This window comes from Mugil cephalus, chromosome 20 (genome assembly GCF_022458985.1).
Source record: "Mugil cephalus isolate CIBA_MC_2020 chromosome 20, CIBA_Mcephalus_1.1, whole genome shotgun sequence".
Lineage (NCBI taxonomy): Eukaryota > Metazoa > Chordata > Actinopteri > Mugiliformes > Mugilidae > Mugil > Mugil cephalus.
The window spans coordinates 9,926,074-9,994,631 of NC_061789.1; the positions used below are offsets into that span (position 1 = coordinate 9,926,074).

The 68,558-nt window shown below is 43.3% G+C and overlaps 6 protein-coding genes and 1 non-coding gene across 14 annotated transcripts in view; 3 read left to right on the plus strand and 4 right to left on the minus strand.

Annotated features, from left to right (window-relative positions):
• Nucleotides 1-947: 947 nt before the first annotated feature.
• Nucleotides 948-4,213, minus strand: LOC124997746 (ADP-ribosylation factor-like protein 4D). The gene is made up of 3 exons (XM_047571712.1): nt 4,049-4,213; nt 2,341-3,037; nt 948-1,952 (listed from the first exon to the last, which is right to left on the minus strand). Exons 2-3 carry the CDS (start codon nt 2,782-2,784, stop codon nt 1,788-1,790), a joined length of 609 nt encoding a protein of 202 aa, XP_047427668.1. The 5' UTR covers nt 2,785-3,037; nt 4,049-4,213; the 3' UTR covers nt 948-1,787.
• Nucleotides 1,874-12,719, plus strand: LOC124997747 (coiled-coil domain-containing protein 200-like). 2 transcript variants are annotated; one of them, XM_047571715.1, is made up of 5 exons: nt 1,874-1,974; nt 9,268-9,357; nt 9,897-9,963; nt 11,309-11,388; nt 11,532-12,719. In XM_047571715.1, exons 2-5 carry the CDS (start codon nt 9,283-9,285, stop codon nt 11,556-11,558), a joined length of 249 nt encoding a protein of 82 aa, XP_047427671.1. In that variant the 5' UTR covers nt 1,874-1,974; nt 9,268-9,282; the 3' UTR covers nt 11,559-12,719. The 2 variants fall into 2 exon arrangements, with proteins under 2 accessions (XP_047427671.1, XP_047427669.1); XM_047571713.1 differs by lacking the exon at nt 1,874-1,974 and adding an exon at nt 7,854-8,175.
• On the plus strand, nt 10,986-11,057 carry trnae-uuc. Its single transcript has one exon. It is a non-coding gene; the product is annotated as a tRNA-Glu (tRNA).
• A 48-nt stretch (nt 12,720-12,767) lies between the features above and the next one.
• Nucleotides 12,768-20,477, minus strand: LOC124997745 (transmembrane protein 106B-like). The gene is made up of 8 exons (XM_047571711.1): nt 20,309-20,477; nt 17,969-18,166; nt 17,773-17,836; nt 17,519-17,672; nt 17,277-17,417; nt 17,014-17,057; nt 15,302-15,355; nt 12,768-13,587 (listed from the first exon to the last, which is right to left on the minus strand). The coding sequence occupies exons 2-8, from the start codon at nt 18,162-18,164 to the stop codon at nt 13,467-13,469; spliced, it is 774 nt and encodes a 257-aa protein (XP_047427667.1). The 5' UTR covers nt 18,165-18,166; nt 20,309-20,477; the 3' UTR covers nt 12,768-13,466.
• Nucleotides 20,478-21,815: 1,338 nt separating this feature from the next.
• Nucleotides 21,816-41,232, minus strand: nbr1b (NBR1 autophagy cargo receptor b). Of its 2 annotated transcripts, none has more exons than XM_047572070.1 (23): nt 40,951-41,232; nt 37,042-37,104; nt 36,930-36,948; nt 36,820-36,842; nt 36,346-36,534; nt 36,191-36,268; nt 35,841-36,109; nt 34,664-34,789; nt 33,538-33,744; nt 33,244-33,403; nt 32,403-32,486; nt 32,095-32,280; nt 31,888-32,004; nt 31,458-31,533; nt 30,983-31,093; nt 30,194-30,364; nt 29,787-30,062; nt 28,253-28,460; nt 27,902-28,153; nt 27,676-27,761; nt 27,499-27,577; nt 27,262-27,355; nt 21,816-26,409 (listed from the first exon to the last, which is right to left on the minus strand). In XM_047572070.1, exons 1-23 carry the CDS (start codon nt 41,050-41,052, stop codon nt 26,236-26,238), a joined length of 3,150 nt encoding a protein of 1,049 aa, XP_047428026.1. In that variant the 5' UTR covers nt 41,053-41,232; the 3' UTR covers nt 21,816-26,235. The 2 variants fall into 2 exon arrangements, with proteins under 2 accessions (XP_047428026.1, XP_047428025.1); XM_047572069.1 differs by having other exon boundaries at nt 30,188-30,364; nt 40,951-41,222.
• A 651-nt stretch (nt 41,233-41,883) lies between these two features.
• On the plus strand, nt 41,884-58,461 carry LOC124997690 (oxysterol-binding protein-related protein 7-like). Of its 4 annotated transcripts, XM_047571612.1 has the most exons (23): nt 41,884-42,052; nt 48,684-48,903; nt 49,653-49,796; nt 50,032-50,085; nt 50,205-50,318; nt 50,417-50,584; nt 50,789-50,930; nt 51,056-51,174; nt 51,370-51,459; nt 51,574-51,730; nt 51,861-51,994; nt 53,068-53,160; nt 53,522-53,705; nt 53,809-53,883; nt 54,681-54,895; nt 54,976-55,113; nt 55,194-55,257; nt 55,339-55,417; nt 55,580-55,724; nt 55,868-56,018; nt 56,115-56,241; nt 56,330-56,452; nt 57,307-58,461. In XM_047571612.1, exons 2-23 carry the CDS (start codon nt 48,736-48,738, stop codon nt 57,413-57,415), a joined length of 2,793 nt encoding a protein of 930 aa, XP_047427568.1. In that variant the 5' UTR covers nt 41,884-42,052; nt 48,684-48,735; the 3' UTR covers nt 57,416-58,461. The 4 variants fall into 4 exon arrangements, with proteins under 4 accessions (XP_047427568.1, XP_047427565.1, XP_047427567.1 ...); XM_047571609.1 differs by having other exon boundaries at nt 51,370-51,730; XM_047571610.1 differs by lacking the exon at nt 41,884-42,052 and adding an exon at nt 47,258-47,487 and having other exon boundaries at nt 51,370-51,730.
• Nucleotides 58,462-60,903: 2,442 nt separating this feature from the next.
• The window catches only part of LOC124997691 (TANK-binding kinase 1-binding protein 1-like), a 16,467-nt gene continuing 8,812 nt past the window's right edge, over nt 60,904-68,558 (minus strand). The window contains exons 2-13 of one of the 3 annotated variants that reach the window (XM_047571615.1): nt 68,506-68,558; nt 68,254-68,385; nt 67,616-67,720; nt 67,352-67,502; nt 66,819-67,012; nt 66,079-66,146; nt 65,878-65,984; nt 65,169-65,359; nt 64,796-65,074; nt 63,358-63,438; nt 63,032-63,259; nt 60,904-61,940 (exon numbers count right to left, since the gene is read on the minus strand). The exon at nt 68,506-68,558 is cut by the window's right edge and continues 182 nt beyond it. In XM_047571615.1, coding sequence (XP_047427571.1) covers nt 61,812-61,940; nt 63,032-63,259; nt 63,358-63,438; nt 64,796-65,074; nt 65,169-65,359; nt 65,878-65,984; nt 66,079-66,146; nt 66,819-67,012; nt 67,352-67,502; nt 67,616-67,720; nt 68,254-68,385; nt 68,506-68,558 — 1,718 coding nt within the window. In that variant the 3' untranslated portion in view covers nt 60,904-61,811. Of the gene's footprint in view, nt 61,941-63,031; nt 63,260-63,357; nt 63,439-64,795; nt 65,075-65,168; nt 65,360-65,877; nt 65,985-66,078; nt 66,147-66,818; nt 67,013-67,351; nt 67,503-67,615; nt 67,721-68,253; nt 68,386-68,499 lie in introns of all 3 variants that reach the window. The other 2 variants (XM_047571616.1, XM_047571614.1) reach the window with 2 other exon arrangements.

A 68,558-nucleotide genomic window follows, 5' to 3' on the forward strand; every position in this document is an offset into this window, starting at 1 on the left:
CACTGACTTACTACAGCACCCTCGCACAGATTGGAATCCCACATTTATTGATTTGTGTCGTGCCAGCCTGCGTGTGCACAGAATGCTTGTTTTGAAGTCTACCCTGCACGCAGCTTTTATTTCTACTTCAATTATTCAAGAAAGGCCAGAGCTCTCATGTATTATTCTTGGGACTCACAAATATTACCATAAACCCACACATAGTGCAACCGTCTTCATGAGAGAGAGAGAGAGAGAGAGAGAGAGAGAGAGAGAGAGAGAGACGCAGCAGATGCGGACGAAACGGATTTATGTGCAACCACACGCCACCGACGTCACATAAAAACTGAACCTGGAGCAGGCCGGTGGTAGGGTTTCACGCTGGGGGTAGGACCCCCCTCCTGAATAGACTTCGAAGGGAACAACCAGCTCGTAACAGGTCAGTGATATGAGCCGGAGCACTTGATACTATTATATGGCAGCGGGAGGCGGGAGGGAGGCGAGTCCCTGAAAGAGAGAAGCGTGATAACAAAGGAGATGTGTGTGGGAGACATAATGGAATGACCCTCTGGTGAAACTCTAGCCCGGGAACACTGATGTGAAACCTGTTTGATGCAGGCAGGGTACTACCCGCGTACCCACTTCCAAGTTTTCTTAACTATACGCATCTACAGCTCTTTTGACTTCTAGCTCTAAACGGTATGTGCAAGACCAGCGAGCATGAATCACCTGACATTAATTGATCTCTGGGATTATTTCATTTCCATATTACTGCAGGATGTGATGTCTTTGGCGGGACATGTTTTTACAACGCCGAACACATCAGTTATTTGCACCTGACAGAAAATGATTAAGTCCTCGCATTTTCCCATGTAGTGACGATGAATCACGAGTCGGGTTAGCCAAATTCTAAGCGCCACACGCACGGGTCGGCGGCACCCAAAATAAAGACTCAAGCCTCCACGATGTAATGCCAAAGTTGCTCAATAATTTATTAAGTTGACATTTTACAAAACAGTATGTACACAATGTAAAAGCAATTTCTTTCTCGTTCGAACTTCACCAACCACTTAGCCACCCCTGAAATACACCGAACTGTGTCGAGCAAACCACTTGTGAAAAAGTCTAAAGTGAAAAAAAAAAAAAAACACAACCAAAAAAAAAAAAACCTACTTAAACTTGTTTGGCTGGCCTGAGCAGCTTCAGTGTTTCAGTTCTTAAGTGTCAAGTCGGTGGCACGTCTCGCTATAGTCCTAGTGGCTAAACTAAACACTGGGTGGTTCCTAGCTAGAATACTTTGAGAAGTCTTCTTTTGGTCAATACAAGTGTTGCTTAACATTCCCAGGCAGGGTGAACATCATGCAACATTAAGATTCGGAGTAAAGTGTAACATTAAAACTTTGCGGAAAGAACAGGAAGTAGGCTCGGGCCGGGCCTGCGGGTCTTTGTTGGCACTACAAGTTCCTGTGAGTAGTAATACAAAATATCCTTCAATATTGGAGTGAGTGCATGAGTGAGTGTCCATCATGTATTGCACTGCCGTCGTTCCCTTCGCCGTGCTCCTTCTAAGGATCAGAGTTTAGGAGGGCAAGAAACAATCCCAAAGGAAGCGGGACCGTCAAAACGTCTCGAGGATGGGAGAGGGCGTCGACGTCGGACAGAACAGAGTCTGAACTCGACCGGAAATGTTCCAACTTGAAAGGGCTCGAGGACCCACGGGCTCCATTCAGCTTCCAAAAGTGTCACAGATCTGACTACTGAGAAGTTCCTCAGACAGGGAGGGGGGGGGAAACAAACGTGAAGTTTCTTCATCTCTTCTTCTTGCTGTGTCTGAGCATCTTCTTCCTCTTCAGGATCATCTCGTAGAGTTTCTCGAGGCCTGCCTGCAGACCCTGGCCGTTCAGCGCCGAGCAGCCTTGCGTGTGATGCAGCGTGGACGAGCTCATCTCGTGAAGAGCCAGCACCTTCTCCACCTGAAACGGGGGCAAGAGTGAGGTCAGTCACAGCTTGGCAAAAAATCTGCACAAACGTGGAGCAGTCTTATCGGGTTACGAGGCCGGGGAGAGTATTTTCATTTTGCTTTATCGACTGAAAAATCTATTTGTCTGTTCACTCGTTGAACACTCAGCTTCGCTAAAGGAGGACGATTCTCTCCGTAATGCAACAGTCAACTGTCAAGTCTGAGGTTTTGGACAAGCTGTACACTTTGGGAAGTTGTAATGGACATTTTGCAGGCTTTGTGCCATAGCAACAAAATTGCTTGAATGTCCAATCAACAACCGAAAAGCCAAAAGGTCTGAAAATGGCTCCAAACGACAAACAGAAACGACAAAACCAAGCTATTTACGGTACGATAATTACCTCTGAAGCCGACATGGCTCCGTCCAGGTCCTGTTTGTTGGCCAGGACCAGCACGGGCACCCCTTGGTTCTCCGCCGACCGGGTGATCCGGTGGAGCTCCACCTTGGCCTCCTCCATGCGCTCCGTCTCGGCCGCGTCCACCACGAACACCAGCCCGTCCGTCCTCCGGGTGTACGACTTCCAGAGCGGCCTCAGCTTCTCCTGGCCGCCGACGTCCCACACCTGGAACGTGGTGGTGTTGGCTTTGGAGTTCCCCATCGGCACTTTAATCCGCTCCATGTTGAACCCTTTCGTGGGGATGGTCTCGACAAACTCCCACAGCTTGAGTCTATAGAGCAGGGACGTTTTCCCTGCAGAGTCCAGGCCGATCACGACGACGTGCAGCGACTGGAAGCTGGGGAGGAACGGCGTGTTGGGGGCGATCTCTGTTAACTGGTTCCCCATGATAAATATGAACCTACAGTAGTTTTAAGAATGAACGATCTCTCTCTCGGGTCCTTTACAATCCCACTTTCTTGCTGTTTTGCAGAGTTTCACTTGCTCCCTGGGTCCTTGGCAATCAATACTCAAGCGTGTGCGTGTCAGGAAAGGCTTTAGTGGCGACTGGAGGGACGGAAGAAGTCGGTTCACACTCCTGGCCTCACTTCAAAGGCCGGGGGAGGAAGATACAGGCCACCTGGCTGCAGTCACACAGGACCTGGAGAGAAGAGGGAGAGGGGGAGGAACACATGAGTCAGGCAATTTTAACAAGGGCACCGGGCTGTCGGTAATTAAGACCTGACTTTGTGCGGCTCCGAACCACTGCCTCGTGTGAAATGAGCAGACTTTTTTTTTTTGTTTTTTTCTTATCCGACTGCAGGTTAAACACTGCACGGTAAAACCAGCGTTAACGCGAAGCTGAGCTGCAGCCTCTGCACGCTGCTGGCAAGCTTTTGTCCTGACTCACGGTGACCGCACAGTGAATGGTGGGCAGAAGGCATTGTCAGAAGCTGCAGTGTGCATGTTTTTTTTTTTTCTCCCCCTCCTGTTTCTAGGTGGATCACGCAGCGCTGGAAAAAAACTAGGATCAAAAAGAGCTGCTGAGAGTAAAGGAATCCTGTCGTGCCAGTTCTTTTGATCAGCCTTGGGCAATCCTCCAAACATGTGCATGTCATTTTGAGAAAAATAAAACACTAGTTACTTGGGTAGACTGTAGGTCACTTAGTAAAATGAAGAAATCTGTTGTTTTGTGATAACCAAAAATGGTCAAAGACAAAAATAACATATTACTTCACATTTTAGCATAATTTATCATATAATTATAATTTAGTTACTTAACATATAAGTTTATCACGTTATTCCGTTTTAATTAATTTTAACAATTTAACTTTTTTAATTATCTTTTTTCTTTATTTTTGGCCAAAATGGGCTCCTGTAGTCCTATCCCATTAAACAGCATGTTAAAAACATGCTTTAAAATAAAAACATTTAAAGAACAATAATAATAATAATAAATAAATAAAAATACGTGCTTTACACGAATTATGTGTAAAAAAGAAGTTAAAATTTGGTTAGTTACAATGTCTCTAAACCGTAAAAGGTCTGTCGTCCTTGATACTCTGCAAAAGCGGAATCTTGGGACTGGGGTTCACCGCATATTCGAGCTGCAACAAAGTCCGCAAAACCTTTGTTGTGCGGATTTATTTGAGAAATCTCGAAAATGTCTCACCTGTCAGCGCTTCCACCTTGCACAAACTGGTCAGCATAGTTGCCGGGCGGCGAATTTCACGGTAATATCCGATTTAAAATCCCGGTCTGAGTCGTTTTCGAAGCCGCTGCCGCGAGTAGCCGAGCGTCCCTGTCTGTTGTCCGGAGAAGAGTGGAGGCAGGAGGGAGGCAGAGCCGGGGAAAAGCTGCACCAACCCCCACGCTCCTGACGTAACAGCAGCGGGAGGGACGAGGGTGGGAATCGATGGAACCTGTGAGTCCTCGAAGCTTTCCAAAACAGTCGTCAAATTTAGGAGTTTCTTTTTGTTGTTGTTGTTGTCAATTCAGTTCTTTATTTCGTTTCTCTTTATCTCGTAGTGAGTATCAAAATGTTGACTTGTCCGAAAGACAGAGAGTAGTTGAGAATGTTCGAGAAACTTTTCGGTGGTTTCACCGTTTTTTTCCCCCCCAAATGAATTCTTAACATTTATTCATTCATTTTTTTTCTTTATATTAATTTAAACATATTATATTTGTGAATTAAAGTATTTCGTGGGCAACTAAAGACAAGACAAAAAGTAGCTATATTCCGAGGTAACAGGTGTAAAAAAACCGCAGAAGAATTACACCGGTTACACACATATAGTTACGAGAAAAACAAAAAATAACAACATACATACAGTTGAAATCATTTTGATTTCAGACTTTTTATTATTCTTTATACACATCTCATTGTCACAATCGTTTAATGATATTTTTATAGTGTTATTAATATATTTTTTAATCTTTTTTTATTTCCAACTTTGTGGGTAACAGTGTATATATATATATAGATACATGTACTTTCTATTACTACTGTATGAATGAGACCTGAAGCTGTCTTACATCATCTGAAGGACACATTAAACAGTACATACTGATCAACTAGATCAAATTTCATCAACATAATGACATACTGTAAGTGTGTGCAGGCAATTTCCTATTTTTTCTCGTAGGCAAACTTCTTCTTTTTTTTAAATTCATAAATGTCTGTATAAGAAGCCAGTGAAGCAATCTGCTTGTAACCTATGAGTAACTTTTTTTTATTTCTTTTATGTGTTAATTATATTCAAGATTCAAGATCACGTTATTGATCCCTGCATGGAAATTGTTTTGTCTAAGAGTCTCAAGATAACAGAGAACATAAATGTGACCAGACACAGACGTAAGAGTACGAGTCAAGGAGAAAAAATAGAATAAGATAAAAATAAAAAAAAAAGTGCCTTGTGTGCGGATGCAGATGCACAACAGACTGTACAGTCACACGAGCCATTTACCGTTAGCCTATATGTGTGAGGAAACAACTTTAAGGAGGTGTGGGAAAACTATTTGCGTGGCCGCAAAAAAGTACATGTCACGTGGCACAAGTTGGTGTTATCTTACTTTGAGATACCTTTGAGATATCTTTTCAGAATTGGCATTTTAAAAGGTCAAGATGGCCTAAGTGAAACCAGAAGTGTTAAGTTTCTCTTCCAAAGGGCATATCTCAATGATCGCGTTTGCTCCAGAGTCTTATCTTGTTTGTGATATCATTCAAGTTATGTCTTGCCCAAGGAATTTGGGAAACATGGTTTTCGGGCTATTAAGCAACACTTTCCCATCAGTCGCAACGGTCTTGTGATTTGTCACCTACTCAGCCACGTTCTGCACAAACAACAAGAACATTGAGAAACCTAGATCAGGTTTTTAAATGCCATGTGTGCTCCAGGTTGCGTCTTCGTGTTACTCAAAGCCGGTATAGGGGCTTATTCGGGTTTCTGAAACCAAGACGCTGACATGTGCAGCAACCAGGATACTTGAAAAACCAGACCACGACCAGACCACGGCGTCCCTGTAAACTCATTAGCATTTGCATTAAAGCGGGGACTCTCTACGAAAATCGAGTTTTGAGGTTAAGTTTCATTGCCGTGGTCGGTTTATCAAAATCAAAAACATTTTTTAAGCGCTGAGCAATTAAAAGCACAGAAGGTGTGGTCTTACTCCCAGATGGCAAGCTTACAAAATACGATTTTTGGCAGGGTAAATAACCACATCTGTAATCGCCGTGAGATAAATAAGACTGATCGTTCTAGGAGCATTCAGCTAGTGATGAGGCCACACCATAAGGGAAGTGATGTCATGACTTACGCTGTTAATCACTTTCACACACTAGTAAAAATCAACAGTTATATTAAAAGATCTACTAAGACACCTCATCTCAGAGCTTAATGTATAACAGAGTCTATTTTGGCCACAGCAGGTCGGAGTGTCGTCACGGGTAACCGCGGGCCATCCGTGACATAATGGGTCATCTGTATCGTTTTGCATGATAATGGCCAGCGGCGGCTCTTTCCCTGATACCCGGCGCTCATTATGATAACGACGCGGGTGTGTGCAGATGTGTGCGCACGTTAAGGGGGATGTGCGTGGGACCGGAGCCAGGTTGACTGACTGTCTGCTCAGGCATCTGCCATTTAACAGAAGAGTTTTGACGGGACACGAAAAAAAAAAAAAAAAAAAAGCTGTTGCATATTTTTAAGATGCCAAACGATTCTGTGGAAATTTAGACGCGTGGCGGCTGGAAAGGTGATTGGATGGTGGGCATACGTGCACACACACACACACACACACAGCTAGAAGATTGGGTCTATCTTTTCTGCATGTCTAACAAGCCTCACTCTGTCTCTCTTTCTCTCAAAAACAAGTCACAGAGGGGTTTTGGTCTTGGGCGGGTCTTGGTGCTCTTGAAGACCGGATCCGGCAGAGGTATATCTGGATGTATGGAATCCAGATATGTCTGGGAGTATAATTTAACTAATACGGTGTTATATCTTCTTGTTCTTCTTCTTAGCAGTCATTTACAAAGCTGATTAGGCCTTAACTTTGCCACTTTATTTAGTTCAGTAAACGCCATGTGGACATTCTTTGATTAGTTCACAGTTTTTTCATTAGTTTAGAGACACACAAGTGTAGAGGGAGGTATGACATGCAACAAAGGAGCAGATCATGGACTAAGAAGGAATTAAACAATATAATGAATCATATCAGTGATGACAGTACTAAAACTTTAATAAGACAGTACAGTCCTTGTATCAGAGGTCAGTTCACATTAAATAATATTAGAGCATCACTTACACATCACTTACACATATCATATTAAGGACAACTTATCTGGAGCTTCCAAAACCACCTCAAAGACTCCATCAGCTACACGGTGTAGTTTGTTGCCATAGAGATCGTTGAGTTCAGGCCCGTCAGGACAAGTCCAGGACAGTCAGCCATACTGGAAACGCCATCGATCCTCATCACACAGGTTAGTAGCACACCCTGTTGTTGACACGAGGAAAGGCAGCCCCAGACTGACAAATCAAACAAGCGATGAACCTCCGTAGTGATAAATAATATGAAGCCTTGCATGAAATATTTGTGTGCTTTGAATGAGTTAAAAATAAAACAGGGAGGAGTCTGAGCATAATCCCAGGTAGATCAGCGGCAAAACTAGGCTTACTTTAGTTGTCCTTCGAGTTATAGAGGATTGATCGGGCCTAAATTACCATGAAAGCCTAATCCTCCACGTTATCCCGATCCCAATAGACTTTGATGTTTTGAGGGTTTACTTGGATTTACCTCAGGTTTGGACGTTGAAAAGTGAACAACATATTAAACGTGTCACCTTTTAACAAACTGTCAGTTTTTACCAGCTCATACTGAAGAGTTGAGGCACTTATGCCAAATATATGCAGTGCTTTCTTACAACCTTTCCTTAACTCATCCCAATGAAATGTCTCAACAGCAGTAACATAGTTGCTATGCCACTATGTCAGAAGGTGTCGACAATTGTCTTAAGGCGTGAGGAGCCCGCTGTCTTCTTCCCTAACATCCGAGAGAATGCTCCAGATAAGACCACAGACATGTGGGTAAACACAGACACGTGGGCGTGGGGCCATTGTCAGTGAGCCACAGGAGGTAAAAGGCAATGATTTATCCACCCCGTCCCCTTCTGTGTCTCTCTAACAAAGCAACCCGGGAGAGTGTTATGTTGCCTGGAAACTCCTCTTAACAAGGTCAGGTACCTCAGCCTTCACCGGTCCTCGGCTGAGGCTGCTGTCTTCTTTCCAGGGCTCAGTTCAGGTGAGTGAACGCTCTCGTTTTCTCGCTCGTTAATCCTCACTATGCCCGGTCGCGTCGCCTGCTCTAAGAAACGCACGTCGATCCACGTTGTTATTTTATGCTGCCTTAATGCATCTCCCTTGAATGTGTTATACGTTGCACACTAGCCGCATCCTTCTCACGAATGTTGCATAAAAACACATGCATGTGCAACATTTATTCAGACACAGATGATATTTCAGCTTTAACTGCAAAATATCCACATAGAAAGGGCAGCATGAGCTCAAATGTGAGCAAACTCGGTGCAGTCATTCGAAAACGGTCTGCAAACAGCTGCAGGTTGGGCACACATGCGGTTCAATAAAATGGATCAAACCAGCCATTAGTTGTGATGGATATTGAGCGTGTGCTAGGGGATATAAGTTGCACTGAGAGCAGGTAGAGCTGGTAATCAGAGTAGCTGATGGCTGTGGTTGGGCTTTAGAGCGTATCAGGTATCTATTGCCAGATTGACGGATATAATCGAAAGCTATTACAGAAGCAATAAGCATGCCATATTCTTGCGTTGTGTGAAGAGTATACCCTGCGTTGTAACTAGTGACAGATCCCGCTTTTGGATAACCTGCCCGCAAGTTTTTAGTTCTGTATTTTAAGCGGTAATTTAACACCAGGCCCCTTAAAGCAGGTTGCGCCTTCAAACGAACTGGGTGACCTCCAAAAAAATCCACCGGCAGAGCGCCCGTTTCAACCAGGTGGGCATAGTACGGGCTTCAGGTCAATCTTGCAGACGAAACAGCATGTGCTTCTTATGCCAACTTGACTCATGCTGTAGGTAATAACACCTGCAATGTTGAAGGTAAAAGGCAGCTTGAAGTCTCTTGCAAGGTACTCAACTAAATTGACATTGAATAGCATTAAGAACATTCATAGCTGCTCTTGGAGGAGTTCAAGTTGTGTTATTTTTTCATTTGGCTTTAAGTGGAACATGACTTCTGGACAGCCTCTCTGATTAAAAAATCCTCACTTTTATGCTACATTGTCGTTCAGGATTGAAGGTCACGATGGGGTAAGATTTGCATAGAAATGTCAGTCTTTATATGCTGTCTCCCCTAGCTGCTTCACATCAGGATGTCGGCTATGCACTGGGAGGCCAGGCGGCGTCAGAATGCCCTGGACCGCAGGATGGCCCGGAATAAGCAGCAGGTAAAATGCTCATTTAGCTTCAAAAGTCATGTAACGCATACCTTCTGAGAGGAACTAAAACTACCCTCCTCCTCCTTCCTGCTTGTGGTGGATCAGTGATGTCTCAACCGTACAGTGACGTCAACTTTTTAGACATTTGCCCTCCAACCAGAGCCACATGGACTGTTCCAGTACACTCTTCTCTGGTTTGTTATTGGACGAGAGAATGGAAAACCTGAACTGGAAACTGAGCAGGGACACGAGATACCCGTGCATTAGGTTAGACCTGTTTCCTGCACGAATCGGACAGCTTGTATCTTGTTGCTGATTTCCAGGTCGCATTCAGAGCCAGACTCAAGATATTTACAATTTTTTTATTTTATTTCCAACATTATATTATTTTAAGCAGCATTAACTTTTCAACACAAGACACCACTTGCATCACAGCACGACCGGGTCCCTATTTGATTTATTTACTCTCTTTACCTACAACGAAAAGTGGCACATTCTTTTAAATATTCTCTCTTTTTTTTATAAATTTTCTCTGTCTCCCTTTACAGGTGCTGCAGAAGGGTTCTGAAACCAGACACAGTGAAACAGAATCAAACACAACGCAAGAGCAACCAGGTATCTTGACGCTTAACGTGAACTTATTCATGTCTTCTCATGAGGCTAATGCAGCTGCAGCCTCGGCCTCTCTTCTCTCTTCGCTGCAATTAAGACAAAAACATGTCTTTGTGTCTTTGTGTACAGTCCACAAAATGTGTCGCAGCATGTTAGCTGAGCAGAGGCTCTCAGCACCTCATGTGTAACACAGGAAGTGTTCAGGTCAAGTTTAGAGCTTTTGGTCAAAGTTTTTTCACTAAGCACCAGTAAACAATAACTGCAGCTACATGTGTAGTACATGAGAAAAACATTTATACACATATATGTATTAGGAGTGTTAGGGGGCTGTTAGAATGATTCCCTACTTTCAGATGTGACTACAACTCCTCATTGTGGAGGGAGATGATTTTCTGCATGAGGAACAGCTGTTTACATTTAATTATCCACGGAACCATGTTCAAACATGTCTACTCTCTACACTCACTTTCCAAATGCAAATGTTCCCGCTTTAACGCCCTGACAGGATAATGGCATCTTTGTTCCGTTTCTCATTCAGGTGAATGCTCAGTAATCTCTTTGACACTTGAGTGGTCTCTTCAGTCAAATAATAAAACAGAACTCGCACAGTGTTAACAGCTCGTCCACGTACGACGGTGAATTTAACTCGAGGAGATCCTTGTACACGGCGCAAATACGAGTCACCGCCGTGGCCGTGGCTGCAGTCACAGTGTGCTCAACCAGATCAACGTGGGTCTCGCATGTCATACTCGAGCCAAATACTGCACACACAGCAGATCGACCGTCACGGTCCAGAGTGTTCTCATTAGAATGAGGTCTGCTGAAAGATTCATGAAGGGCCACACGGGCTGCTCTCACATATCACCAACCACAGATTTGTGACCTGGTAAGGATTGATGGGAAAGTAGTGTGACGATAGTCAGGTGTTGTCTTTATGCACCATCTTTTTTTTTTTTTGAAAACACAAGAAGATCCTGTACGTAGTCATATAGTCAGGCACTTGCTAGATGAGCTGGTGTGTAAGATCCCATAAGGTCTAGCGGTTAGGATTCCTGGTTTTCACCCAGGCGGCCCGGGTTCAACTCCCGGTATGGGAAATTAATTATTTAATCTTGGTATTAAATAACCAATATTCATTGGTATGACTAATATACTGGACTAGAAAGATATCTGAAGTGCAGCAGCTTTGCAAGTGAATACTAACGTCTCATAACATGTGGAAACCCTTGAATCGTTTCTCTTAGGTTGAATTTCTGTGTGCACATCTCCACTAAACTCTATCCTAATTTGGTGAGAATTGGAAAGTGAGCAGCCCCTCCCACACCACGTCTCCATGTGTTGTTTTTAGCTGGAAGTCAGTGTCCACACTGTAAAAGTGACCTGAAGACGACAGTCCATGACGGCGGAAAGATCCCCAACAGATACTCGGTAGGTATTGGCACATAACTGCCACATGACAGAATGGGTCCCAACTTACACGTCCAGATTTAGCAGAATGACATATCTTATTAGTTTTGTCTCTAACTACAAAGCATTTCATGCCAAATATTCACACTTGCTTTTCGTTCCAGTCCTTACAGTACACCCAGCAGTGGTGAGGAAGAATGTCACCATTCTCTGTATTGGACCACATCTGGGACGGCACATCTGTGCTGTGTTTAGTCTTAATTGTGTCAGTGTGAGATTTATCACCGGTCTGTAATAAATGAACATGTCTAAAAAGCGATGTCAGAGCCTGGAGCCTGTCTTTCTTTAAACCGTGTGGCTTTTGTTTGTATGGGTGATCACTGACAATCAAACTACTCCCTAAGTGTGGAAATAAAACATTGAACCACCTCCACTGTTTAGTCAATCACAACCACTAAATGTACGGTCACAACGTAGTATGTCAAGCAGATGTTAAGCGACGAATACACAACGCAATGATGCCATCTACTGACTAAATGAGGTTACAGCATCTTGTAAAACCAAGGACACGCGGAGGGTCGACAAAGCTATCCCCACTAGAGGGTGAAAACCACTGGCATGTACTGTCTGATGACAAATAATTGTGTAAAATCTAATAAAATATGTTGCCAAATGTTGAGAGGGTAACAAGTCAAAGTCAAAAGAAAACATGTTGACACTACGGGAAAATGGTGGTTTAAATTTCTCACGTTTTTCCCAGTGAATGACTTATCCAAATCTGAATGACGCATCCGGTCTTTTACAATCTTCAGTTCATCATTCATGATAAATACATTTGTCTTCATCAGGTATCAAGCTGATTGATGATGGACAGAAATTAACTTAAAGCATTTTACTCTCAGATTACACATCAAACAGGTCTGTAATGTACAAATCTGAAGTCACCAATATTATTTGTGATGAGAAAATTAGTTTCATCAATTCAGACCAAATTTAAAATACTGTCACACTCTCCCAGTTGGATTATCTGGCATCCATCCCATGGTATAAGTAGGCAAGGTGTAAGCACCTCTACATGCCTAAATGCACTGAAATGCAGCCATGCGATGATCGATTTTAAACCAAGTGAGAAATTACACATGGGTATGGGTTTTAATTGCTATCCTGTTTGTGTTTACATTGACAAAGCGGTTACAGAGGTTAAGTAAATATAGATAGAAAGTGTGTGACTCATGTTATGTTGGCACATAATCAGCACCAGTATGAATGGTTGTTTGTCTCTGTGTTAGCATTGGCATAGACGGTACACTGCGATTAAACGGTATGGAAGATGAGATGAGATGAGATAATAAGCACCCACGTGAGTAAAAAAAAAATACAACATATGACAAGTCAGTGGGTCATTTTGTACAGGTTTAGTTTATGTTGTGGCACAAAGACAAACAGTATATGATACACAACTACACCCACGTATCCTCTAGAAGGTTACAAATTTAGAATCACAGCATAGCCATACAGTAAGTATTTAGTACAATAATAATCTAGGCCACAGAGTCTTTGTGATACACTTAAAGGCACAGTATACTGGATCAAGTGACCTCCAGTGGTCAGATTGCAAAGTGCAACTACATAAATACCACTCAGTTCACACCATAGGAGAACATTCGGTGGCAGCAAAAATTAAAAACGCCCTCTCAAAAAGCAAGCCACTGGCTGCCAAAAAGGATATTTCTTATATACAGTACGTACTAAAGTAGATTTGTATTTTTAGGCAATACAAACAAAAGACACTGTGGATTACGTATCAGTGTAAACTCCCTGTACTCACATGAAGCCATGCATATGTTACAACGGTTGGTCACATGATTCAAATTATTATAAAATCCAGAGCATTTAAAAAGACAGTCTCGGCGGATTACATCACCAAATCTAAAAACACTCCTAGACCTACTGATTCATCTTCCCTTTGCAGATGTCTTCAGCCACCCGTCATCTCATTCAACATTCAGTAAAACAAGGGTCAAACTATTCCACCACACAAACAGTGTCCGTCGTATTTCTTCGTTTGCTCCTCCGCCATCCGTCCGTCCGTCCGTCCGTCAGGTGGGCGGAGGCTGAACGTTGTGTGGTTTGGTGCTGTTTCTCCCGCAGTCTATGTATTCGAACGTCTCCAGGGAGAGCTGCTCGTAGTGGGCCAGGTAGTAGACGGTCATGGACATTCTGCAGTAAAAATCAAGGCAAAAAGGTGGATGAATTATAAAAGATAACGTGTGTATATCACACATGAGTTACGGGAAACTTCGCACTCCTTTCATTGGGAAGAAAAGGTAAAGTTTGGATATTAACCTGTGAGTTAGGAGTGGACATCAGGATGCGGATGAACACGGCTAAAACGTCTAAAATAAAGACTGGATGACAGCGATATTGACGCACTAAATCATTTGTTTTGCGTGTCAGGAGTTAGACTCAATTAGAATCACTAAACCACGGAAATCAAATTAAATCGAACAGCCCTCCGTTCCACTAGCTCGCTTTGTGTGGCGGCATGTGTCTGAGTTTCCGTTCCAACTGACAAATGAGTAACTAAACAGATCTTTGAAAGCAAATCAAAGTAAACACAGGTTTTTTTTTTTCTTTTTTGTAGTTTTTTTTCCCACCCTGGAGCATGTAACTGGAACAGATTCACCGGGAGTCACGAGTTTTGTTTTTCACAGAAGAAAGTGGGGCAGAAGTCACCGCGTGTACTGTAAATAGTTCTCCTCCGTCCTCCTACATTAACCACTTAACGCTGTTAATAGAGAAACTATTCTCAGAATGCTACGGGACAGTTTCTGTTTAAAGAGAAGAGAGAAGCATTTGTGCGCGGGAAATACACCATAATATGTTTACAGTTTAAACCATTCTCCACTTAACATGGTAACAATCAGTTGCTTATTTGAAGCACTTCAGCTTAAATACTGTACAGATTGTCCTTTTTCCTGCGTGTCTGCAGAGCTAGTTCAGCTGTTTCATTGTCTGCTGCGCACACTCCGTTATGAAAGCAGACACTCAGAGGAGCTGACGCAGACATAAATGCGCGTGCGAGGGTCATGATTTTATGCATGAGCACAAAGGCTGCAAAATATCACCTGACTTTAAGCCGCACTGGAGCCAAGAAAGAGATATATTGGCTTTTTATTTTCACACAAAATTTAGCTTGTTTAATGTTTGTGATTCAAAGGCTAATCTTTAGTCAAGTAAAGTAATTGGTATGTAGAAAAGAAGGGGTTATTCATAACCAATGACTAAAAGAGAGTGAAAAGCAGCTCCGCCTTGAGCAGCTAACCGTAAAATGTCATAAAATAACACCTTTCACACCATTTTCAGCAAGAACTTTTACCTTGCTCAACATTTACACGTGTGCTTTTCATTATTTTGAATGCGAGAGCGTATCTACGCAGCACTTACAGCTCATTCCTGCAGTCAGCGAGCTGTCCCTGCCTGTTCCGGTCAAAAGTCCAGAGCAATCTCGCTGAGTCACCAGGTTTAAACTAAGTATGATTAATATCTGGGCAGATACGAGGGTGACACCAATGGCCGAAAGGGAAGTTCAATGAGGAATGTTTCCCACATGTTTCATCTTCACTCATCTGCGGTTTACTCTGTCAAATGAGTTAATTTTCCAATGAGCCAGTTGACCACATTCTCCAAACTACAATCAGATTTCTTTCAATGAAATCCAAAGCTTTTTGAGGAACGATGTGACAGAAAAAAAAAAAAAAACTATGACTGTTTTGGCTATTAAAGCATTCTTCACTTTCTTCACTTCCCCTGGCCTCATGAGATTGAGCAACCACGACACTGCGAGAGTCGAGAATCTTGTTTGTTACAAAAAATGTGAGAATATCCGACTGCACGCGACTTCATTCCAACATATACTGCGTGCTGTACTCACTGTAGGTGCAGGAACAGGATGTGGACAGGTATCGTGGCTTTCTTGCAGTAGTCACTGCAGAGAAAAAGAAGCAATTTTAGAAAAAAAATGACAACATCGGTGTTTATCTATATCGCACTGATCACTTTTGACCACAGGGAACAGGTGGCGATTTTAAATAAAAAGCTAAATGTGCCCCAGGGTGAAGAAAAATCTTTCCATTCCCGGATCGGCAGGTTTAACAGGCTGTGCCAGTGTGCAGCTTCCTTGTGTGGTGAGCGGCGTGTACAGCGGTTCCAAACCAGCAGCTTTTTGTCCGATCTTGTACACGGAGGTTTAATGAGGAGCTCTAGTTCGGATGACCGCTTTCAAACAAACGACTTTCTCGGTTCCTTCGAGGCATGACTCAGATTCTCTTGATTAAAAAACAAAACAAAAACAAAACTGAAACGAAAAGCCTCAAAAAAACTCCAACGTAATGCTATTCAACGTTACATTAGTGTTTCACATCCATCATCAGAAGTCAGAAATAACCTCAATGGAAACTAATAAATCCTGCCGGGTTTCTATACTGATATGTTCCGGCTAATGTGTTAGGAACAAGAGGAACAAAAAACAAATGATCAACCTACAGGAGGCTGAATTCAAAGACATCCTGTAAAATCGTGTGACAAAATTACACCATAGGCTAGTCCGTTTTGCCAAAATTTCATTGAAGCAACTCATAGCAACAGCAACTTGTAGACTTGTAGAGCCGACCAGCGACTGGCACGCTCCTAATGAGACTACGGATGATGTCCTGGGGGATCTCCTCCCACATCTGGACCGGGGCATCACTGAGCTCCTGGACAGTCTGAGGAGCCAGAGGATCTCTGCAGGATTTAGGTGAGGCGAGAATGGGGGGTCAGTACGCGGTATCAATTCCTTCACCTGGACCAGGAGGAACCCAGGACCCACTGCGCCAGGACAGGTTCTGTCAAAGGAGCCCAAGGATTTCATCCCGACACCTAACGGTGCAGTCTGGGTGCTGCCGTCCAGACTGCAGAGGTCTGTTGGGTTGAGGACGTGTCCAGCCTGTCCCCTTGAATCTCCTTCATGCCCGTGAGACTACACTGGGAGACAGACCTTCTGGGAATGCTACGTCAGTGGCCTCCACCTGTAGAAGTATTCCTGTTTTTGGGGGAAGCCTCAATGATGTTCTAGCGCACCTGTTAGTCATTAACACAAAAGCAGCTCCGACTGATTGTTCCCAACTGATCAGATCAATATACCAGACGTTTAATTGACTCGACGCTCTACTCTGATTAATTTCTTGGACCGAATAATCTCCACTAACCCTCGGAGGCGTGTTTTCTGGGATAAAACTCCCGGAGTCTGAGCCCAACTTAAGCTACTGGCAATTTTTTAAACTGCTTCATTGAAGTCTGTACTTCCTTGAGATTATTATTATTTTTTTTTTTTAGAATTCCATTTGTGTCTTCGTCGGTGAACTGCTGCACATCTTGGCACGTTATCCCGTAGGAGATGTGCTTTACGACGCCCAAACACAAGCCTAAGACAAACAAAATGTTCACTTTGCTGTCGTTTTTCTTCTCTAGTCCGAAACTGGAAATGAAATTCAACGCCCTCTCCAACCAAACCAGCTGACACCACTTAGTTACAGAGCAAACGGCATCATTTCTGAGCGAATGACACCTTCAGAGCTGAGATGACACGTGATGACGCCAACTCACCTCATGGCAGGATCCGTCACGTTGATGGGGATCACATATTTCAACTGTGCGGGAAGGAAAGATGTTTTTTATGTTACGGTTAATTGTTCTAATTTGCATTTCTTCAGATATTTGCTTGGCAAATTATACGTTTTACTGTTTTTTTTGGGATGTCACAAATAATATTTTATTCAATTTTTGAAGAAAAAAATAACTCGATATGCTTCTTACTCTTGTTTCTTAATGATTGCACATCTATTTTTTGCGAGGTGGCCGTATCTCACCGTATGCACCGACAAAGCTTTGATGGAGGCGACATCTTTGACGGTGGTCGATCCCACGACGGAGTTATAGTTGAGGGCCTGCACTGTCAGATTGTAGGCCTTCACCTCGACGAAGTTGTCGTTGGTAATGTTCAACACGTTCTACAGAAGAAAAAAAAAAACAATTATGACTTATCCTGTCGAGCCATTCCTCCGATTTCTTCATTTTCACCAGCCCCCCCCCCCACCCTAACTTCACATACCATGATGTTAATTTCGACGCTTGTGTTGTGGAAGTAAACAAAGGACGACTGGACAGCTACGGGAGACAGGAGGACGGAGCGCGGGAACAGGAAGAACAACACCAGGGCGCTGGTCAGGAGGCAAAGGCCGACGGACAAAGCAACATAGAGCTTCCTGAGGGGAGAGAAGAGGCGTCAGGTCTCATCTCTGCAGTGAAAGTTTTTTTGTTTTCACGGATGACAGATGACTGGGCTTCCTGCGCTGGCTTTCTTACGTGTGCCTTGGTTTCAGCCGCTGGTCATTGCAGGGGATGACGGCCACCAGCTTTCCTTCCTGACCTGCGCACAAATGCGTACGTCAAGCACATCAGGGAACACAGACTTGTGGGTGAAGCTGACAAACGTAATGCTTTTGTGACTTCTAAATAATTTAATGCTGTGTTTTCGTGTGCTTGCGCGTGTGTGCACTACCTCTGGGTATGCGTCCGGTGCCCTGGCAGGTGGGACAGTTCACAGAGTCTCCTGAGCTGTCGACCACGCTGGGCCCTTGCTTCCTATTGTCATCACTTTCGATAATATGCTCGCAGTCGCCGTCTTGTCCACTCCCACCGTTCTGGGAACTCAACCCCCTAATGAGGCCGTAGCGCTTGCCCGCAACAGACCCCATATCTAAAGAACAGGAAGAACAGTAACACATATAAATAAATATAATACATATAAAATAGTTAACTGAAAATTAGAGAGAAATATGTTTTTGTTTTTTACCCTAAATTAATTAATAATTGCTCGTTGAATATAACTAAACGTTTTTTAATTTCCTGTTACGTGACCTGCCATTAAAGCACAAAACAGACGGTTCACCTTACAGTGGGCCTATGGCATTCGGCTATTATTATGGTTATTACTACATTATTAGTGTTAAGGGCGTTCATCAGTCAGCATGGCAGGTCACAGAACTCTCGAATTCAAGATCTCGAGAAAACAAAGCTTTTCTCCCTCCGAGATAACGAGATAAATAACTCGAGGTCCCGAGAAAACAGAGGAAATTAGTACACTATATTACAACTGTTTCAACATTAGTGCGTCCTTTTATTATAAAAGAGGGACACTTCAAACATGCCATCTTCTCTTAAAACCACAAATTGTCCAAGAGCGTCACTGGACAAAAACAGGAAGTTTGTGCATCTGCATGTGGGGAAAGTGTGCCGTGCCAAAGCTTGAGTAAATAAACGAAAGAGGAATGAAGGCGCTTAAATGTAAACCTGTTAAATACAGATGGCGTGCCATGGAACATACGCGCTTTGCACGAGTGCGAAAGAAAGTTCCCGTTTTAAGAAGTGCAGGTGCGCAACACATCTCGCGAACCAAACCTGATGACAGCTCTCACACGCAGAAAGGGAAAATCAGTCTGACGGAAAGTAAAAATACGTCCGCTTGGTATTTTTTTTGCCTAGAACTGCACAAACTGTGCGAATGGCCGCTTGAGATCCGTTGGCTCCAAAGGCAAATCAGTTCCCATTGACCTCCATGTAAAAAAGTCTAAACTAAACAATAGAAATGGACAAAAAAAAGTTTAGATATCAGGCTTTAAACATGTTAAGTTATTTAAAAATTCATACATGCGTCTGGACGGGGTTCTGGGAGCACTGTGGTGCAAAGGGCAGCACACTACATCATAGCAAAACTCAATTAACCGTGTGACATCTTCGACTTCCTCAGTGAACTCATTTCGTCCCTTTCGTGGGAAGACCGGCGACGGTTTTGGAGCCGGGAGGTAAGACGTTTCGAATTTGGAGCTGCAAAGCGGGGGGGGGGGGACGTGGAGAAGAGCCCATCTTCACCAATTTCTTTTTCACCCACCAATTCTACGTTTCTGAGTCTACGTTTGGGAGTCACAGCCGCAAGACGTCCTAATGTACGATACTGTTGTTCTGACGTGTGACGGAAGATGCTGGTTAAAACATGGTACCTGTGAAAACCAGAACCTTAAATTGGTTCTAGCACTCCCTTTGGCCACTTCCTGCTTCAAACCACCGACAACAGCATCTTTTCTCTTGGGGTGAACCATGCACACAGGAAGTCTTAATAGCCTAAGTGAGGGCACCAACACAATTTGCAACAGATGTTGCACCATAACACAATAAAATGGAGACAACTGCCGGAAACACCAAACTGCCTAGAGATTCCTTATCCCATTTATAAAATATAGTGGTATTTAACTTAGCTGCAGGACTTAGCTAGCTAGCTAGATGCTAGATAGATGGAAAGAAAGAAAGAAAGAAAGAAAGAAAGAAAGAAAGAAAGAAAGAAAGAAAGAAAGAGATAGATAGATAGATAGATAGATAGATAGATAGATAGATAGATAGATAGATAGATAGATAGATAGATAGAGCCGCCTTGGGACCATTTTGACTTATTTTAGAATTAGTAAAAATTATTAAACGATTATGCAAAATGTCTTTCACCTGTAAGCGCGTGTTCTTTCTTTATAACTCAACAATGAACATGCAGCCTAATACGCGTTACCCTGTGCTAATATCTTCTGGCGAAGCCTTGACTACGCACTTTTCTTTTCTTTGTTTTTCTTCGCACAAACTTTACATGACACTTATAGCATGCTTGTACGACAAGTTACATGAACGGCTTTGGTTACTTTTCGAAAATTTTCTGATAGTTATTGGGGTCAATCTGTCTAATTCGTCCAGCGCTACTCGTCACTCATCACCTCCTTCACGTCGCGCTTTCATTTCCTCATAAACCTCGGTTCCCACACGCAACCCTGAATAAATTCGGACCGTGCTGACAACTCACCTCAGCGGGAGAACCTCTGTTTGTTTGTTCTGTTCCTTCAAGAAGCGGTCAGCGTCGTCATTTTCCAGCGGCGCTCAGGGTGCAAAGTCCGAGCTGAAGAAGACGCCTCTGCTCCGAATGTTTTTGTGGTGAGCGACACATCCAGCGGTGCAGGCGCTACATACAACGCAATCACTTCCTGGCTGATATTTCAAAGTAAAACTCGCGAGATCTGGAACGCGGGATGAAGTTTTTAGAGAGCAAAAATTACATTGTAGACATTTTTTTTTTCAGGTTTCACAATTGTGGACGTAACACAACACTGAGACCTAGAACTACACAAAAATTACCACTTCACTTTCTTAGGAAATGTCTGGTTTGAAATGTCTTTTGTAATATAGCAGTTCATTAAATGTAAATATTTGCACAATGTACTGCAATGTACATCAAAACAAAGCGAAACATTTGGATATGTCGTCATTTATAGGTTAATGCGCGGCTGTTGCATCAATGGTTCGGTCCCCTTGACATCAAATTGGGCTGTATGTGGCCCTTGAACTGCGTTTGATACTCCTGTGTAAATCCTTATCCACAGCACTTAGGGACTAAAACAAACAAACAAAACTTTGTCAAAGTCACCCCCAACTTGATGCATTAAAACACAGAGACACTGATCATGATATTTTGCATGTAAAGACGATGCATTGACACAGATCAGCTGTAATATTAAAACCACTGGCAGGGCAAGTCAATAACATTGACCATCTCGTGACAATACAATGTTCTGCTGGGAAACTACTGGACCAGACCAGGCACCCCCACCACGTAGGCCACTCTTTAATGGCTGCAGCCTGACACACACACAAAAGCATAAAACTGGTTTAGGAACACCGAAAAAGAAGACCCATGTCCATTCTTTAATTAGTCAGAACTGATTTGAAGGCACAAGGGAGACCTACATAATACTAGGAAGGTGGTCATAATGTTATGCCTGGTTGGAGGCAGTAGCATCCTCTCTCTACTGGTGTAAAGTGTGCATAGGAAGTTGCATAAACACAAAAACAAATCAAAATGAATATCGGATCATCATTAGGTCACCAGCCAGGTGACTTCATTTGCGAGGCAGCTTGTCTCACTAAAATACTCCAAATAAATACTCAATGGTAGCGGAACAAACATACATAGCTATTAGCACTCATGGTACATGATATAAGATTCTATATTAATGTGCCTGTAAACGTACTGATGTTGACAATGTGACACAGACAACGTCCTGAATAATTGTTGGATTATTGGATGGACAGACGCCAGCTACTAGCTTAGCCCCTTTTCCCTGTCCAATGCTATGCCGTGGACTTAGTGTATCAATGTGAGAGTGCTTTTAACCTTTTCATGTAAATAGCAAGTCCTCTGTTTGCTTGAGACTTGGACAAAACGATGTGGGGATCAATAAAGTGATCTTGAATCCTGAATTGAATATGTGCAGAAAATGCAAATGCGCAATCCTCAAAAAAAGATCGGTGTCAAGTTGCATCTCTAACAGACATTTTTATTTGAATTTGCAGCAGTGGTGTTAGGTAACATACATAATTCATCATAATCCTACAACAAGTGCCGTTTTTTTTTTTAATTATGTCTTTAAGTCCAAACCCAAATCTTTCAAGTTCTCTCATGTGCAAATGAAAAAAAAGACAATCTTAAATCAATCTGGTAACATTTCTTACCGAAAAACAAACAAACAAAAAAAAACACTAACACTTACACAGCAGAGCAGTTTCAACCACCACACAATAAGCCTAAAAGTACAACATACATAGCTCATTATTATATAGATTATTATTATTTTTTTTTACATTACCAAACAACCTTCAAGCATTCAAAGCAAAACACATTTTCAATTCTGTGACTAACCAAGTCAACAGAGGCTCTGTATATATTCATACGTCTTTGAAGGAAAAACAACACACATTTCACACTGTTAACACACATTCCAGTTAAAGAGTTCAGAATGACCTTACATTATACACTCTTGTGTAACGTACTCTGGCGAAGAAAGTACACATCCTGGGTGGAGTGTTGGCCGCAACAACCAAAGAAGCATTAAAACAGCTAACAAAATGATATGAACACATATCACATTGAAAGGATTCAACTCAGCATAGACATCTGAAGATGTGCCCTATTTAAGCGAACAGTCCCTTTAAGAGGCCTTCAGTTTCGGATTTGTGAAGATCTTGGTCACAAGGAAACACATGTCAAATGTTTTAACTTCCTTAACTTACGTTTGTGGTGTTACCTTGCATCGTGAGCACCCTTTGAATAATGACAAACGTGTAGAAAAAAGATGTAAAAGAGGCACATTTTACTGCAATGTTACAGTCGCTACTTTTTTAAGGAAACGCCAAAGTAGGACATGTGCTCAACACACCTATGTTTTACTTGTTTTTTTTTTTTAAATCATGTTTCCGTAGAAATCTATAACACATGTGTTGAAGAATGCGTTTCCATCTTTGCGAATGTTTTTCTTCATGCTGAAACCCATTATCTACTCTAGGTTGGTTTGTTATAGTAGGTTGCGATCAACCCCAACACTTTGCACCTGCCCACAAACAAACCAAACACACCAGACTTTGGCTTCAGACCATTTCCCTTTCCTTTTTTATCTGTTTAACTACAAGAACTCTGTGTAGGATTCTGAGTGCTTCCAAAATGCAGGTGACTTACAGCTGAATACTGTGCCAGAGTGATCACCAAAGCTGCTACTGCTCTGCTTACATGCTGCTCATGCTACACTTCCTTTGAAGACAACATTAAACCAATTTTCCTATGGCAGAATTGAAGAAGGTTTCGTCTGATAAACTTAGCTCAACCACGTGGGCAATCTAAGGTTATCGCACAATTGGGGTCACCTGAAAAGCTAGGGACACTTGACATTTAAAGAATAGCAAGACTTTCAGAATACTTGTTGTCTAAACCAGCAAACATATCTGGGACAACAAAGACATTGTGCAATGTCAAGAAGATGTGTGCAAGAGGAGGAAGTCGATGGTAAGATGAAATGCTGAATGGTGGTCCCTGTGTGTGGCAAGCTTTTAAGTGCAAATACTATGTAACATGCGGCAGAACTGATGAAGGTTGTGACTGATAAACTTTATAACTCAATCAATCAGGCGACGTAATATCATCGTCAAAATTAGGATCCAGACAGGTGAAATGCACCTTCAAATGGGGCCACCCTGAAAAGCAAGGGACACTTCACATTTAAAGAACAGCAAGACCTTCATAATACTTATTGTCTGAGCCAGCTAACGTATCTGGGACAACAAAGACATTGTAATGTTAAGAGCATGTGTGCAAGTGGAGGAAGTCAATGGTTGTGACTGATAAACTTTATAACTCAACCAATCAGGAGATCTAATATGATCATCAAAATAAGGATCCTGACAGGTGAAATGCACCTTCGAATGGGGCCACCTGTAAAAGCTAGGGACACTTGACATTTAAAGAACAGCAAGACCATCAGAGGCAGCTAACATATCTGGGACAACAAAGACATTGTGCGATGTTAAGAAGATGTGTGCAAGAGGAGGAAGTCAATGGTTGTGACTGATAAATTTTATAACTCAACCAATCAGGTGATCTAATATGATCATCAGAATTAGGATCCAGCCAGGTGAAATGCATCTTCAGATGGGGCCGCCCAGAAAAGCTAGGAACACTTCACATTTAGAGAACAGCAAGACCTTCAAAATACTTATTTTCTGAGCCATCTAGCATGTTCAGGACATGCAAGAGGAGGAAGTCAGTGGTAAGAATAAGATTTCATGCTGAATGAATGGCTCCTGTCTCTGATAGGCTTTTAAGTGCAAATACCACAAATCCAAAGTAATAGGGCAGAACCGAAGAAGGCTGTGATTGATAAACTTTATAACTCAACCAATCAGGGGATCTAATATGATTGTCAAAATTAGGATCCAGCAAGGTGAAATGCACCTTCAAATGGGGCTACCAGGAAAACCTAGGGACACTTGAAATTTAAAGAACAGCAAGACCTTCAGAATACTAGTTGTCTGAGCCAGGTAACATGTTCAGGACAACAAAGACATTGTACAATGTCAAGGAGGTGTGCAAGAGCAGGAAGTCAATGGTAAGAGGAAGGTTTAATGCTGACTGAATGGTCCCTGTGTCTGTTAAGTTTTTAAGTGCAAATACTACAAATCCAAAGTAACCTAAAGGAATGTTTTGCAGTTTTCAGTGGTCATCTAATCATCTACTGGCTCCTGTATAGCCTCCAGTGATTGACAAAAGTTATAAAACAAAAAATATTTTAAGACAGACATAAGACAAAATATACTATTCTTCAACCACAGTGGCTACTTATAATCAACGTTACACCAAGCTCCAAGCCTCATGATGTTTTTTTTTTGTTATTTACCAGCTTGAATGTTTAGCCTATGAAGGTTCATAGGCAATGTGGATTTCTTCTTCCGTTGGTGAATGTAAGTTTTTGAGTAACGCAATATATTCAAATTGATTTGACGAAAACTAATTTTGGCAAAACAACAAATAAAAAAGCAAAAGGAATGTCTGTTTTTGGATAGCACTGATTTAAATACCTGGCAAATGAAGATACAAAGCATTCCTGCCTACTGGATTGCCATCCTGCCCAAAAAGCAAACATAATAAAAGTTGTCTTTGTAAAGTGACTAGTTTTATCATCTTCAGGTTTAGTGAGTAATGTCTCCCAACAAAACCTGACTCTACTTAGTGTTACGTGTAGCGTTGACCCTATTGACCTCAACCCTTTGTGTAGTCTAGACCAGACTCAACAGACATTGCCAATTTCTGCGAACCAAAGCTATATTTTAGCTTAATTTCAGCCATTAGTAAATACTGGAGAAAATTATGCATGTATAACACATAAATACCCGAATCACCCCCACATCTAAAGCTTTCAGGCCACACCAGCAATTTACATCAATATAATCTGCAATCAAATGATTCATTCCAAGGAAAACCAAGCACTTGTTTTTAACTGGTGTTAAATTTAAATATTTTTTATGAGAGAGTGTCACTAATTCCAAATGTCTCTTTCAAATATTTTGAACAGAATGTGCAAACTCACCGCTAGCTTGGAAAGCTAATGTGACGGCCATCAACTCACCAACTACTTTAGTTTATCAACTACCCAGTGCAGTCAAGTGAGTGCCACCCTACGTAGCGTTTGTGTAACGTGATTGGAACGGTTGGTTAAATATAACCAGTGAGCACACGCAAATGTTGCGCCTAAAGCAGGTACATGAGCATGACAAGTTGCTTGGTGTTTTGGCAAAAGCAGATCATAAATTCTCAGTGGAGTTTCAATCTACGTCTCACTAACTTGTGTGCACAGTCCTATGATGTGGACGTCCTCAGTGCAGATGTGATCTCATTGCGTAGTATTTCCTCATCATGTCACAAAAGGGAAGGAAGGTGCTAAATGTAGCATTATATATTTCCATACATTTACTTTTTGCAGCTAACACAACTTAAATTTGAGGTTTCATTACCCTTCTAAGCTCATACGCTTTCAAAACAAAGAAACCAATGTGGTTTTCACTTTTCGAAATGCTACACATAGCTCCTCTTGAGACCTAAAATGGATCTTTCTTCCTCTCTTGGAGTGGTACACCCGGACACCTGGCACAATCAAGATCTACACTGAGAGTAATATGACGGATCATGGGGGTTTGACGGTCTAGTATAGGATTCCATAGAGTTTGGTAGAATGTTCCTTTTTATGTTGCAGAATGCTGTACTCCGTCCAACTGCAGAGGAGAAATGGGCGGTCGGAGGAAGAAAAGGTGGACAAGCACAAATTAATTTCCCTCCTCCAGTCTCCCTTTAACCACTTTGTGTTTCTTCTCCTTCTCCATTTCTGTTCCTCCTCCACTTCTTCCTCTCTCTGGTTAGTAGCGCGTGGAGTACCAGTCATTGTCGGTCATCTGAACAAGCTCGTTGACCACGTCCAGCAGGTTGTAGTTGTGTTTCTTCAGCAGCCGCTGGTTCAGCGGCCGGTCCCCGAATCCCATCTCCACCAACACAGCCATCATGGTCTCCTGTGTGGAGGCATCCACTGGAGGCTGCATGGGAACAAGATCTGATCAGTCAAGGAAATCTACTGCGTATTACTTATACACCAATCTGGCATAACATTATGACCACCTTCCTAATATTGTGCAGGTCTCCCTTGTGCCTCCCAAACAGTTCTGACTCATCAAAGAATGGACATCGGCCTTCTGAGGCTGTCCTGTAGTGTCTGGCTACAGAGTGTTGTTAGTGGGGGCCTTTGTGTCTTATGGGTTGAGGGGAGGGGCCTCTGTGGATCATTCCACAGATACTTGATCAGTTTGGGATCTAGTGAATTTGTAGGTCAGGTCAACACATCGTCCCTAAACTGTTTTTGTGTGTCTGTATCAGGCTGTATCCTGCTGGGGATTGGCTGCTGCCATCAAGGACTGTCATGGCCATGGGGTGGGGGTACCCGGTCTGGTCCATGTGGGGGGGTACATGTCAAAGTAAATTTTATTTAAATTAAATGCCAGGGCTAAAAGTTTTCCAGGAGAACATTGTATTCTCACAAGATGGTCAGTGTTATTTACTTCTCCTGTCAGTGGTCATAATGTTGCGGCTATTCAGTGCAATGCCTAAATACAAGATATTCTTATCTGAAAATATTTCAAAAAGCAAGGAATATTTTGTATTCAAGGACTAGATAGAGTGCAGCACACCATCGTATCACAGTCATCTATATAATCTATAGAGAATGTTGCATTATGGGTCTTTGGTGCCTTATTGTGACTGGGCCAACAAGTGTTTCCCCTGGTCAGTCAAGAGATCAGAGTTCAGACTAACTTTAGCAACTCTGTCTTGGCCTGTGGGATTCAGTTATTCAACAGTCAGTCAATAGCAGTCAATAAAGAGTGTTTGCTGACCTGTGTGGGGCCTTGGCCAGTAAACAAGGCTTTGTAGGCAGAGGCAGCTACTGACAGAGCTCCTTTAACTAAGCCACTGGTGATTCCTGGGTGCCTACAGAGAGGACATATGCAAAATCAGCATTTTAGCAATAATATATATATATATATATAAATTTCAGTGAAATGTCTCATAAAAACCCTAAAGTACACATTCTTTTTTTGTTTTGTTTTGTTTAACCTGGGTGTGTTTCTGACCTGGGGTCTTCAGGGTCATCCGCCTCTGCGTTCTCAGTAGCTTCAGTATCGCCAGTCTCAGTTTGTTCAGGACCAGAAGCTGAGAGACAACAATCAATCAGAATATGTTAGACTTTCTCCCAAATCTGTCTAGTCTAGCATTAAAAGTAACTGGCAGTGACACAGCAATGTGCTTACCATCCTCGTTCTGGTACAGTTCAGAGCCCTCTGCTCCTTCACCGGCATCAGAAGCATCGACGTCTGCTTCTCCACTGCTCTCTGGACTGTACAGTATAAGGACATGTAGATAATTTTGTCATGTTTTTGAGTTATGAAACCAGTGCAACAATCAATAGAAACCCCAAAATGTTCCCAAACATGATATATTTTGCTGTTTGCTGACCAGCATCTACGTCTTACTGACCTCGGTGTGACGATGGCTTTAGGTGGCGCCACCACTTCAGGTGTCAGTGGCTCGTCGTCCAGTGTCTGAGATGTACAGAGCATGTCGTTGGCACTGCTGGCTCCCAGCAACTCCGTCCCTAGGGTTGCAGCAGCTTCACCCGCCTCATCCAGCTCTGGCTCTGCATCGGCGCTACCCGGATGGTCAGAAGATGGGGTGTCTGGGTCTGCGGGGGTCTGGGCTGGGATGTCACCAGGTTGGGACAGAGCAGAGCTGCAACAGGACACACAATGAGGATTGAAAAAGCGAGGTAACGGTACATCTTTCAATGACAAAATATGGTCCTAGCTCCAAAGACGCCAGGGCTCCTACCTGTACATTGACTCCCCCAGCGGCCGACTCGTGTCAAAGCAATCTGGGAGGATGATTATGTAATCCTCTGAGGAGGTGGAAGAGGACCGACTCCTCCCTTCTCTCTTCTCCCCTCCCTCTTTCTCCTTCTCCTCCTCCGGCTCCTTCTCTCTATCCTCAACCCCGGATTCTTCACGGATGCTCTCGATGTGGGACTCTTCAACTTCACCTGGGGCAAGATCGAGAAAATGAACAGCGTTGGAGATCGCTGCCACAAACTGCCATTTAGATCAGCCTTAGCAAGTGTATAATTGACAGCTCCGGAGCTTGTTAGCCTAGCTAAACATAAGGACTGGAAGCAGAGAGAGGCAGCAATCTGGGCTCTGTCTACAGTTCCATAGTCTATTGGCTATGCATATTGTTTAAGTTTAAAGAATATTATTTGTATTTTGCCTGCTTCAAATCCTTATTCTACGCCAGGCTAACTACGTCCAGAACTTAGCTCTGCACTTTTACGCACAATCTTGACATTGAGGTCTCATTTTTATAAAGAAAGTCTAAAACCTTAGCTCACAAGAAGATGAAGTGTCCCTTTTAAAGTCAAGAAGAACATTATTTGAGTCCACATAGCGATTCGGAGAGGTAAGGTTAGACGGAAAAATTGTTTCTGAGGTTGGTCAAAGTCATCTACAGTAAATACAAAAATTCAATCTATAGCAAAAACGAACTTCTAGCCATTTAACTGTTTAGTATCAAGGAAACTACTAATCTGCATTGTAACAGTGAACAGGAAAACTCCACGCTGCTTAGGCACTTGCCCTGGAAAACTAACACTTATTACTCATTTGCTCACTTCACGAGGCCTATCAGTTATGGCCAGAATCAATACGATCGGCTGAAAGTACAAGCTGAGGTGGCTGAGCCATAGTCCGTTGCTGTATCTCTAGCAAATCGTTCTTGTTACAGATTATTACTCATGTTTAAAGGGAGGATGAGGAAAAAGGTAAACAGCTACTGGCTGTGAGCACAGCCGCTAATATCTGTGTGCTGTAACGTGGCTACCGTACACTGCTTCCATTAACATTAGCCAAGAAAGCAACATCATCATTTGGTGCAGTGCTTGGACACGCTAAACCCCTGTATGCAGTCAGCATTATTTTTACTGTGACACAGTGTAACACGTCTTAATGTGCTGCAATGACACAGAATTTGAGGCCCGGATAAACTTATCATAGAGGTGCTTACAACCAAGGCCTGAAGAAAAACTCATATGGCCTGTTTCTTGGCAAAAAAATTGCACTTGGATGCAAAGATTAAAGCCACCTGGCAAGGAAGTTCTATGCATGTGCAGGTTCTATGTAAGAAAAAAAAATAGTCCTCCATACCAGAACGTGGCAGTAGACTATAATCAGAGAAGGTCACAAACAGTCCAACAGTGGCTATGGAAAGGACCGACCATGGGCTCAGAGTGTCACGGCCCTCACACTCCACCGGTCAAGAATCAATCTGAGTCTAAATCAAAACTCATCTTAACAATGTAGCTACTTGTTGTCACCTGCGGCTGTGTGCTCCTGCACTGTGGAGGCCCTGGGCAGAACGTGCAGCGGGGTCGGCGCCGAGCTGGGGCCGGGCACAGACGTCGGGGCCACAGACAGCGGAGCAGGCAGGGAGGCTTTCAGCGGGGAAGGGAGGGATGCCTTGAGAGTGGCTGGCGGTTTCAGGGGGTTGTTTGCGCTGCCGGTGCTGCTGTCGGGGCTCTCCTCTGTTTTCTGGGTTTTACTCTTCACGCAGGATAAAGAGGAGGAACCACCCTGAGCAGCCGGACGCACGACTGAAAGGAAACAGGAGGTAGCCCCAATATTACAACATGATCAACTTTACCAGCCCAGGAACAAGTACGGGGTTAGGGCTCAGGATAATTTTAATGAAAAACCACCACCATCGGCTCTGGCTGACCTTTACCTGTCCCCGGACGGGACCCTCTCAGAGGCGCGTGGTCGGGGGCCTCCTCCAGTGTCATTGAGCGAATCACAGTCTCACAAACAAACTGTGTCCCACTGATGTCGTCCTCTCCTTCCTCCTGAGCTGGGACCCCGCCACCTTCAGCTCCAGGTCCCGTCGCATGTGGCACATCTGAGAGCCAGGAACGGGAAAGTCAGCATCACTACGCACAGGTCGGTCGGGTGGAAGCTCAGATTTACAAGATTCAGTGTGCTTGTATTGATATAGGTTCTCAGCTGTGACACGTTCACAGGCGTACGGCTTGACATTATGCTGTGTTTATATCTGATTGTATCAGGCATAGAATATTTCAATGTGTAACTGTGCAAGGACAGGGCAGTACACTGGCTTCGTCTGTCAAGTTTATTATCTTAATTTTTCTCAGTTGCGACAAGATGTGCATGTTCGTCATGTTTGAGTATTGTGTTTTTTGTTGTTGTTTTTTTACCTAAATCCCGGATACGAATCAAGATTTGAATAATTTCCACAGTTGCAGAAAGGCAAGACTTTGGACTTTAATCTGCCATTTCAATTTTCTTCATTTCTTTTGAAATGTTTTGCTTTGTTACAAATCTGTTTTCAGTAGTACACGTTTTTGTCACCAGGTCAATCTCTTTCCTCATCAAGTCTCAAGTGAAGTCCAACTCAAGTCCAAGTCTCAAGTCTACAACGCTGACACACACAACCCAAGGTCATATTCAACAAAAAGCCATCAACCTTTTAAAAGGTATCAAGAGAAAACTCAGTTACCCATGATGCTATTGATGATCTCAGTCTCTTCCTGGATCAGACCCAATGATGGGCTACCCTTATCCTGGAGGTGGCCATCTTGAGGCAAAGGGGACATGCAGGGAGTCATGTCTAGACGGAGGGAAAAACAGAAAAGGACAAGATAGGATGTTGCCAAGTCTGGATATCAGTCACGTTGTTAAAAGTTATGTACACTCACACAGATTAAAAGAGTGTAAACGAGTGTGGCGTTTTATTGACCCATGGATAGCTTTTCAATGTCCTATAATAACAGACCAAGATCAGAAATTGAACAAAGCCTATCAGTGAGTACCCACAAGACTGGATATTCGAAGTAACCTATCAGGGATCTGCTGCACATCCAATTTTCTGTGTTGCATGGAAACTCCCATATCCCCATAAAATATGATCAAAACCAAATCTCATATGATCCGATCAGATCCCACCAAAAACGATTGGGAACAACTCTTCTTACCAGCAGGGGTGTTGTTTGGGACGCTCTCCAACTCTTGGACAATGTTGATGTCCAACAGTTCGAAGGACAGGAGATCCTGGCAGATGAACAACAACAACAATTGAGTACTTAATGCGTTGGAGCTGGAGGTTTTTTAGTTTCTTGTTTACTTTAACCAAACCAAACTCTAGATGGCAGCATTTTCATAAAGTACTTAATTGTAACAAAACAAAGGGAAATATTTGGAGTTTTCTTTATTTATAGCTTATTATGCTATGATCCAGGCCTAAACGACAAAATGTCTTATATGTGTCCACTGAACTAAAATGTGTTTGACAACTTTGTTTTATTGCCTATTGCGGATTTAAGGCACTTTGTGTCAGTAAGTGTAGGTTACGGATACGTTGAGTGCAGCAGTGGACTCAAGCACATTCATTAAAGATGACATTACCTGTGCAGTGAGTAGGTCTACAGAGGGGATGTAGTATTCTTCTTGGTCCACTGACATTAAAGGTTGCTCCCTAGCTGTTGTGCAGGTTTTTCCATCCTTGGAAACCGGGTTCTTTCCCTGCAGATAATCGTCAAATGTTTCATTTAAACACATAAGTCTACGTAGACATTGCATGTGCATGTCTGTCCATCCGATCAGCTTTTCTACCTGCGGTGTGACACAGGGCGACACGAGTATTCCATCAGCCATCATGGGCGCCGGAGCCAGAGGGTCGACCACGATGCTGCACCACACTCTCGGCCCGAACTGCTCTCCGGCGTGGGCCAGGCGCCAGTGGGAGGTGTAGGAGCCCTCCACAGTGGGAGCACACAGTGCAACGCTCACTATCCCAACCTACACACACATGGAAAAGGAAAGTGGAAATGTGCTGACCGTGTCCGTTTTTCTTTCATTTTGAAATCAAATTCTGGAGGCTTTTTCCAACGGTGAACGAAAATGAAACCGTCTCATCTTACCTGTCCCGGCTGAAGGAAGGGAACGGACACTTCTCTCCAACGGTCGCCAGATCCCACTGCCAGGTTTCCCCACATGAACTTCAGCTGCAGCAATCACAAGACATCTTCACCCAGACGTAGTTTACCCAACTACAGACCACACTATACTATCTTACAGTTACATTAACACAGTAGAAGCTCAATATGTATTATTGTATTCATGTTTAGTAAGCTGAATTAATTCAATTTTCATGTAACAACCCAGTAAGTAGTCTAGAAATGGCTGGTGATATCGCATTTAGTAGCCAAAGTGGCATACATTTTTATTAGTGGTTGGTGGAACCAAAACTGAGCAACAAGGAGAGTGGCTAATATCAAAGTTAATAGCTTGTTAGGCTAGTCTTGTTAGCCTATAAAGTGAAATTATGTAAGTATCTTCAAAACGTCAAAAATAACTTAATTACTGAAATGTACTAAATACTTTATAGGAAGTACAACTGAAAGCATTAAACAAGCATGACAAAGAGTGCACAGCCATGCTAGCAGCTAACCGCTAACAGCATTCAAACATCCTCATTAGCATTGCTCATTAGGCTAATTTGTGACTGTAAATTAGTCGTACGTGTGCATGTGACCCTGATTGGTTGTTTTGTGCCTCTTTGTGTTAACCCTCTGATAGACTGGTGAACTGTCTGCGTACACAGTGACAGCTGGGATAGGATCACTGCTATGGATTCTTTCTTTTTTACACTTACACTCCCTTAGTATTCCCACCTTATGCCCAGTTGGCTGCTCCATCTCCGTTGCTACGGTTACGCATCTCTTTTGCTCAAGCGAACCAGTTATTTCTGGGTGAATTTACCTTGGTATCAGCGCTCCAGCTGATGGTCCCAGTGTTCCTCATCTTCCAGTACTTGATAAACTTGGTCCCAGGGCGCAGTCGGGTTCCATCGGGGAGGTTCTCGTCCAGAAATGTGGCCGTCATGGCTGGAACCACCAGAGGACAGGGGCGCTTTGGGCGCCTAGGCAAAAAGAAATAAAAAAATATGCTGATTTTATCTTGAGTTATAGTATTCAAGCAATTTTCATGTTTTCGTCTCCCAATTATATTTGAAACGTACATAGGTATTTAGGACATATCTTGTTAGCAACTCACTCTGGGCTGTTGTGCTGGGTGGCGCGAGGCTGCAGCAGAACAGGGGAGGAGCTTCCGTCTCTGTGGGAGGAGCTCCACTGTATGCCCCGCCTCTCCATCCTCAGCTGTTTCCGGATCTCTTTGACCTCGGCCTTCAGCAGGCGCTTCTCCGCTTTCAGACGCTGCTTCTCTGCCTTCCGGAAACTGCGGTCGCCTCGCCTGTAGAACCTGAACAGTAACCAGGGCAGAGATGGAAATGAAGACGGTAACTCGATAATATCACAATTCGGCTTGTAAGTAAGACGATAAGGTGATGATTTATTGATTTCTGCATCATGTCAAAATCTCATAATCTAAGCTATATAATATATATATAATATAATATTCTAACACTTACATTAAAGCAAAAATAATATATTTAAAATTATGAAAAATGGAACCAGTGCTAAAGCAGATATGTAAGACTGACGTCCAAGCATAGGGAAGATCGACTCAAATTAGCTATGCTATAGCTACTCATGCTAACCTGCTACCACCTGCCCATCCTCTCTTGAAATACCACTTTGTGCATCAAGAGGTAACAATAGGCCACTGTAATGCCTTATCTGGTCCAAATCCAAAATGAATTAAGGAGTAACAGTGAACAGGGAGAGGATTTTGAACTCATACAACTTATGGTTTTAGATGGGAGAACGTTTGTATTTAGCTCCGTACAGACCCTTGCCCTCGTGCCACTCCCCTTGCTTCCTTGCACAATGTGGACGACATTGCATGAACACGTCATTGTCAATGGCAATGGCAGCTAGAAATGCTAATTATTATGAGGTGGAAAATGAAAGAAAGCTAGGCTAAGTTAGGGTAAGCTAGGCTAAGCTATGCTAAGCTATGCTAAACCAAAATGCTAGTAGTGCTTAAGATCCAACACTGTTGCATCCCATGTTGCACATTCCAGCCCAGCTGTTAAGTTAGTAGCTACTAGTTTTATTCTAAACTTAGTCTACTTCTATACTAATTTAACTGCCCCCCAGGTCATAATAATACACCAATACATGATCAGGCATAACATTATGACCACCTTCCCAACAATGTTACCCTATTTACTGCATCTCTCCTTGAAAATACTGGTCTGAACGTAGAGGTGTCTTACCTGCTGTGATCGGGGGCCGGTGATCCGTGCTCCGGGATGGACAGAGGGGTCCTGGCTCTCACCAGGTTGTGACTGGGATCATGAGAGAAGCTGCACGGCTCGCACAGAGTGCAGGACGTACATACACTGAAGATACAGAGAAGAGAGAAAACACAGTTATACACTTGCAGTTTCACTTTCAAAAGATGTGGAAAATCCCTTCCCTTCCGGATACATATCACTGGCACCTTCTATTGTTAATGGTCGTGTGGATTTTCTTTGTTTTTTCAGGCAAGTGAAACTTTTGATCAGGTCGATTTAACTGTCCGTCGTGCGTACAAAGGTTATCAAAACACGACAACAAACAGTCAGATAACAGCTGGGATTTCCTTTCCCTAGCTTAGCATAAAGACAGTTTTCATGTACCTAGCTCTGTGTGATGGCTCAAACAACGGTATCAACATTTCATATGCAGTATCTCAATTGTTTAACATGGACCGAGTGGCAACCTCCAGCTCCATAAATTTCAGCTCCTTGAATGGGAGCTTGATGTTGCTCCAAGGGCGACTCAGTCCCCATAGAACTCAAAGTTAAAATGTCTAACTTTACAGCAGAAATAAACATGTTTAAAGCCTGGTACAAAAAAAGATTTTAGCCATAATTAAAGGGCAGCCTGCTTCAAAAGTTGGGTCTTTCAAGGGTTGCTAGAGGTCTGCCCAGACATCATCCGGCTCAGGCTCCACCTTTAATGGAGAACTAGGCGGAGTCGTCACAGAGATTGTTTCGAGGACTGATTAGGGGTTTTCAAGGGAATTTAATGCTTTAGTTTCTAGAATGTAAAACTTTTCCACTGATTAGTTTCAAAGCCTCAAAGATACTTCAACACTGCTTGGAATACAACATTTAAAGAGAACAACTGAACCACCATTATTTCCATTTCTTTATGATGGTGGTAAAACTATTTGAGAAAAGTTCATGAGCAAAGATTTAATCTCGTACAGTCTTCACGCCTTTTGTTGTTTTTAATTGGCATGATATAACATATTATGCATTGTCTTTCTTGCGTAGGTAAAATGAGGTGGTTAGGTTCAAAGCAGAGGCAACGGGTGGAAGGCTCATGAAAACTTGATGAGTAGAATGAGAAGCTGCACAGGAAAGTTCAAAAATAACTTGCCAGTCCCCTTCGAACAACGTCTACCTGCACTGGTAGCCTCCTCCGGTGGTCTGCCCCCTGCAGGAAGAGCAGGGAGGAGTGGAAGAGGATGGAGCTCCGGGCAGGGTGGAGGAGGACACCTCAGGGACCTGCTGGGTGTCGGCGCCTCCCACCGCTTCCGCTCTACCTCCCCCCATGACCCCTGCTCCTCCTGCTACTGCTCCCCCTCCGCCCAGGGGCTTGTGGATGCAGCACTGCCCAGAGAACTCCCGGCAGATCTTCTCCACCGCCTCGCGAACCACCTGGTCCTTAAACTGGAGGGACAGACGGCGTCTTAGCGATCAGTCGCTCCATACATTGGATAACCTGACTCCCCATCGGGGCGTTCTTCTCACCTTCTCCATGTACGAGGTGAACCAGGCGGGGGGAGTCTTGTCCTCCTCTTTGGTCCCTTTCACCTCCTTCATAATAACCTGATGAGCAGAAGAAGAAGACTCAGTAAACAAAAAGCAGGACGATGCTTCTAAACACTAGCATCACGCTCTCCTACCATGCCCTGTTCTGGCACGGCGGCCTGGACCTTGCGGCTGACCACCTGAGCCAGGGCCGGGCAGTGCTGGGGGGGTCTGAAGCCCCTCTTTGGCTCTGTTCCGCTGGCCTTGGTGGTGGGGACCCTGGCCGGCTGTCCTCGGGTCTCGTACACATTCATGTGGAGTCGGTTCCCTTGCCTGGCTGCGCTCTGGGAAAGAAGCAGGACCGGTTGTCACTGTCAGAAGGTCAGGATTTAATTACGATGCTCCCCATAGGAGGAGACCCAGCACAAAAATAGGTGTATAGAAAGGCATGCACTCCACTTTTGCAAGGTAGAGTGCGTGATTAACGGATGAACCTCTGGCTTTGTCGTTACGCCATTAGCACTGTCATATATTTCAGTAGAAGCCTAGGACACATTGTGCAGAACTTGTTTAAATCCCATACATTCATACAGTAAATGCGACTAGTAACTCAACCTTGCTCAACTTACCTTCAAAGCCTCCTCATATTCCACTGGAATAGAAGCAGAACCAAAATTAAAAATGGGTTTAACATGACGCCAACATGGCACTGATGGATTTTTGGTTTATGTTCACTTACCCTGGCTGTTAATGGACACCTACAGGGACGAAAGGAAAGGAAGATTTAAATATACAGCATGTAGTCCAAAAGTTTGACAATATTAAAGGAGCTCTCTGCCATTTTTACACACCTCTTCATTCTCCTCATCAAAATACGTAAGCTGAAGGCTGCACAGGCCGAAGGAACGCTTCACCTGTGACAAAAAATAAATAACAAAAAGTCAGAGGGACCTTGTGAGGACACGGGGTGATGGGCCGGCTGTCCTTTACAGATGAGAGAACAAATTCAGACCTGCAACATCCACTTCAATTAGAGTGATCTCTGTGACTCAGAGACTGAGACGTGTGTTTGTGTGTGGCTGAGGATGGAAGAGGTGGGTGGGTGTGACGGTTGTTGGGCTGCTCATGTTTCGGTTGCCAAGGGACCGGGAGAGCGGAGTTTGCCTCCGTCTGCGTGTGTGTGTCGGCCATCAAAAATGTCACCTCTGAGCCGACTCGATGGCTCGTCTCTGTCGCCGGGCAGAAGGCTCCCTTCACATTCCCCCCCCGGCTCTTCACCGCCCGAAGCTGGGACACACTATCCCTCCGCGGCTCTGTGTTCACTTCATTATGCTTCCAACAGAAACCGATAAGAGCTTGTATTGTGTGCTTACTTTTTCGAATGGAAAACACTAAACCTTGTACGCTGGACCCACTTGCATCCCTCTCAGTGGCGAAACAACAGCTGTGACTCAGCAGCACTCAGACAAATGAACTCTTTCGGGCTGCTCTGGCCAAGAGAGATTTTCCATAAAAACCCAACCGGGCTGGGGCTGTGAGCCTGTATTTCACCTTCCCTTTATAGACATATGGCCTTTTCATCGCCACTGATTTATAGACTTCTGGACAGGCCTCAAGTCTAAGAGTTCACAGTAGCACGTAGCACCTTTCCGCCAACGTGAATCAAGTGCTCGTTCTGACCTGGTGCTAGTGGTGATTCACAGTGGGTTAAACTTCTAATAACTGGTTTCCCTGGGCTAGAGAGTCATCATGAAGCTATCACTGTATACCTTTGATGTCATCTCTGTTTTACTGTTTCCCGTTTGGGGTTAAATCAGTCACCAGAGAGAACATAAAAACATAAGTGGAGGTTAGTTTTAGGTATATGAACTAGATAAAGATGATACATAGGGTCGATATTTGCAGGTTTTACTGGTATTAGCAGCAGCCAATACACACGTTTGCCGATTATACTGGATATATATATACATTCCAGGCAAAATTTACATACAGGCACATTCACAGGCAGGCATGTACTGCTAGAGATGCGGCAGATGCTGCAGAGCTGTGCAGCCCATACATTGCCCCTACCACAGTGGATGCAGCTGGTAGCCCGAAAAAGTTTGTGCTCTACTTCTTTTTACGTGTTTATTTTGTATGCATAAGAGCGTTAAATATTCAGTTCAATAAATGTTTGCGTTTTTGGTTAAATTGACACATGTAAGATTTGTCATTGCTATGTCATTTTCATCATGAGGGAGAAAAAGCAGTATCGGTTCCACGTATCGGCCAAGGCTGATAAAAAAAAAAATCTGTATTGGTATCGGCCCTAAATAAACCATATCGGTCAAACACTATTATGAACCTTAAAGTTTTGTATCTGTATTTCAATAGATGCCAGAGGAGACAGAAAGGAAGTGTGCTGAGGGAGAAAGGTGAGCCCAGGCTAGAATCAAAAAATGTGCAGTCTTAATTGTGGTTAAACTGCTTATTTGGTTTCAAAATGTCTTTCTGTGCCAGTGACATTCAGCTAACAGTTGGGTGACAGCTCAGCCACGGTCCAGCTGCCTGAAATGTGACTTGCATTATCCCTGGTGACTCATCGCCCATGTGGTTTCGAATGGCAGCCACCGAGACAGATGCAGGCTGATTCCGTCGCCCACATTCACACTCCGCCGGGCCTCATCTTCCTTCACTGAGCCTTTTGCTGTCTTTACGCATGTCGGGATACAATCATGGGGCAGGTGGTGTGCATAGCAAGTTATTTAATAACTAAAAAAAGAAACAAATTGTCTATAAAAAATGTTTTACATGCTTGTAGTTTGTCTATAGTGTTGCCTGGGTCATGGTGGTTTTCTAAAAAGAGTTCATGTTTATGTTTCTAAATAACTGGGCATCGCTGCTACTTTTTCATGTACATGTTCTGAGTCCTCCTCTTCCACAAAACTAGACAGGGACACGTAGCCAGACATTACGGAGCTGCGCCAGATAGGAACCAATACTTGGAGGCACAGCCTAAATCCAAGCCCTAAGCATCTGATATAAAACAAACAACATGCGCCTGCTGACCAATCAGAGCAGAGTGGACTCGAATCGAATGGGGGGGCCTTAAAGAGACAGTAGGTAAAACAGAGTGTTTCAGACAGAGAGCGAATGTAAGAGCTGCAGCAATGCATATAATTAGTAATATAATGTATTTTTAGAGCATTAAAGTAGGTAAACATAATTCACTAGACCACCCAAAACTATATATAGATTAAAACTGAACCCTTAATCGAACATAATATGGCCTCTTTAAGATCTCTTTGTGCTTGTTTTGCGTCATCCATTTTGGTCCTACTGAATGATTTGAAGCCTGTGAGCTCCAGACAAAGTTTCAGTTGATCACACCACAAAGACAACAGCCATCTAGCAGGTATGTTTTGCACCACTATGGGAGGAAATAAGTATATATACAAGCAGGCGGCACTACTCTATACTCATTATCCAACACTGGGAAACTTGAAGAGCAAGGTCAGTGGATATGCCAAAGACAGGGACAGGGCTGGCCTCTTTTGAATCGTTTAAATTTGTTTGCGGTTGTTTTTCATTCCAAATGGCCACGTCGCTGCGAAAACACTTGCCTACTGGAATGTTCACGTGAGACGGAATTGGAAAAAACCCTTAGCGGGTGCCCTCTAGAGTTGCTTATTTGCACGGTGTGTCGCTTCCGCTCTCCGGCGTGGGTTTGCTAAGCCGAGCGGCCGAAAGGGTTCGTCATCGATTCGATGTGATCAATCATCCGAAAAGCCTCTGACGAAGTCTTATGGTGCGACTCACGTCCAGTTTTGTTCATGCTCCTGCACTGTTCAACATTACACATGCAGGTCTGCACCAATAGCGCAGGAAAACAGAGGCGGATCATTGAAAAAAATGCCCATCATAGTGTCCTGAAGACTAAAGTCAAACACTGTGTTTTGTCTGACCTAAAAAGAAAAACTAGAAAAAATATTACTAAATTTGGCAGGTTTGAATAAGGACATCATTTCTTCTAATCTCATTTGTAGTTTTATTTCTGCGGACTGCTAGTAGTAATATTTCATAAAGGACTACACGGAACTGTGAATGCCAGCAACGCATTGAACAAAATATGAACGATTTAAATATAATTTAAGACCTACAACGCAAATTATCCTCGCATTTAAAGCTGTTAAAGGCCTTAAATTGGGATTGTCAAATTTTAGAATTTTTGAGGGTGCGCGGAAACCCTGTTTGTCTGTTGACGACAAATCACTGAATGGTCATAAGTCCTATAATCAGGAATAAAAGTCTGCTTCCAAAGCGTGTGCATGCAATATTTTATGGCCTCGCAGTGGGAGAACTCATTCATTTGTGTGGCATGTGATTTTTGCAGCGCGCACACACACACAAACACACACAGCACGCATGCATACACACACACAACAGGTCTGTTTCATAATGGATTCCATCTACCTGACTGATACTGCGCAAGATTTGCAAAACCTCCTTTCATACTGAGCAATGCTGAGCTGGTAAACAGTGTTTCCATGACGACAAGCCCTATAATAATCCAGCGAGGACCTGTGATGTGGACTGCATGTCCTCTGTGGTGTGAGCTGCAAACCTGTCGGAGGGTTTCAGGTGGGAATCGTTGTGACACAACCCTTCTCCCGTCGGTGGTGTCAATCGAGTGCATGTGAGCAGCGGTGAGCAGAGGCTGCTTGGACCGACTGTGTGCAATGGTGTTTTAGAGCAGGCCCGGTGATTATCCCCTGTCTTACCATGGCCTCCATCGACTCCCAGCTCTTGGTCTCGGATCCCGACAGGAGGAAATTCTTGGAATTTCCTCTGAAATTCACCTTCAGGTTGATGTAGAAGTCCATGGCGTCGCCTGACTGCGCTCTAACGCATATTACACGGAGCGTTTTCCCGGACCGACGGCGGCTATTTTGGGTTAATCTCACCAATTCAGTCCACTGTGACTTATCCGACGGAGGGATGAGGCGTATTGTGTGTTTACATCAGCGCCCTGGGCACGCCCACTCTGCACCATGTGTCCGGAAGAGCTTCTTCTTCTCCTTATTTGTGCGGGATAGTCAGGAAGGCTGGATACAGAGATGCCATCTAGCAATCTCTAGGGGTTCTGCAGTTTGTGTGTCGTTGTTTTCCACCTACTCCAGTGAGGCATAACATTATGACCACCAGCCTAATATTGTGTTGGTCCCTCTGTGGTATCTGGAAACAGAATATTATTAGATTATCTATCTATGTGTTGAGGGACCTCTGTGGATCAGGCTTGTTCAAGTGCATTGATCAGTTTGGGATGTAGTGAATTTTGTGGCCAGGGGAACACCTTGTGCTGTTCTTCATGAGTGTTTTTTTTTTTTATTTTTTTTTTTTGAGTTGTTCCCAAAGCGTTTTTTTGTGTGTGTCTTAAATCAGTTAATTCATTAATTTAAGCCAGTTAATCTATTTATTTATTTAAATTAATGAATGCATTAATTAATTCATTTTTGACAGCGTTTACAATTCTTGCAAAGGTTATAAGAAAACCAAAATGTACAAATAAATGAATAACGTACGAAACGTTTTCACTATTGTGGAGAATTATTTAGTATTATTTCTTTAAATTATGTATTTAATTTAATTAATTAATTAATACAAAGAAATGCAAAAGAAAAGCGATTTTCTTTTTCCCAGGATGCACCTGTTCCGCCCGTGCATCCGCGAAAGCCCTGAGCCACGCGCGGTGCGCAGGTGAAGCAGAAGGTGCAGAGGCTCGAGGCAGGCGGGCTGGAAGCAGCCGTTCATCACTTAATTCATCACTTCAGCGGGTTGTTTTCAGCCAGGCCGGGCGAAACTTCACAAGAAAAACTTCAACTGGTGAGTTCTGATGTAGAAAAATTGCATCACTTGACGCAAAGTTAAATGTTTGAACCCAGGTAAAAGTTGTAGTGTCGTGTCCCGGTGAAGGGCGTTTTTTTTAATGTTTGGGCGTGATTTATTTAACGGTTCTTTCTTTCTTTCTTTCTTTCTTTTGCATTTTTTTAAATATTGTGACTTGACAAGAAGACAAAAAACGACCTTTTCCATTTCGCGTGTCACTTTATGAAGCAACATGCGTGAAACAAGCCCCCGCATGTCGTCCATATTTAAAATAAAACGTCTAGTTACTCACGCTGTGTTGCTTTGATGGGCGTTGTTCGCTCGAACTAAACCTGTTTTCATTATCAGGTCGTGTTTTTTTTTTTTTTTTTACTTTTTCAACCAATGCCAAGCTTCACTTGCAAGATTCACCTGTCAGGCGATTTCTAAACTTGGCAGTGATCCTGATAATCAAATACTTATATTGCCAAAGGCATATGAACTTGAGTGACACCTCATTCTTAATGCATAGGGTAATATCGGCCCACCCTTTGCAGCTACGCAACTCTTGTGTGAAGGCTTTCCACAAGGTTTAGGAGTGTGTTTATGGGAATTTTCGACCATTCTTCTAGAAGCGCATTTGTGAGGTCGGACACAGATGTTGGTTGAGAACGCCTGGCTCGCAGTCTTCATCAAATTCTTCCCAAAGGTGTTCCATCGGGTCGAAGTCAGGACTCTGTGCAGGCCAGTCAAGGTCCTCCACACCAAACTCGCTGAGAGTTCTTGGTATGTTGAAGCGTTCAGAGTTCTTTTCGCTGGAACTACGGGGCCAAGCTCCTGAAAAACGCCCAAACTTCACACCTGGCACAATGCATTCGAACAAGTGCCGTTCTCCTGGCAACCTCCGAACCCAGATTAATCCATCAGGTTGCCAGATTGAGAAACGTGATTCCAGAGAACGTCTCCACTGCTCTAGAGTCCAGTGGCAGCTTGTTTTACGACATTGCATCAGACACTTTGCATTGCACTTGGTGATGTTTGACTCGGATGCAGAATTTCTGCCATGGAAACCCATTCCGCGAAGCTCTCGATGCGCTGTTCCTGAGCTAATCTGAAGGCCACATGAAGTTTGGAGGTCTGCGCCAACTGACTCTGCACAAAGTTGGCAAACCTCTGTGCATCTGCTGACCCCGCTCTGTCGTTTTACGTGGCCTGAAACTTCGTGGCTGAGTTGCTGTGGGGGAGTTGGCTTGATATGTTGGACATCAAATTTGCCATTTTTTTCCTCAGATTTCTGTTATTTTGTAATTGAAATAGTTTATGTGGTTGTTATGATGTGAAATCCCATGTAAAGTAAACCACCTCAAATTTAGAGCAATTGGGATAATTACTATCAATCATTTACAAAGAGGGTAATTATAGTACTGGTTTGGTTAGTTTCTTATTGCTTTGTCGTCATAGTTTTCCTTATGAGGACTGAAAGATGCTTTATGGGCTAACTTTGTGCCAGATTTGATACTTTGTTTGCAGATTAGTGTCACATACAGCCAATAAAAGGAATGAAAAAATAATATTAAAATATAAGAATTTAAATAAAAAAATATATAAAATGTCACCAATTTGGTCCTCTAACCTTATAGAAAGCTTCTATGCAGTTTTAGTGCAGTCAGTTTAATCTCAGTAAAGTTTAGTAGACTATATCCTAAATAAATACAGAATATGCATCAAGTTTTTTTTTTCTTTTAAATAACTAACGGTATGGGAGGATAGTGAAAGAAAATCAAAAATATTTTCACATTCCCCATAGATAAATTCTCTTGCAGACAAAATAAAATATATAATTTTTCTATCTGTTGATGAACACAAAGTCCTTTTTCAGAATTTGGTACATGGAAAAAGTAATTTTCATAGTTTACAGCATTGATTGTAACCGTACCCAGCCACATGTCATCACAATATTGGGCACCTCTGGATATTAATTGTTGGCGGCATTACAGCTCAGCTAAGATACTGTCCAAAAAACAAGAATGTCCTAACATAGAACGCAAGTACCCGTCCACAGTGTGGAAGACAACGGGTTCAACCCACCGTATTATTGCAAAACTGCCTCGCGAACTGTAACGCAGGCTTGTAAACATCACTGTAAACTTCGATGGGACTTCCACCGCGCTCACATGTGAACAAACGGCCCATGCATGTTGCTCTGGCGCATTCCTGGAAGGAGGAAGGGAGTCAAAGATGGAGGATAGAGAGAAGAGAATGAACCAGTTTGTTAAGGTCTCAGCCTTGTCTGCGGTGACATCACGTAGACATTGACTTTAGCAGAACACATTGTTCTGGACAATACTTGCGTACTGCAGTAGTGTGTCTATGTCAACAGAGTACTATACAAAGTATTATGAAACAATATCGGTCAGACTGCATACTTTACATGATTGTTATGAACTTCTTCCTCTGTCCAGCTCAGTGACACATCGTGTAAGTGTTTTACCTGGGCGGTGATGTCAGCTGTAAAGTATTTTTTTTATTGTGTAGACATCACGGCGTTGGGTACCAAGACAGCTAGATGGGGGGGGCAGAAAAGCTGTTTAATGCACAGATAAGGCATAACATTATGACCACTGATGGGAGACGTGGATAACGTTGACCATCTTGTGATAATACAATGTTCTTCTGGGAAACGTCAGGACCTGGCATTCATGTGGATGATACTTATGATACATGTAGCACCCACCCAGACCAGCCCAGGTACCTCCACCCCATACCAACAACACTCTTTGATGACTGCAGCCTGATACAGTCACACAAACAAAACGAGTTTAGGAACAACTCAATAAAAAAAAAAGAAGAAGAAGAATAAAGGAAGGTGTTATAGGTGGTATATATCGTGTTTTTGATATATAAATATATTGGTTGCTACTGAGTAAAGTTAGTCCTCCTGAGCTCTTAAAGATGCTACTGTGCCTTCCACAAGGTGAAAATGGAGAAAATTCCATAATTCTTATTATCAAAAATCAAGAAAACGTGATAAGTTCAATGAGTTTGATCCGTCCATCGAAAATGCCCCTTTTTACTGATGAGGGAATTATTTGTCAGTGATCTTTGTGTATCAACTGTTAGGATTTTACCTCTCTCTTATCAGGACTCTTCGTCCATTTCATAGGATTAAAATATGGAATCAAGCAACACCATTGCTCAGTGTGAGCCCTTACTTTATTGTTAAAAATCATGGCTTTGTAAATTGTTGTACACTTAAGGCCTATTCGCACGGGATTAGTTTTACCTGCGGACGTCCTGTGATTCAGATATTACCCCCTACGTCTGTTTCATGTGGCGCATTCACGCGCCATAAAAAAACTCTGTTTTATTCAAATTCACGATCTGTCGTTTTTTCTCTGGTACTTTCAGCCTCACTCCACTGTGTCAGAGACAGTTGTAATTACTCTGCAAATTATAATGGATGATAAAAATATATTTTTGATACGATTTGTCCTGGGGAAGAAATTACCAACAACATCTCGACTAACAACTGCACAAACTTTTATAATAAATTATTTGGACATCAGAGAAGGAGACACTAAAAGATTCATATATAGAGATTCAACATACACAAGTGCGCTAGTAGCAGGGAGACGAAGCAGCCACCGTAGCCAGCCACGCTGACTTTACTGATGAACCTTTTCACTGACATTTTGTAAAGCTAAAAACTACTGAGCCCTTTCATCCAATAACAACTGCTATCTTCGTATGACCGCCTTTCCCAGGCAAATTCCAATCAAATATATCGGCGTCCCAGGTTTTGCACTGTTAAAGCCAACTCTTCATGAAGTGTTATCATTTTAGCTTTGTTGATGGTGACGCTCGTCGGCTATTTTGACTTTGACAAATGTAAATAACTAAACACACAAGTGAATTACAGTCGTCCTTTGTAGCCACCCTCAGTGCATAGAAGCGGCTCTCGTTTATGGAAAGAGGAACCGCTGCCGAATTTTTAAAATGCCATTGTTCAGCGATCTACGGATCACACACAAAACACCACGTACCCTCACTGCAGTGGAGGAGACAAAGGTTCTTAGATTTACATCTGAGATTTCTATGTGATCTGCTGATTTGGGTCATGTAAACATCACTGAAACCTGGAGATACTGTAAAATGATAATACTAGCTCACAGAAAAAAAAAATGCAGTCACAGCTCAACAAATGACTTCCACTCCCTTAAGGGCTGTGACTCAGCAACACAATAACTCGTATCTGTTAAAAATATTCTCTGAATCAATTCTGTAACCAAGCTGTGCAATTAACAAGGTGACATGTAGTGCAAACCATGCAAAGAATGTTTAGTATGACTGATCTCTTAGTACTTGCTCCTATCTGAAAACGTTCTTCCAAGAACGAAATGTTTCACTGGATTTTTGGCATCCTATTCCAGATGTTTAGCATGTTTTCTCTCTCTCGCTGCTCTAAATCACCCTTGTCAAAGGTGTGGCAGTCAACGCAAAAGGACAATGAAAAAGCTGGTTGGTCGTTTTGTTAGTGAAAGGCAATTTCACACTTTGCTTTAATGTGAAATTTCAGAACTTGTCAACAAAACATGGAATTCTCAGAAACGACCCGCATTCACATACAGCGCCATGGTGCAGGTCGGCTAAAATGTACGTGACGTTAACCCACCAGATGTAAAATGATAACGCTCTATTTTCTTTGTTGAAAAGCCAACACACCGCTGGTGTTTGTACATTGCTCAGTACCCTAGCTGTAGCTCTCAAAGCCTCTTTTTTTTTTTTTTACAAACAGTATTCATACAGGATGAAATTTTACATGTAGCCTTTGGAACCATTTTTCAGTCCAATATGTATTTTTTGGTGGAGGCGGGCAGAACTAAATGCCGCCTCCATAGGGCCTCCGTGGATTTGCAGAAAAAGTCGACTTACGCAATATAAGACAATACAGAAACGTTTCGAAGTCGACGCCCTGTTTAAGGCGTGACATACATTTATTAGCTTTTATTTCTGTTGACTTGAAGTCACACACGTCAAAGATTAGATTTTAAGTCTCTCAGCATTTCTGTCGTGCATCTACTGACTGCAGATCTGTTAAAGAGCCTGTCATTCTTGTGATGACAGAGCTGGCAGGCCTGTTTGGTCAGGTAGAAGGAGAGTTCCTCTACTTTCAGCCCCGCCCAGATACCCGCCGGTTTTGATATGCACCAGTCCGACAAGCACATCCTCACTCAGGTGTGGCATTCTCTAACACACAGGACAGAAGTACGGAGCTTTTTTTAAGTCAGATGCTGAGCGACCGTTTGTAGGACAGTTTCTTTTGCGTTTTTTTTTTTTTCTTTCAAAGTGCAGCTTAGAGAGGAACGTTTGCTTCAGTTGCATTTGAGAGAAAACTGAAGGAATTTGCTGTGGACTACTGGGGGAGAAGCTTGTCAGACATCCGGCCAACACAGGTGCGTTTCATTTGTTATTGTGCCGCCGTGGCTTGTCTGATTTCAAGAGCTGCCTTCTTTTGATTTATTTTGTTTGCTCTTTTTTTCTACACAGCTACATTGTCACCAGTTTCTAGAGCTGTGCACTTTTCTTTCCATTAGGCCTTTAGTTATGTGGATAAAGGTCATTATCAGGACATTTTGCATCATGTTCTATCAACATGTCTTTGTTAAATATTAATTATTGCATCTACAACTATTAAATGAAATCCATACTTACATCTTGGCTTTAATTGGGATAATTGGATTTTTTTTTTTTTCATCTCAGACACAAGTTATAATGCAAGTGCAGAAAAAATGTCAATGAGTCTAGAGCCTGAAGACTCATCCCAAACCCAAAGAGGAAAACATCCAGATTTCCTTTCAGCGTATGATCATATAATCGTGGCCGGCTGCCAGAAACTTGCAGAATCCGGTCGGACTTCTAGAAACTTTCTGCTGGAATTTTACCAAATGAACGCTTCCTTACGGGCTGCATTCATATGAGCTGAAACAGAAATCAGAGCTCCACCACTCCAGTGGAGCTGAAAGAAACCATTGCATAGTTAATGGCCCATCTCTTGGTTTTATCCTAATTATGCGTTTCATTGTCTGCCTTCTTCACATAATGGTGTTGTGTCGTTGAAACTTTCCCACATCCTCCCTTTTGCATGTATTTGTAAGCCTCACAATACATATGTAACACAACCAGTCTTTCTTTTTCCTTGTTTTGAATTCTGACAAGTATAATTGTGCCAGTGGTCTCAGAACTATTTCCCCGTTGAGTGCACGTTTATTTTCAGTGAAATATCTATAAAGTAATTTTAATCAACTCTGAACAGTGAAAACTCAGGTGATGTCTAAATTAGGCTTCTTTTGTTCTTGAACCGGTGACTTTAGCAGTAAGGAATCTGGTGGGGCGCACTGAGCGCACGTTTGCACGCATCGTTTCCTTAAAAGGAAATATCCTCTTTGTCTTTGCACGCATCCTTGGAAACTAGTTTGGATCTTTAAAAAAAAAAAAATGTTCAATGCACATCAAGATGGCTAATAATTTTATTAGTATGCTGTTAAAGTATCGCAATCTCGCTTTTTATTTAAACCCGATCGTGCTTCTGTAAATTCATTTAATGCGACTTATCTCCGACATTTTTCTATTGTTTTTTTTACTTCCACAGTGCCGTGTGATTTGCCATGAGATACAACTGGCCCTGAAGGCCCTTACTCTCCATGCAGCGCTATTCTCATCACTTCGTGCCGATGGACCCTCAGGTGTGCCCTCCACCTCTGAGCAGCAGCCAGTCCGTGGTCAGTGGCCTTGAGAAATCCCCAGCCAGTACGTTCAAACCGGGCCATTCACGCAACAACAGCTCTGGCTCATCTAGACATTCAAAACAGGTAAAAACAAACAAACAAAAAAGGCTCTTAGCATGAGTGTTTAGCATCTAAGTTAATGCTCCACAATGGCTGTTATCAGTCTCTATTTAGAACATAGTAATTGTCATATTATTCTGTCTACTGACGGGTGTAGTGTTTTACATCTGAAGCATGCCAGTGAACATTTTAGACACTATAGTTACGTCGCAAACAAAGAAAGAAAAGGTTATCTCTTCCGGTTAGTGCATACATATTTGTTTCTGTCATTAACTCAGAGGGACCAACCCTCTGCAATTACAAGGAAGTGTAAATTGTTAATACGACAGTCGTGATGTACAATGTGTATTTGTATGCCTTTCTGCGGGCGACATTCTGGGCTGTTCTCAAGCCTATTGTTGTGAATATGGTGTCTGGCTCATTTGTTCATTTGGACTCGGTGATGATGTGATGTTGGTGGTCTGTGTGACACTCTGTCCTTTGGTTCTCGTGAACGTGACATGTCAGGAACTCGTGGTATTTCACTAAATCTGGCGCAGACATCAAGAGTCCCGTGACACATTTGTGTCTGTTTTTTGATGTTACGCATTATTTTTCTTGGCACCAGTTGCACTTTATTGGTTTCCCTTTGGCCTGCCGTCACCTGCGATCCATCACACAAAATTCCTTTCGTTTAGGGCAGTTTTCTCGCTGGGGAAATGCCCCTTATCCAAGACTAAATGCTGTCTTTGCTCAGCCACTGACCGGTGAAATGTTTTCCCTGTCTGCATCAGTCTCGACACTGGGAGGTGATGGACGACTTGCAGCAACTGGACATGGCCTCGGCTCCCGGCTCCACGCTGGACCTCAGCATCCCTGGGATCTGTGAGGGCTATTTGATGAAGAGGAGGAAGTATCCACTCAAGGGCTGGCACAAGGTGAGCATGGTGTAGAAGAAATTTCATTTCTGGTGCAACTCCAGCTACTACCAAGGTACATGGAAATATGACATGGTTAAGCCTCGTCAGTTGATTTATTGATCAACGTGCAAACATGTGCTTGGTTAAGATGACCTAAGAGATTTTAACCTTCTACCTAGTGGGCAACTCCACTGTCAACGCTGCATCACCTTTGTTTTGTTTCTAACATTTCACTGTCATTGGTTCTCGGCAGAGATACTTCCTGTTGGAGAAAGGAATTCTCAAGTACTCAAAGACGCAGCAAGATGTAAGTCATCAACAAAAAAAACCTACTGCCTACGCTATGACGTCTTTTCTGGAGTGTTTATTCAGTTGCACTCTTAGACTTAGAGTAGATGTTAACTGAACTCTGCCGTTGTTTTTTAGATACAGAGAGGGAAGCTGCATGGATCGCTGGACGTCAGCCTGGCTGTAATGTCTGTGAACAAGAAGTCCAAGCGCATAGACCTGGATGCTGGAGACAACCTCTACCACCTGAAGGTAAGCTACAAAGCTTAAAACCTTACTCTCAGCAGGCGTATTCCACTCCCTTGGTTCCGCCTTGTCTTATTTGTTTTCCTCTCCCTCCTCTATGTAAGGCAAAGAGCCACGACATCTTCTACATCTGGTTGACCAAGCTGTGCGCCCACCGCGTGTACAGGAAAAACGAGGCGATGAGCGTCCACCGCGGCGTCCTTCACGCTCTCTCTGTGGGCCAGAGCACTTTTCCATCGATGGCCAGTCTCGCCCACCAAAACAGAGTCACGGTGAGTGGAGATTCTCACTCCAGTGAATCATTTGGAAAATGTAGATGAGATGAAGGTCCCAGTTAAAAAGGTACAACGAGTGAGATCTGATACAAACATGGCGGCTTGTCTTTCATCCCGTTTCCTGTTCAGGAAGTTTAGACGTGACGAAAGTTTATACAATACTACTTTCTGTATTTTAAACTGTGGTGTTTTTTCCTCCAGTATTCCCAGTACGCCAGCACAGCATCGGTATACCAACCAGACGTGGTGAGCCCCCCCCCGGCCGTTGCCTCGCACCCAGGGGTGACCAGCAAGGTGGCGGCCTGGCTGCAGCAGACCCATGACATCGACGCGACCTCCAGCGGTGAGAACCGCCCGTCTGATTGTCAACCGTATTCCTACAACTAATAGCAGAGATACAACCCTCTGTGGTTTGTCTGCTTGTGCTCTTCGTTTCTAAACTGTGACCTTTGTCCCACTCTCTGTCAGACCTCTCTCGCTGTCAAGCAGAGCTCACTGAACTGGCTCAGCTCATCCAGAAACTTCATTGGCTGGAAGGAGGCCTGCCAATCACAAACACAGATCTGGAGATGCGAATCAGCATGCAGGTAAACGTACATGAAACTCATGAATATTATTTTACTGAAAAGGGCTTTTTAAGACTTTTGTGGATATATTTATTGCATTATTCATAATTTATTTATATTAAGATATTAAAACTGAAGCACATGTTACAGAAGGTAGAGCAGTATAATAACTTATTATTTTAAAATGACTCTAAAATCATCTCGGTCTGTTTTCAGAATCTCTCGCTGGAGAAACCGAAGAAAAAGTCGGGGAGAGTGTCGGGTCACTCCAGGACCTTGTCCCGTGTTGAAGCAATGGGAGGAATGGTAAGAACTTTACTAGTCTTGATTAATTCATTTGAGATGTTCAGCTTCATATGCAGTGTTGTGAGTCATCCTTGCCTGAAATCAATTTATTTCTCTCCTCTCGTTCTCCTCCAGTTCACTTCCAGCCACCTGAGTACAAACTCTAGTTCTGGACTGGGGGCTTCTGTTCAGTCCATCCCCAATTACGTTTACTCTCAGCTGTCTAACCCGCAGGGCACCTCGCCCGAGGCCAAGAAGCTCCACCAGGATATCTGCACCGTCTCCCAGAAGGGTATGACCCGTCTGAAATTCTCAGTATAGAAGTATTAGATTTGATTATCAAAAATGTTTCGTGTAGTTATTTTGAGGCTTTTTCTACTCTTGTGTGCCACCGACTATTGACATTTTTTGATGTGTTGCAGTTCATGCTTCACTCAAATCCATTCATGATGTGTTGACCATGGAGAGAGAGAGACTGAGACAGGCCTGGACCGGCCCGGACATGAGGCAGAACACCTCACATCAGCTCGCTACACTGTGCAGCACATTATCTGAGGTAACACACACACAGACACACACACAGACACAGGGATCCATGGCAAAAAAAAAAAAAATCTCCTCCAACTGGTCTTGATCGTTGATGCCAGAGACAAACGTCATCACTCACTTTTACTTTTACATATTCTTCCTCATTATCTTTGGAAATGGAAAACTAATTATTGGCACAAAATCTAAGAACCAACTGTAGGAAGGAAAACTGAACAATGGAGGCCAAGCCCTCTGTCGCTGTCTGTTGGTGAGATGCTGTGTGAAACTGTTGAGCAGGTTTGGGCTGTTTCGCGTCAGGATAAGCGCAAGTTAGCACAGGTGTAACCTGACGGAACACACCTCGAGTGTTTCTCTCCACACACAAACGCGACACAAAAGGACTGTCACAAACTGAAACCGCGCTTGTGTCAGAGTTCCTGCTATCAAGCTGACAGCGCGGCCTCCTTTTCGCTTGAGCCTTCCTCTCGGTTCTCTGCTTGTTTCCTGTCCGCACTGCATGCGCCCGAGTGTCTGAACCGTCCTCCGTACAGCTGCTGTGATTTGGGGTTTTATATTGTTGTCGGTTGCCTAGCAGCTGTTTGTTGTTTTGTGTACACAATGGACAACACAATTTACAGTCAGCTATTGACTCATACATACATCATCTTTTAAAGGGGAACGCTGTCCATTTCACATGAGGATGTTTTCTATACATCACTGATAGCACTTAGCTATTGTTGCTAAGTTATGGGTGTTAATGCACAGAAGGGGTGAAATGACAGTACGACTATGGCTCCATTTCTTCTGAGCTCATGCTAAACAAGGGATTTAAAGTCTCCTCTGATTTCCACTATTTATATGTTGCAGTGCCACCTAACACCTAAAGACCTAACTGATTAATAATTCAGTTTAGTTTACCTGTAACCCACTAACCCAATAATGTCCCTTAACCAGGACCTCAGCTACAGACGGTAGCAACTGACTAACTCCTTAGGGTTCAGTGCTGTGCGAGGGTTTATGGGATCTGCAAGACATTCTGATCATTTTTTTTTATTATTTTCTCTGCGTTTTGTCCTGCATGGCTGCTCTGTGTGTGTGTAGCTTGACGTACAGTCCCGTCTGACCAAAGTCCACTCACTTTCCCTGTCCTCTGAGTCTTCTGAAGAGTCCTTCTGCACCGTCTGTCCAGACCAGGTGTGTTCTGCAGTACTGCAGTGTGCCAGTTATTTTTTTTTTTACTCTTGTTGCACTGATTCAAAACAAGTGATCACTTCATGAAGCATCTTCCAATCAATTCCAATCAAATCAAGGACAATTTTGTGGTGTTGCTGGTGTCACTTTATCCACCTATGAGTCTGACAGAACAACGTGCACAGACGTTTTGTGGGTGCGTTTGAGCTTGATCTGTCCTGCCTTTTCCTTGCATGTGTGTCTTTCCATCTGCCTGTTGGCTAATGGTCAGAACTTTCTCTCATCCTGCGCACTCTGCTGACAGACTTGTCACTAGAATGGTTAACAATAGAGCTCCAACTACAAATCCCGCTCTCCCTTTCAGAGGACGCCGTCCATGTTGAGTCGTAACAGTCACCGCGCGCCCTCCGTGGCGGACTCCATGGCCGAGTATTTCGATGCCAGTGAGGTGATAGTGTGCGAAACCTCGTCGGAGGCCGAAGCTTCCGACGAGTCGGGCCTGAGCGACATCACGACTACCAGCAATTCAGAGCCTGAAGAGGGACACTGTGAGTGATTACCTACCTTGTTACATGCACCGGTGAATCCTCCTCCCGGCAACGCGGAAGAGTAAAACAAAACAGAAAAAGTAACTGACTTTCTCCCCCTCAGCCACTGCCGCCCTCAACTACCGAGCCAGTCTGAACAGCGCGAATGACAAACCCAGAGTAGTGCCTGCGGATACAGGTAACATCCCCACTTGTGTTGTCTCTACGTAAAAACAACTTAATCTTTCTGAAAATTCCATTGTCAAACAGCCGGTTTTGCTGCTCGTAAAGGTGACGTTATAACTCAGACTTGCATGTTTGTGTTTCACTTAAACAGCAATCAGATATGTTTGCTATGGCAATATTTAGAATACTTTTCTAAAAAATCTGCCAAACTATAGTGGCAGCACTGGCTACAAATTTTGTCAATTTCAAACCAGGGAATATCTGAGCTGGTTTACAAAACTTCTTATCTTACCTCCTGAGACCCTGCGTCCCCGTGGGGACGTTAAGTTTTAGGTTTTACTGCAGCTTATTCTGCTTCATTTAAACCCGTTGTCCTCATTAGTGGACGTTTTAATCTGCCATCTGGTGGTAGCAAAGCATAAAACTTGTTTCTTTATGCGTATTAATGTTTCTAGTTTGATATGATATATTTAACAAATGAGCAATTTTTGCATATTAGCTAGTACCCGTTTGAGGACGTTGGGACTTAATCATTTGCAATCTGTTTTTGCACAGCCATGTTTGAGTATTAAAATAAACAGTTGTGTATTTTGTCACACATTGGTGACTCCTTTATAATAAAAATAATACAACAATCCCAGTGTCCACATATGAGGACATCGCTTTTTACTGCTGCTACTTCCTGTTCAAATATGATGCTTAGTTTTTATACATCTCAGGTGCTATTTGACCACTTTTGTTTATTCCCACTAATAAAAGAGTTTTAGTTTCTTAGAATTCCTTACATTGTTTTGTGTTGCTACGATCCAGGTCGTCGCACTGCCCTCCCAGCCCCGGGAACCGATAACAGCCACATTGGCATCATGACCATCCTGTACAACAACATCGGCAAAGATCTGTCCAGAGTCTCCATGCCGGTCGCTCTCAATGAGCCGGTGTCTTTGCTGCAGAGACTGAGTGAAGAGCTCGAGTACAGTGACCTGCTGGACATCGCCAACAGCATCGACGATCCTTACGAGAGAATGGTGAGTTGAGTTTGCTTATGATTCCTAATGAGCTGGGGTTGAGGTTGGTTAATGACTGAGGAAAATGATGTGTGTTTTAGGTTTATGTGGCAGCGTTCTCCATCTCTGGTTATGCCTGGGCAACATGGAGGTATCGCTACAAACCCTTCAACCCTGTCCTGGGAGAAACGTACGAGAATTACAGAGAAGATCGGGGATTCCAGTACGTCAGCGAGCAGGTAACTCACCAGGAAGGACATGACTGAACATCCACATCTGGTTTTGAGCAGACTCTTGACACCGTGTTGTGTGCTTTCAGGTCTGCCATCATCCACCTGTGTCTGCCTGTCACGCAGAGTCAAAAAACTTCACCTTCTGGCAAGGTAAGAGCGTTCACTGATGAATTCTTGATTGTTATGTACTTTGAGCCGGTGGAGTCGAACCCTTTTTCTTTCCGTTCTCAGATCAGAGGTGGAAGTACAAGTTTTGGGGGAAGTCAGTGGAGATCATCTCTTCTGGAATGGTCAACGTTAACCTCCCCAAGTAAGTCACTGCTACATTTAGCCACACGATCTATATTCCAGCTATTGTAAACATACTGTGTGTCATGGTTAACATTCAGGTATATCCTCTCTATCTTTGAGGGAGAGGTGCAAATACCAAATCTGCATGAACTTTTAAGTGAACATTTCTGTATGTGCCCAGGTACAATGATCACTACGAATGGAACAAGGCAGTGACGTGTATCCACAACGTGCTGAGTCAGCAGCGCTGGTTGGAGCACTACGGCGAGGTGGTCATCAGAAACAAGAACAGCGACGTGTGCACCTGCAAGATCACCTTTGTCAAGGTCAGGACACATATGTTTTTTTTTTTTTTTTTGCCTCATTTAGCTAGTGTTTCTCCTTCCTGCCACTGCTTTTACAGAAAGAAGTACAATCTTCTTGTCCTCCTTTCCCATTTAACAATGACTCTCTCCCTGACGCCTTCCAGTCTCGGTACTGGAGTTCAGACAGCAGTAAGAATGAGGTGCAGGGCGTGGTTCTGGACCAGGCCGGAGAAGTGGTCCATCGCTTTGGAGGTCTCTGGCATGAAGGCATCTTCTGTGACACTCTGCCTACGCCAAAGTGCATCTGGAAGCCCCGTGAGTCGCAATTGCTTCAAATCTAAGTCCTTTAAGAGTTAACATTTACTACAATCCACCAGAGTCTTGACATACATGATGCTATTTCCCGTCCAGATGAGCAACCTGAAGACCACTTCCAGTTCTACGGATTCTCACGTTACGCCAGAGAACTAAATGAACTGACTCCAGAGATGAAGGCCATCCTTCCACCTACAGACACTCGCTTCAGACCAGACCAGAGGTACGAATAATATGACACTGGATTCAATGGTTTTCACCTCAACCCATTTTTCATATTAATTCTCATGCTTCTTCTCTATCTTCATCAGGCTCCTGGAGGAGGGGAAAGTAGCGGAGGCAGATAAAATGAAGGATGACGTGGAGCAGAAGCAGAGGGAAAGAAGGAAGGAGATGGCAAAAAAAGGGGAGGAGCACACCCCGAGGTGGTTCAGGTGAGGAAATGTTTTAGATTGTCCCACTTCTTACCTCAAAACGGTCAGTCCTGTAATAAGTAGCTTGGAAGGGAGTGGGAGAATGTATTTAAATGTAAAGCTGCAGAGCATCTTGTGGTACATCTACATTAGATTTATTACAAACTATGAACTACTTCTTTTACAAACGTGCTACATTTGAAAATATTGGAATCATTGGAATTAGGATTAGTCACTATTTTGATTTTAGCTTATTTGATTCCTTGCAAAGACAACAATATTTCATGGAGATTTGACCAAGTGGCGACAACCAAGGAATAGTCTAACACACGTTGCCCCATAAATCACAGGAGTCGTTGGTATTTAAAGTGATTTAACAAAGAAAATCTAAATGCTCATCAGTTAGTTTTCAATGCGCTGGTAATAGGAGGATTATGTTAATTTGGACAGAGCCGTTTTTCCTTGTTTCAAATCTTTGTGCTATGCTACGCTTAACCAGATCGTCACATGTAAAAGCTTCAGGAAGCAGCTACAGTATGTGTTGCATCTGGATAAATGCAGTGAAGTTCTTTTCCCGTGAAAACCATTCCCAAAAAAAAGTATAAAGGTCTGATTATCACAGCAGAAACTGAGGACAAATGGAGCTTTTAAAACTAATAAATTTAGGATGTTTTAAGGTGTTTCAGATCCTGCTTCAGGTTAGATGACCTATTAATGCAACATAGTTTTAGGAGGTTGGTTCTAAAGACTCAACAAGAAAGGCTATTTTATCAAACGAGCTAAACCTATAAACGGTTGAAATGTAAACAGAAATTAAGCGTTGTCAAAGTGATGACTAGTGACTAACGATTCCCTTTGTGCGTTTGTTTTGACAGCAAATCGCTGGATGACGCCGGCAGGGAGGTGTGGCTGTACAAGGGAACATACTGGAAGGTCCGCAAAGAGCCGGGATTCGCCTACACGGACAACCTGGACCTGTGGTAGAGCAGGGTAGAACGATGCTCCAAGCTCGACGCCGACGGCTGAATGAAACCAACCAACGTGTCAAACACTTGATAAAATGATAAAGAGGAAGAAAATAGAATTGTAATCTTGTTGGATTGTTTACCTGCGCGTGGAAAATGCTGTCGTGACTTGACATCAAGGGCCGAGAGGTGCGCTGCTAATCATAGTTACTGCTGCATGGGTGTAGAGCAGAAGGGCTTTAAGAAGCATAAATGAACCTCTCGTAGTCATTTCTGTGCTGTGTAGAGGTGAGGTGCCACTATGGAACATATGAAGACTGATTTAGACGAAGCCGGATGTCTTTTTCGTGCCTTTCGCCTACCTTTACCCATAATGGAACCCTTTAATATTAACATCCATCATTCAAAAGCGTACGTTAACTTGAACTCCACTTTTTTAAACCCTCTGTCGCTGCCATTTTTGAGAAGTGCGAAGAAACATCCATTTGCCACAACTGTCTTTGTGTAAAGTGTCTTATATCGTATTTGTGGGATGTATTCATTTCGTGAGTTTTAGCTTATCTGTATAATTATTTTTAGTTAATCTCATTGTCGACAGTCAGATGGGAGTAGTGTCGGAGGCTGACTCCCTACAGAGGAATCCAGAACACTTAGGGGAGCGATGTCTGGTTCTTGTGGGATGGATTACAGGTGAACTGGTGCTGTCTTGCTTTCTCTCTCTGGGGGCTTTATTGTTTAAACGTACTAACGTCGGTTTGCATTTTGTCTTCTATATATGGTAACACGTCGGTGACGCGGGTTTTCCAAAGTGTCTGAATGCTGGAAACGTCCAGCACCGGTCCAGCCTCCTTCCTCTTTGTCTCCTGCCTGTATGACTTGTCCAAAAATGAGCTGAACAGAACAGGATTGTGTCTCTCGGACGTTAATGTTCTCGGTTGATACAATGAAGTATTTTTATTGATGTTTCAACAACGGATTTTAATAAGGAAAAGAGACTACTGTTAAATCCCAGTGAAATGTCTTTCTCTTAATGGTTTCGTTTGAAATAAAAGGTTCTATAATCGATTTTTGCCTCTCTTTTGATCGTTTTGCCTCTCAATCTTCAATCAGTTGCCTTTTGTTCACACTGCGGAGCCACGTCACTTCGTGGCCTCCAGGGTAAAAAAAAAAACAAAACAAAACAAGTTTATTCAGATTTGAAGTTTGTATGTTCTTTATTATTCCATGTACAGCACGAAACCCCATCTACAGCTCTAACACGTGATTTATTGGTTCACTCTGCTCTCCTGCTCATGTTGTAAACAGTGAAGTTAACAGTGAGGTATGCAGGACAACAGGGAGGGCGATGAGCGCCCCCTGCTGGCTGGGCTCAAATCCTCGTTTGTGGGGGGGGGGTAACTGAGTCAAATCTTTAAGAGTAGACAACTCCCGCTGAAACACAACTAAAATCTACAATAAAGAAAAAAAAAACAGTAAAAAGTCTATTTGTCTCTTAATGCACAGTTAGGAAGTAAAAAAGTCAGTTGTGTTAAAGTGAGATGGAATTTATTGTTTCGAATTCACTATTGCCTCAAAGAAACCTCCTAAATCCAAGTGTACAAAGCTCGTCAGAGGCTTACGAAAGAAGACTGAAAGATGCAACGGCTTCCACAGGACGCTGAACTAATAATCCTAATACTTTAGATGACGAGATGATTTTAAATGTTTTCATTTTCTTGTTACGAGCCGCTGAGTAAAGACAGAGACATTTAAAATCATGGCTACAGCAAAAAGTGTGCAAAAAGCAAAAGGTTTCTGAAAACGGTTCCTAAATCAGATTAAGCATTAGCATTAAGAAAAAGAAATCGGAAACAATCGTGCAACGAGATGACGCCGGCTGTGACGATATGACCGCGAAGAGGGCCCTGGTTTCCATCTCGACTACATAGCTACTACGTGAAAGGTCTCATGCCTGCGTCTTGCATGGTTGCAATGCTGTTCCGTTGACAAAATATGTCCACAGAGACTGAGACAGAAGTGGAAACACCTGTTAAAGGACTAAGACTCACATTTTTTTTTTAAGTCCCCTCTACACTAGATGTTTCCAGGACCACATTTAACCATGAGGACATCCACTAACACAACCTCAAACTTAAAGTCTTGACCCTCAAACAGCCCTTTCAGTGGGTGCAAGAAAGTGAGGACGGGCCAAAATGTCTCCACCTTCCCAAAAAATGACTGAGAAAGAAAGGAAAAAATACCTTCCTCCTTCTTCCCAAAGTTTTTTTTTTTTCCATGTTCATCCATAAAACCTAGTATTTGTACCTGTATGTACAATATAGCAATGAAATTACATACACGTTTACTATGTACACTGGTGCACCTGAAAAATCAAACGTGTCAGATCCACATTTTCAGTTCGGTTACATGGAAGAATATGCCACGTTGTGTTTTCACCTGAATAGCAGGGGGTTGTTCAATTCCTCGTCCCACCGCCAGGTGGAGACAGATCTGCGTGCTGAGAACGACTGAACTGGAGGATGACATTCAAAGAAGAACAGTATCTGATTTAAGGAACGCAGCCAAGTTTTGTCTTGGCTCTTGAGTCTTATTCTCAGGAGATTTCTGCCTTCGAACCCCCAACACAAACAGACTACTTTATTTGGTGGAGTGTGCGAATTGCACTCAGAGTAATTCACTTGGTTAACTCAAAACAAAGCTCCATTAAAAAAAAAAAAAAAGGTTAGTTTAAAAAATGTTCATAAAACAACCACAAAGGGAACTCCATCCATCTCCTGGATGTACTGAAAGGAAGTCTCAGACTCTAACCATCCTCTAAGAACTACAGGTCCTCTTTCTAGTACGTGTCTATTTTAACTATAGCACATGGTCACCACCCATCCATCCATAGCAGACGATGAGAGCGACGCAATGTGAAACGGTTGAAAAGGCGCAAAGCTAAAATATCTGTCCCAGCTAATCAGAAGGTAGTTCTACCCTACACAGATCTATATACAGAGGGTAAAAAGGGTGACCGCGGTTCACATCTTAATGTGCTAACTTGATAAGGACTTGGCTAGCGACGATCTGGAGCCAGCTTTCTGACGGGCTTCAAGGAAGCACATCGGCTGGCGTCGTCTGGCTCCCATTTCCCCCCCGACAGCCAGAGCGCGTCCATCCACAGCCGAATGTCGCGTTGTCCTCGAGCAAGGAAGCAAACTCTTGACCTGCCGCTTGTAATACGTGTCCAATCTCTGCCGTCCGGGGGAACGACTCACTGTGTGGTCACAGTGAAGATGAGCACTCTGACATGTTTAGGGTGGTGACTCCTCCGAGTGTAAAAACGAGCATCAGAACGAAAATATGTTTTGCTTTAGGGCAGGGGTGTCAAACTCTTTTTAGTTTTGGGGGCCACATACAGCTCAGTTTGATCTCAAGTGGGTCCGGACCAGTCACATACCAGAATCATAATCTATGAGTAACTCTGGACTTTTATCATTTGTTTGAGTGCAAAGAAGAACAAGTAAATTAGGAGAATGTTTACATTTAATAAACCACCCAGTAAAAACAATGACATTTCTTAAGAAACATAAATGGGCACGTAGCTGTCTGCTTTTGTTTAGCCCGGGGTCTCAGTATTGTGTTCTGTAACACTTCTGTTTCTAAAACGGTGGATGAATTAGGAACAGCAAATATTTTCTTTGAAAAATGCCTTATTTTCTATGTTATTTTGGCACTTTGCAAATTCACGCTGCGGACCAGATTAGACCCTCCGGTGGGCACCGTTCGGCCCGTGGGCCATATGTTTGACAACCGTGCTTTAGGGGATGAAATTGGGTCACTTTAACCTAATTTACTTCCAAATTAATGTGATTACTGTGGCTGTATGTTTTCATCCAAGTGGCCTTGAAATCAAGAATAATTTGTCCAAGTTATGGAGCGATTTTGATGTAATTAAAAGTTTAGAGAAGCAGCAATAACCCGTGATCAGAGAGGGAGAGAATGTGAGACAACAAGTCTTACTGTCTGAATTCAAACTAATGGTTAAAAAGGGTTAATCTGACACTTTAAACTCTGAAGAAAAAGTTTGGTTGTGAGAGGAAGAGGATGCAGAGTTGTAGATCCGGTGCTTTGTGATGGCAAAATGTATGTCGTACGCAGAGATTTACAAAACAGAAATGAAATTAAAATGAAAGCTTGCAGACTTATTCTGCAGCTGGAAGTTAACGGGTGCCCCTTGATCAAGGCTCGTAACCCTTGAAGACAATGGCTGGATCAGGGGCTAAACACATGCAGCCTCATCAAACCGTTTCTACGTAAAACCTTAATAGAAACCAATAAAATAGACCTGGTCCCCATCTCGGGTGAAAAGAGATGTGTAAAAAAAAAAAAAAACTTGTTAAAAGAAAGAAAGAAGAGAAGAAGAAGGAAAAAAGTCAGATCTTGCTGTTCTCCAAGTGGGAGTCGATGTGTTTGATGAGGGCGTCGTCGGGGTAACCGGTCGGGAAGGTCAGCTGACACAGAGGACAGCTACGGACGGCGCTTTCCTCCGACTCCATCCATAGCTGCAGACGGAGAGGAATCCAGAATCAATCACACACTGGAACACGGTGAATGATTAGTTTAAAATGTACAGTACATCTGCACATGTGCACATACTCTGAGCTTACTGCTTCTCTACTTCTGGTTGGATGCTAACTGGAATCCATTGAACATGTGTCATGACAACAAAGTTAAGGTTGAACTAAACTAATCTAACCACTATTTTGTCAAGAACCTTTGTAGTTGTGTCTATTTTTAGGAGGATCTGTGTTAAAATAAGACCATATGTTGGATTTAAATTAGGTACGTGAAAAAGAAATGGGTATTTTCTTAACTTTGAGCACTTAATAATTACATGTTCAACATTTTATCTTTAGTTTTTGAAGGTGTAAAATATGTGATATAGCCACATTTTAATTGTTTTGACTAATAGTTCTAGTAAATAAATTAATTTGAAAGCTTTTTTCCCCTTATTTCCTGATATTTTGGTTCTTTTTCGTCTTTTTTTGAGATGATAGCTGTCGTCTCCTCTCCGCTGTCTCACTGTCTGATTTGGACGTAGCGGCCAGACTCAGCTGTGAAGCTGTTATTAAAGCAAACGATTTGAAAGATTCCGCCGCTTAAAACATAATTTGATTTCAGAGCTCCGATGTCGTCCTTTTTGTTCTGCACTGTGCGAAATCGTGCAAGTAAAACCACAATTTAACATTCATTTTCGCTTACCATGATCTCCCTTTTAAAAAGATAAACAGCAGAATTTCTTTTTACTGTTACTCAACTACAGTGTCGACATACTGCACTGTAATGGGCTTATACATTATGCAAGATAAACACAATGCAACCACTGCCTTAAGTCCAAAATATTGAAGGATTTGATTGAACTAAGTTCCTTTAAATGTGTGTTTAGGTTCAGATATGGCAAATTATTTATTTATTTATTGATATTTATGTGTCAAAACCGTCTTTTAAATTTCCTGTTGCATTTCTGCTTATGCAGTGTGAATGTCTTTGCTGGTCTGATGTGCACCCATGACTTTCCGCTTCCACAGTGAGCCCCGCAAGGGCAGCAGAGTCTCTTTACAGCTTTAATTGCGTTGTCACCGCCTCTACTCACATTAATAGACGGCCATGACTGAGCGTGCTCGGTGCTCATGTAAGGCGGCAGATGGCAGGAAAGGGTGGCAGGGCCCTCGGGGGCCGAAAAGGAGGGATGGTGGGGCTGTTTCCTAGGAGACGGGAAGGAGGGGTGCAGGGGCTGTTCCCTGGGCGACGGCGAGCCGATCCCGATTGCTCCCAGCGTCCGCGGCGGGCTGGCAGCCGGCGACAGGTACGGGCATACGTCCTGAAAATGCGCAAAGTGCGCACGCGTTAAATCTAAATAACTTAACGCTGGCGCGCGTTAAAGAAAGAGCTGCAAGGATCGGCGCTGTGTGACGTTACCTCGTCGTCGGAGGAGGACTGCGGTGGAGTCACCAGCGGGGTGGGCTCAGGCGGGTCATCGAGGTGACAGAAGTGGTGAACCTGGAAGAAGGAAGGGTGGAGTTTTAAGGCATTAAGAGCAGCAGGTCGGTTCCATCATCTGCATGTAAGTAACTTAATTGACTTGGATCAGTTACAAATGGACAGAGGTAAGCTAATCAACACTGTGGTCGTCGGCAGGTTATGTTTTAAGGGCCACCCACGAATAAAAATAGTCAAATTTTCATCATGCACTTTGAGGACAAACGTCGAAATTTCGAGAAAAAAGTCGAAAGTCGAAAGTACATATTTAAACCCACCGTATGCCCATGGCACCACCGATACTCTGCGGAATATTATTTGGGCTTAATTAATATTAGTTATAGGCTTAGTTATATTGCTGATATATTTTAGTGGATATTGTCACACACTGTTGCCTTGTCTGCTGAGGAGTGGGGCGTCAACTCCAAGGCTCAGTAGCGTGTGGTCCGGGAAGTTAATTAAATTAAACAATTAAATAATTGTTTTTCTGTTCTTTTTGTAATCAGTAACACCTGTGTTAATGTAGAGTTGAATATTTCATTATTTAATATAAAATTCTATATATTTTTAAATGTTTCATGTATTTATGAACAAACCACTGGAATTTGGTGGCAATATATAGAAATGCAAGAGACAAAGTAAGTACTTACTGAATGTAGTCCAATTAATAAAAAATATTTATTTTAAAGTGTGATCAGTGGTGTCACCTGTCCCAAAAAGTGCAAAGTGTGGCACGTAATCAGTGCAATTAATGTTGTAGGTGCAGAATTTTGTTTTCTGGGGAAAAAAAAAAAAAAAAAAAAAAAAAATGGATGCCAAAAAAAGCGACTGTCTGTTGCTAGGGAAGCTATTGCAGTCTCAGCAAGACACCAGGACCCACACTACAAGCATGGATGAGCCCATGGAGCTGTCATCCTTCCAGGGGTGCAGTCAGATATTCCACAGGACATATACAACAACATCTCGCAGACTTCCACATACACATTTTAGTTTTGGGCTACATGCTCCATTTAATTCACATGTATATGAATAAATGAAACAACAACTCACATATCAAGGATATCAGGGATGGTCATAAGATGGTTTTTCAGACGTATCGATATAACAGTTTATCGCAAAAGTGCATTGTGACACTGGAGATGACGCAGTAGGTCATGTGACCAGTCCATTTCCTCAAAGTGAAGTCTCTTGTGACGAGAACTTAAGGGAATTAAGGGATATCGCAAGATATCTTTATGAGAGTTACAGCTCGTTTGCAAAACACATTTCAATGGAAACACATACAAAGCGTAATTGTACCTTATTGAAATTTCAGAAGTATCCCTTTCATTTAGCAAAAAATTGTAACAGCAACACAGCTAGTGATTGAATGTCTCACCTCGGCAGCCAGAGGGAAGCCCAGGTCCAGAGCACAGTGATGAGGACTACTGCTCAGACTGCTGCCCCCACCTCTTTCTCCTCCCCCTCCCCCTCTCTCCCCTCCGGCTCCGTGAGCCGATGCCGGTCGGACCAGGCCCACCAGGGAGGCACGGAGCTGGGATTTGGTTTGCCCATAACCTTGCGACTCCCCGAGGATGGACCTGGGCTTGGGGAGGGTGGATACCGGATCCCTCATCAGGTGAGCCAGTGGCCTCTGGATGGCAGACGGGTCCGATACCTTAGAAAATGGGAGGGGTGAAGGGATGTTGCTGTAACAACAGAAGGGAAAGCATAACTGTCCCACTAAGCTCCGCTAAAAAGTGTAGCCTCACCTCGGAGTAACTACGCCGACCCTGGAACTTCGCTCGTAGGCGGCTGCTGGTCGGCTGGTGGGAGTAGGACGCGGGGCCGCTGTTTGGGGACAGAGGGGGTGATGGAGTGGGGAGGAGCCTATCAGGGGAGAGAGAGGGTCGTTGGGGGGAGGTGGGGGAGAGGCGCTGAGGAGCCGGGGGAGGACGAGAGACTGAAAAAGCAAGAGAATGTGTTTAGCCTTTGACTTCATCTCATACCATTCTAATACCAACGATACCATCAAGTTAATGGACATTCAGCACATTACATCAGCACAGCTTCCCTGATAATTCTACTACCTATAGATCCATAAACAAGTAAACCCTGAAAATGAACGTGCAGAGCCCCTTCGCTAAGGATTTTGTGAGCGAACTTTGGTTGCTTGGGGGTAAGAAGTCTATGAGGAGAGCAAAAGAGGCAGAAAGCCCTGTGATACCCTGCAGCAAACAAGGTAACATGCTGAAACACCTTTAACAAAAACTGTAAATTGATTGCAATCCAGCTACTTCTAACCTATCGTAGACATTGTCTCTCAACTCGGTCTCCATCCTTAGATCTTAAGTTGCTAGTTGGACCGTAAGCCATGAAATGCGGGAGTCTTGGCTGCAATATTTACTTCGTCCTGTAGTCCTGTAGTCTATAGACGAAGGGTTGCAACATTAATAATCCAGTCCATGCCAGGCAACCTACCAGACTCCTGTGAGACGTGTCGCAGAAGGTCAGTCTGCTTAGCAGCCAGAGTGCGAACGCGACCCAGCTCCTCTGTCAGCTCAGTGTAGGCTAACGCTAGGTTGACCCTGAAGGACACGGGGAAGAAAAAAAAAAAAAATTGTGGCGTGACTGCAAAAATGACAAAGTCTAAAACAGTTTGCTCTGTGGAATAAGACTCACTGCTCGTCCCCGGCTTTTTTTATCCATTCAACGTCACAGTGCTCACAGTGCGAAGACAGGTCCTGTGACTGACAGAAAAGGAGACACATAGCTGTGGTTACAGGAAAACAAAATACAAGAAGGAGAGACTGCCGTGAAACAGGCTAAGAGGAAAAGGTCTGAAAAATAATTGAGGCAATCAGGCAAGGGCTAAGAGCCACTTCGGTAAGGCTTTCTAATGGTGGGGAAAAATGGACGCGGTAATTGCTCTATTTCTAGTTGATACATGGGCGGTATTATTTTTGCTACCTTTCACAGAGCCATATATGCTGTTGTTGCTGCATTGTAGTAGCGGGAGAGTTGTGAAGATCGCTCTTTGGGCTCTGGCACACTATCTTGTCAATTTTTGCAACAGAAAATTGGAGTTTGCTAACTCAGCACCTGGCTAATTTTAGCTATATAACTCACTCTCTCTTGTTAGTATTGCCGCCTTGAGAAGGTGCTTAGCTTCTGACGTAGCACTAAAGGGGTTTGTTTGTTCAAACATCAGCCGTCCTTCTCGGGAAAGACTGACTCCAACTGCAACACCAGGCTGATTGGAAGTCCGTTTCCCCTTCCATATACTTCCCAGGTTTCTTAGTTGAACCTGTAACCGTACCCGAAAGTGACGTCAGAAGGTCCTGCCGTCTACTTGAACTTCACTGCAGCCAGGTGAGTGGTTAAACCAAGACCTTCCGGTTGGGTTAAACTGTAAGGTCTACCTGTCTCTGTGCATCCTGCAGCTGGGCTACCTCTTGCTGCAGCCTCTGAAGCTCATTCCTCAGCTCCTTCTCCCTCTGGCAGGCTCCCTCAACCTGGTGCCGGGCCCCCTCCAGCTCGGCCTCCAGCCGCTGCAGCTTCAGGTCCGACAGGGCGTCGAGACTGCGGGAGCTCTGCAGCGTCGGCCCACGACCCTCTGGCAGACCAGAAGCAGACAAGTTAACAGCTTTATGTAATCTCTGCGGTTCAAGTTTTCCATGCAAGTCACGTCTCGGCAACCAGAATCAGTGGAGAGACAAAAGTATTTCTACAAATCATCAGTATTGTCTTGTCTTCTCATATGATTGTGGCTGACGGTCATTCCGTGTTTAAGGTTTAGTGAGTGGCAATGCGAAAAAAGGGTTTGGATGTTGGTTTTTCTTTCCTGTTAAATTGCTAAACTCTGTGAGCCTTTTAGGCAATTTGTGTACGCTACGAGAAAATAAGCAACCGATGAGCAACACCGGGGTCTACTGATGATCCAAACCGAACCCACCTCTGGGTACGTCCAGGCTGGCGTTGAGCTGACTGTGATGCGTGTCTCTGCTGCGCAGCTGAGTGCTGAGTTTCTGAAGGGAACTTTCTCTCTGCCTGAGAGCTGACTCCAGGCTGCAGATCCTTTCCACATGCTCCTCCGCCAGAGTTGTCTGCAGAGGAAACACAAAAGAGCAGGTATACTTGGAACAAAACCTCAAAATTTCACGACATAAAATATTTATCATAAGAAAACAGTTTTGTGTTTGTATATGTATGTGTTTACCATTTTGTCCAGATCTCTCTGGACATTGCTTTTCTCCAAGTGGATTTTCTCGTACGCCTGAATGACCTCCTCCAACCTCTCCTCCCTCTCTTTGCTCTTTTGAAGCTGAGGCAAACATAAAGAATATTTAGGCCACGGCCGTGGGTAAGGTTAGCGTATGCTTTGTGCAAACTGAAAACAGAGAATCATATCCACTGATCAGTCATATAATTATGACCACCTTCATAATATTGTGTAGGTCTCCTTTGTGCCTCCAATACAGTTCTGACTCATCAGAGAATGGACATGGGCCTTCTGAGGGTGTCCTTTGGTGTTTGATCAGTTTGGGATCTAGGGAATTTGGAGGACAGGTCAACACTTCGTGCTGTTTTTCATGGTTGCATCCTGCTGGGGGATAGCTGCTGCCATCAAGGAAATGTCACTGCGATGGGGTGGGGGTATGTGGTCTGGTCTAGGTGGATGATACGTGTCTAAGTAACATTCACATGAATGTGAGGTCCAAAAGTTTCCTGGCAGAACATTGGATTGTCACAAGATGGTCAATGATATTTACTTCCCCTATCAGTGGTCGTAATGTTATTCCTGATCAGTGTATGGCTTCGTACGCAACTGCTCCTGTTATTATTATTAACATGTACCTCCTGAGTGAGGGAGTTGACCCTCTGTTGCAAGTTGGTGGTTTCTGCCTGGATAACGCTGGTGTCTTTGATGACGGGCTCGCAGGAACAACACAGTATCCTCTCCTCTCCAAATTCACTGATCATAGGAAACTGTGTGACGGGAAACACAGAGAGGAGGCTGTCTTTCTAGAACATAATGCATTCCCAATTTATGAAAGCACCTTTGGCATTATAACAATATTTTCCATGCATTTTGCTTTCCACCTTGACCTCGTAGTGTTTGAGCTTCCTCTTGATGCTGCTGTTCTCCCTCTCTAGGCTGG

What these genes read in the sequence shown, in the direction of transcription:
- LOC124997746 (XM_047571712.1), bottom strand. Translation starts at nt 2,784, where the DNA reads ATGGGGAACCAGTTAACAGAGATCGCCCCCAACACGCCGTTCCTCCCC. An exon ending in GAGCCATGTCGGCTTCAGAG is followed by an intron (nt 1,953 to 2,340) that starts GTAATTATCGTA and finishes CCCCCGTTTCAG; the next exon opens with GTGGAGAAGGTGCTGGCTCT.
- LOC124997747 (XM_047571715.1), top strand. Translation starts at nt 9,283, where the DNA reads ATGTCGGCTATGCACTGGGAGGCCAGGCGGCGTCAGAATGCCCTGGAC. An exon ending in CACAACGCAAGAGCAACCAG is followed by an intron (nt 9,964 to 11,308) that starts GTATCTTGACGC and finishes TGTTGTTTTTAG; the next exon opens with CTGGAAGTCAGTGTCCACAC. An exon ending in AGATCCCCAACAGATACTCG is followed by an intron (nt 11,389 to 11,531) that starts GTAGGTATTGGC and finishes TTTTCGTTCCAG; the next exon opens with TCCTTACAGTACACCCAGCA.
- LOC124997745 (XM_047571711.1), bottom strand. Translation starts at nt 18,164, where the DNA reads ATGGGGTCTGTTGCGGGCAAGCGCTACGGCCTCATTAGGGGGTTGAGT. An exon ending in CACCGGACGCATACCCAGAG is followed by an intron (nt 17,837 to 17,968) that starts GTAGTGCACACA and finishes ATTTGTGCGCAG; the next exon opens with GTCAGGAAGGAAAGCTGGTG. An exon ending in CGGCTGAAACCAAGGCACAC is followed by an intron (nt 17,673 to 17,772) that starts GTAAGAAAGCCA and finishes CTCTCCCCTCAG; the next exon opens with GAAGCTCTATGTTGCTTTGT.
- nbr1b (XM_047572069.1), bottom strand. Translation starts at nt 41,052, where the DNA reads ATGGACTTCTACATCAACCTGAAGGTGAATTTCAGAGGAAATTCCAAG. An exon ending in GATCATCAATAGCATCATGG is followed by an intron (nt 30,365 to 30,982) that starts GTAACTGAGTTT and finishes CCTGGCTCTCAG; the next exon opens with ATGTGCCACATGCGACGGGA. An exon ending in ACTGTACCAGAACGAGGATG is followed by an intron (nt 27,578 to 27,675) that starts GTAAGCACATTG and finishes GTTGTCTCTCAG; the next exon opens with CTTCTGGTCCTGAACAAACT.
- LOC124997690 (XM_047571609.1), top strand. Translation starts at nt 48,736, where the DNA reads ATGCAGCGCTATTCTCATCACTTCGTGCCGATGGACCCTCAGGTGTGC. An exon ending in ACTCAAAGACGCAGCAAGAT is followed by an intron (nt 50,086 to 50,204) that starts GTAAGTCATCAA and finishes GTTGTTTTTTAG; the next exon opens with ATACAGAGAGGGAAGCTGCA. An exon ending in CTGCACCGTCTCCCAGAAGG is followed by an intron (nt 51,731 to 51,860) that starts GTATGACCCGTC and finishes GATGTGTTGCAG; the next exon opens with TTCATGCTTCACTCAAATCC.